This window comes from Peromyscus maniculatus, chromosome 10 (genome assembly GCF_049852395.1).
Source record: "Peromyscus maniculatus bairdii isolate BWxNUB_F1_BW_parent chromosome 10, HU_Pman_BW_mat_3.1, whole genome shotgun sequence".
In the NCBI taxonomy this organism is placed as follows: Eukaryota; Metazoa; Chordata; class Mammalia; order Rodentia; family Cricetidae; genus Peromyscus; species Peromyscus maniculatus.
The window spans coordinates 21,724,800-21,796,888 of record NC_134861.1 but is presented as its reverse complement, the minus strand read 5'-3'; the positions used below and the strand labels follow the sequence as shown (position 1 = coordinate 21,796,888).

General features: G+C 45.8%; 2 long non-coding RNA genes across 2 annotated transcripts; one reads left to right on the top strand and one right to left on the bottom strand.

Annotated features, from left to right (window-relative positions):
- Window positions 1–28,878: 28,878 nt before the first annotated feature.
- Window positions 28,879–34,372, bottom strand: LOC143267572 (uncharacterized). Its single transcript, XR_013042827.1, has 2 exons — window positions 31,668–34,372; window positions 28,879–31,163 (listed from the first exon to the last, which is right to left on the bottom strand). It is a non-coding gene; the product is annotated as an uncharacterized LOC143267572 (long non-coding RNA).
- Window positions 29,775–34,709, top strand: LOC143267571 (uncharacterized). The gene is made up of 2 exons (XR_013042826.1): window positions 29,775–30,157; window positions 34,326–34,709. It is a non-coding gene; the product is annotated as an uncharacterized LOC143267571 (long non-coding RNA).
- Window positions 34,710–72,089: the final 37,380 nt, after the last annotated feature.

Below are 72,089 nucleotides of genomic sequence, written 5' to 3'. Positions count from 1 at the left end.
ACTGTATGGCCATGGCAGGCTTCTTGCTAACTGTTCTTATGGCTTAAATTAATCCATTTCCATAAATCTATACCTTGCCACATGGCTGGTGGCTTACCGGCGTCTTCACATGCTGCTGATCATGGCTGCGGCTGGCAGTGTCTCTCCGCCACAGCCTTCTGCTTCCCAGAATTCTCCTCTCTCCTTGTCCCACCTACTTCCTGCCTGGCCACTGGCCAATCAGTGTTTTATTTATTGACCAATCAGAGCAATTTGACATATAGACCACCTGCCACAGCACAAATGGATTTAAAAAGAATATACCTTCTTCTCAACACCTCATGGAACCTTCTCTAAAATCGACCACCTACTCGGTCACAAAGCAAATCTCAACAGATACAAAAAAATTGGAATAATCTCCTGTATTCTATATGACCACCATGGCTTAAAGTTAGATTTCAACAACAACAAAAATTACAGAAAGCCTACAATCTCATGGAAACTGAATAATGCTCAACTGAATCACCAATGGGTCAAGAAAGAAAGAAAGAAAGAAATTAAAGACTTCCTAGAATTCAATTAAAATGAATGTACTACATACCCAAACTTATGGGACACTATGAAAGTAGTGCTAAGAGGAAAATTCATAGCACTAAATGCCCACATAAAGAAGTTGGAGAAATCTCATACTAGTGACTAACAGCTCACCTGAAAGTTCTAGAACAAAAAGAATCAAAGTCACCCAGGAGGAATAGACACCAGGAAATAATCAAATTGAGAGCTGAAATCAATAAAATAGAAACAAAGAGAACAATACACAAAATCAATGAAACAAAGAGTTGGTTCTTTGAGAAAATCAACAAGATAGACAAGCCCTTATCCAAACTAATCAAAAGACAGAAAGAGAGAGAACATCCAAATTAACAAAATCAGAAATGAAAAGGGAGACATAACACCAGACAATGAGGAAATCCAGAGAATCATCAGGTCATATTTCAAAAACTTGTACTCCACAAAATTGGAAAATCTAAAAGAAATGGACAATTTTCTGGATAGGTACCACATACCAAAGTTAAATCAAGACCAGACAAACAATTTAAATAGACCAACAACCCCTAAGGAAATAGAAACATTCATTAAAAGTCTCCCAACCAAAAAAAGCCCAGGACCAGATGGTTTCAACACAGAATTCTACAAGATTTTCAAAGAAGAGCTAATGCCAATAATCTTCAAATGGTTCCACACAATAGAAACAGAAGGAACGTTATCAAACTCCTTTTATGAGGCTATAGTTACCCTGATTCCCAAGCCACACAAAGATGCAACAAAGAAAGAGAATTTCAGGCCAATCTCTCTCATGAACATTGATGCAAAAATACTCAATAAAATATTGGCAAACTGACTCCAAAAACACGTCAAAAAATTGTCCACAATGATCAAGTAGGCTTCATCCCAGAGATGCAAGGATGGTTCAACATATGAAAATCTATACACCATATAAACAAACTGAAAGAAAAAAACCCACACGAACCTTTCATTAGATGCTGAAAAGGCCTTTGACAAAATCCAACACTCCTTCATGATAAAGGTCTTGGAGAGATCAGGAATACAAGGAACATATCTAAACATAATAAAGGCAATTTATCGCAAGCCAACAGCCAACATCAAATTAAATGGAGATAAACTCAAAGCAATTTCACTAAATCAGGAACAAGACAAGGCTATCTGCTCTCCCCATATTTATTCAATATAGTACTTAAAGTTCTAGCTAGAGCAATAAGACAACAAAAGGAGATCAAAGGGATACAAATTGGAAAGGAAAGAAATCAAACTTGCATTATTTGGAGATGTATGATAGTATACATGTGACTCCAAAAATTCTACCAGGGAACTCCTATAGCTGATAAACACCTTCAGTAATGTGGCAGGATACAAGATTAAATAAAAAAAATCAGTAACCCTCCTATATAGAAATGACAAACAGGCTGAGAAAGAAATCAGAGAAACATCACCCTTTACAATAGCCACAAATTATATAAAATACCTTAGTGTAACTCTAAGCAAATGAAAGATCTGTATGACAAGAACTTTAAGTCCTTGAAGAAAGAAATTGAAGAAGATATCAGAAAATGGAAAGATCTCCCATGTTCATGGATAGGATAAGAAGGATTAACATAGTAAAAATGGCAATCTTAACCAAAAGCAATCCACAGATTCAATGCAATCCCCATCAAAATCCCAACATAATTTTTCACAGACCTTGAGAGAACAATACTCATCTTCATTTGGAAAAACAGAAAATCCAGAATAGCTGAAAGAATCCTGTACAACAAAGCCACCTCTGGAGGCATCACCATCCCTGACATCAAACTCTACTATAGAGCTATAGTCATATAAACAGCTTGGTATTGACATAAAAACTGACATGTGGACCAATGGAATCAAATTGAAGACCCTGACATTAACCTGCACACCTATGAACACCTGATTTTGACAAGGAAGCCAACACTGTACAGTAGAAAAAAGAAAGTATCTTCAACATATGGTGCTGGCATAACTGGACGTCAACATGTAGAAGATTGCAAATAGATCCACATCTGTCGCCATGCACAATACTCAAGTCCAAGTGGATCAAAGACCTCAATATAAAGCCAGTTACACTGAACCTGATAGAAGAGAAAGTAGGAAGTAGTCTTGAATGCATTGGCACAGGAGACCACTTTTTAAATATAACATCAGTAGCACAGACACTAAGAACAACAATTAATAAATGGGACCTTCTGAAACTGAGAAGCATCTGTAAGGCAAAGGACACAATAAATAAGACAAAATGACACCTTATAGAATGGGAAAAGATTTTCACTAACCCCACCAATGGAGTGTAGGGGGGATGAGAACATAAGGGAATGGGATGGTCAAGCTGGGACAAGGATGGAGTGGGGAAGCAATGAGAGAGATACCATGATGGAGGGAGATACCATGGGGATAGAGAGAAACCCGGTGCTGGGGAAGTTGCCAGGAATCCCCAAGGATGACCCCAGCTTAGACTACTAGAAATAGTGGAGAGGGTGCCTGAACTGAACTGACTTACCCCAGTTATCAGACCGGTGAATACCCTAACTGTCATCACAGAGCTTTTCTCCAATGACTGATGGAGGCAGATGCAGAGATCCACAGCCAAACACCAGGCAGAGCTCCAGGAGTCCAGTCGGGGAGAGAGAGGAGGGATTCTATGAGCAAGTGCATCAGGATCATGATGGGGAAACCTGCAGAGACAACCAAACCAAACTAGTGGGAACTCAGAAAGTTGGATCAATGGCTGTGGAGCCTGCATGGAACTGGACTAGGCCCTCTGCGTGGAGAGACAGTTGTGTAGCTTGATCTGCTTGGGGGAGCCTCCTGGCTGTAGGATCAGAATCCATCCCTGGTGCATGAGGGGCCTTTTTGGAGCTCATTACCTGTGATGGGACACCTCGTGCAGCCTTGAGGCAGGGGGAAGGGCTTGGACCTGCCTCTACTGGATGTGCCCCCCCCATGGAAAGCCTTGCCTTCTTGTGGGGGGAGTGGGAGGTGGGTTTGGAGGGGGAGACTTGTGGTGCGGGAGGAGGGAAGAGGGGGATCTTTGATTGGTGTGTAAAATGAATGAAAAAACTTTTCTTAATAAAAAAAGACTGGAAGGGGAGAGCTGTAGTTCTGAATAAAAAATGACCGAGCAAACTTGCTTTCTGTTTCCTTCTTTGTCTATGTGCAGGAGCAACAGCTCTGTGCCTAAAACTCTCCATAAGCATAGGCTTCCCTTCCCCTCCCGTCCCTGCACCTCCCCTCCCTTCACCTCCCCTCCCTGCACCTCCCCTCCCTGCACCTCCCCTCCCTGCACCTCCCCTCCCTTCACCTCCCCTCCCTGCACCTCCCCTCCCTGCACCTCCCCTCCCTGCACCTCCCCTCCCTTCACCTCCCCTCCCTGCACCTCCCCTCCCTGCACCTCCCCTCCCTGCACCTCCCCTCCCTACACCTCCCCTCCCTTCACCTCCCCTCCCTGCACCTCCCCTCCCTGCACCTCCCCTCCCTGCACCTCCCCTCCCTGCACCTCCCCTCCCTGCACCTCCCCTCCCTACACCTCCCCTCCCTTCACCTCCCCTCCCTGCACCTCCCCTCCCTGCACCTCCCCTCCCTGCACCTCCCCTCCCTGCACCTCCCCTCCCTTCACCTCCTCTCCCTTCACCTCCCCTCCCTGCACCTCCCCTCCCTGCACCTTTCCTTTCTGTTCCTCCTCTGCCTTTACTTCCTTTCACTTCTCTCCTCCCTTCCTTCCCCTCCCCTCCCCTCCCTTCCACTCCCCTCTCCTCTTGTCTTCCTCTTCCTTCCTCTCTCCTCTTCTTTCCCACTTCCTCTTCCTTTCTCTTCCCTTCCTTCCTCTTCTCTTTCCTCCCCTCCCCTCCCTCTCTTCCCCTTCTCTCCCTCTCTATCCCTTCCCTTCCATTTCCTTCCTTGTTTTCTATCCTTCTCTCCCTCCTTTCCTGTTTTTTTTTTCCTTTCTGAGAAATCATTAGACAGGAAATGGCTAGTTCAAAAGTACAAGGATTGTGACACACACATTGTTTCTATCACATTCTCACTGACAATGCGTGAAGCTACCTTCAAAGCTTAGCTTTGAGGATGCAGTTCAGTGGCAGAGCATTCTTGAGACCCACAAAAGAATCTTTAAGTAATGAATTTGGGGGCTGGCATGAAGACTGAGTGGTTCAGAGCACAGACTGCTCTTTCAGAGGACCTGAGTTTGGTTCCCAGCACCCACAATGGATGCCTCACAACCTCCTGTAACCTAGCTCTAAGGGATCTAACACCTCTGGCCTCCAAAGGTACCTACATTCTCTGTCTCTGTCTCTCTGTCTCTCTCTCTCTCACACACACACATGGGCATGTATGCATGCACTAAAAACAAATCTATAAATTAATAAATTTGGATGACTTGACTTATTTTGAGGAATACCTGAGATAGATCTAAAAACTGACATGCTAAGTGCTTAATAAATTCTGATTTAACTTAGGTTCCACAGTATATAGGTTGAATTTAGTGCTCAAAGTTTATGTTGTCTCGAAAAGATTTAAATATTTCAGTTTTATTGTCTGCTTTCACAGTGAAATTCAGCACTTTGAGTGTTCTGACTGTGCTTCACAAACACGATTGCCTGCAACATATCCCTGGTTTTGTGTGGCTATTTCTCTCTGATGTGGGAAAATGTTGATGGTAGTTTTATTTCTATTACTTATCCTTTCCTTTCTTGCTTAAAAAGCAAGTAAAACTTCGAAACAAACAGCTAGCTATGCCTCAAGGAACAAACAACAGAGTTTGTCTTATTTTTTTCTGCTGTAAGTCGAAACACACAAATGCGATGGAAGAAAACAGATTAGCACTCTGATGATATGGCCAACCTCTGCCTGAAGGAGCAGACACGACTCTTCATGTGAGTGCAGGGGCAGACATGACTCTTCATGTGAGTGCAGGGGCAGACATGACTTCATGTGAGTGCAGGGGCCGTCATGACTCTTCATGTGAGTACAGGGCCAGTCATGACTCTTCATGTGAGTGCAGGGGCAGACATGACTCTTCATGTGAGTACAGGAGCAGACATGACTCTTCATGTGAGTACAGGACCAGTCATGACTCTTCATGTGAGTGCAGCGGCAGACATGACTTCATGTGAGTGCAGGGGCCGTCATGACTCTTCATGTGAGTGCAGGGGCAGACATGACTCTTCATGTGAGTGCAGGGGCAGACACGCCCTTTTCATGTGACTACAGTTGTAGGCACGCGCTCTTCATGTGAGTGCCAGGGTGCTCTCACAACCCAGAGATGAACTTCTTTGAAAAGCTTTTATTTTTCGTCTCTGACTTCAATTATGACATTGGAAATGTAGTCTCCTAAGGGGGTGGGGGAACCTATGATAGACTTCAACTGAAAACATTTGACAAAGGAATAATTTAAGACTGATCCAACAGCGGACATTGGCTATTTGCAGAATTATAAATGACTCATAACATTGAAAGTTCTGCTTTTATAATAAAGAAATGCCAATTGGAATGAGGAACCATTTCCACCTATCAAACTGGCAAAAGTAGAGATATTCTTCAGTGTTGGTAAGGGTACAGTGAGGTACATTTGCAGACTTGGCTGTTTGGAATATAAATTGGCATAAGCATTACAGAAATCAATTTAGCAATATGTATTAAGAACTGAAAAAGAGCTCACATCCTTTATGACTCAGTAATTTCTCTTTTATAAGTCTATTATAAAGTAAATTATTCAGAAATTGAATGCCCAAGGATGTTCAGTGCATTGTTATTTATAACATCAGACTATAAAACAGAACCTAAATATCAAACAAGAAGAAAACATTCGAATACATTACGGGGTAGACTGTATTGAGACCATGACCCAAGTCCAGCCGTATTGCACCACCCCAGCATCGGAACCGGCCTTTGAAAACAGACTCAGGCTATTCCTCTTGGGGGAGTGTGGGAGCCAGCAGCCTCATCTTGGGGATTTGTGCTTTCTAACACACACAGAAATGACCCAATGGGACACATAGATCCTCAGAGGATGGAGTCTGGTCATCAGTAGTTTTAGAAAGGTCATTGGTCCCTCTGATTTACAACCAAATTCAAGAACAATGTGTGTATGACATGATGTGGTTAGTCAGCCTCTCTGTCTGCCATTTCCCACAGCAGGTTATAACTCCTGCCTTCTATGGTCATACATGCCTTGCCCCCCAGTATTTATAATAGGGAGATCCCTGGGAGAACATTTAGACTATCCCTAAGAGCCAGGATGGGTTCCTTCCTGTGAGAACACCACCTGACGCTTTACCTCAGTGGATCTTTGTGAAGGAATGAGGAAGTGGGTGGAGCTGAGTGATTTGAAAGCCCATGCTTCGATATTCTGTTCTGTACCATTAGTTGTCGAGTTACACCTGTTTTGTTGCCCAAATCCATGTTTCATTGGCTTAAGGATTGTTTTTTAGACATTATAGTGAGCATCAATAAGGACCCTGGATAAATGCAGCCTCTCACACAATGCTCCATGGTCCTTTAACAGTCACAGTGTGATGAGTTTGTCAAGCAAGTATCGAGGTATCCTGGCTGCTAAGGATCATATGACATCCTGATGCAATCTCGGCACATGTCAGGTAACTGACGGACTATATGCAGACTGTACACTGCCAGGGCTATACACAGTAGCTTGGAGAGTGGATGAGAAGGCCACAGAGGATGCCAATGGAGTGGAGCTTGAACTTCACCTCACAGGTGCAGGGGGAGTAGTGTGTTGGCACAAGGTATGAGTGCCAGGAAATCTGGCATGGTGGCTGTTTTTACGTGTTTAGTCCCAGCTCAGCTTATGTGTTAGATGACTGACGCCCTCTGTGAACCTCTGTGAGTAGAACCAGCACTGTTTAATGAAGAAGTGATTTTAATGCTTCTTTCCCATCTAGAGATTCATTTGAAACAGATCATCATTAGCTTTACGGTTTTAATTGTATTGAAATTCCTTATCGTAACCTATTGCTTTATTGCATGAGTCCATTAACCTGGGTGCCATGGAGCGCAGTTTTAGACCCATGTTTATATCTGGACTAATTACGTAGATGCCATCAGGAAAAGGGGAGAGATTTTTCAGATCATCACAGGAGAAATTAGCTGAACCCTGTTCCAAACTCCAGGGTTTGGAACAACATCCAAATTGAACCCAAAAGATGCTGAACAATATTCCGAATGTCTTGCTTTGAAATATCTATCACTCTATCAACAAGGAACGGCAGTGTGGTAATTCTCACATTATGTGTGGCTTCCATATGCTTCTCATTTGGAAGTTCTATGGGAAGCACTGGTCTGCAGGCTCCCCAATCAAAACCAGGTGGCTAATGGTCACAAACTGGGGGACCACAAGGAGATTTGTGCCTTGCTCATTAGGGTGGAGACGAGCATCCAGGCCACTAGCTGAGGGCTTGGAAGATGAGATAAACCAGGAACAACCAGGGCCAGCTCTCAGAAGGGACCTTTGTTAATGACTGGGAAGGTGGCTCAGCTGTTAACGCCTGCTTGACCCGGAGCATTTCTTCCTGGAGTGAGGCGGTGGCTGATGGTGCCCACCAGTACGATTGGTTCACACAGGGTGTTTCTCACTTGCCCTGAAGGAAGTCGTACTGAGGTTAGAATTGGGCCCTTTGTTACCTCACAGATGCTGAACAGCAGGGTGTTTATAATGCCCATCAACCAGGCTTCCGATGCACCTGTTGGGGACCAGCTGCAGAAAGCAGGTGTATCTAGGGACTGAGATGACTGGTGAGTGTGGAGAATTTTGAGGACTGCCAGATATATTCCACAAAACAACGGGCCAACAGCTGGGGAGACAGGAAAAATGTGGATTTAATTAAAATGATGTGCAAATTTGATTATTAATTTCAAGCCCATCGTGTGAATGCTCTCAAATGCATGCACACACAGAGGCACGCACGAGCATGCACACACACACACACACACACACACACACACACACACACAGATGTATAGATAAAATGTGTACTTTAGAACAACTGAATGGAATGTGTGGATGGAATGAGGTTTGCTTTCCCCCAATTCCACGCACATTATCTTTTGTTGAGTGGGCCACACATTGTCCATTATATTCCCAGTCCATTTACATTTTTTTCCCAGGCAGGAAGCTAAACCTTTATTTGTGAGAGCCTTGCCATCCCAAGAACATAGTTGCTGGTTTAAACAGCTAAGGGGAATGAGGCATTCATTCCCTGAATTCTGCTTTTCCATGTGGACTAGTTGCATAATGTATTCAGGGTGGGCTGGGCAACTTGGATGTTTTCTTATACTCTGGACTGTAGACTCTCACAAGAGTCCACCCATCCCTCAGTTTCCTACTTGCCATTTCCACAGGAATTGAGACCCAACCTTGCTTCACGAGGGAGACAGTTTTTAGAGGGATGTGGATCCTGTTTTTGCTGAATTCCATCTACAGCTCTTAGAATGTGTGGAGAGGTAGAGGAGGGCTTGCAGCGGTGGTTCTTGGAATGCAATGTGTCCTAATCTTGTCACTGAGCAAGCCTGGTGGTGGGAGCCATTGCCTCCCACTCAAAAAAGCAAGGGCTGAGGATACCTTGTACCTAGGAAACAACACCCTCATTGAGCAGCATCCAGTGGCAATTTACCTTAAAACTGCACGACTGGGTGTCAGAGTCGAGTATAGAATTGGAGATCTGAGGTCTGCTATGTACTGTCACCTTGCAGAACCAAATTCCCCATATTCCTGTAGGACATTAGTTCTTACACAAGAATTCTTCCTGAGCATTGTCCATATAGGCTAGCTCATTTAAAAAGGGGCTTGCAATTCTAAGGACCAAGATAGAAACGCCTTTTCTGTGAGGCAGGCCTCCCTGCTCTGGTCTTGAATGCTAACCTTCTGCACTATCAATTACCCTCATGTATTGGTGCAGAATGATGTTACCATGAGTTTTGACAGTTAAAAAATAACTACCACCAACAAAACACTGTTTCTGTATTAGAGCAGCTCTCAGCCCTTATCAGAGAAGTTCCTTTGTTCAGTGGACCGTGGTTAATGCAGAAACTCACAGCTGGTCAAAGTGTGAAGGATGGGTGTCTGTGAAGTGCAGCATCCATGAGAATCTGTTTCATGCCCCCTTACTCCAAGGCTCAGGGACCATCTTGGGAGAGGGAGCACACAGACTGGAAGAGACAGGGATCAGGGAGGACCATCGTGGAACATCTGGACATGATAGGACCATTGATGGCGCTCACGAACTCACAGCAGCTGTGGTTGCCTGCACAAGAGAAAACAAGCAAGTCAGCCACTCCAGTCCTCCTTCTACTGAGGAACTATTAACCGCTGATGGCTGCTGGGAGAGTCAGGTTTCTTTAGTGTGGCCCCTGCTAGGATGACCATGGCCAGTGGATGCCCCCATGTCCCTAAGTATGTGGGTAGCACACATTGGACTTAGAAGAGGACTCAAAGTCAAGATGGGGTGGTGGATGAGAAGTGGATCCGAGAGAAGTTGGGGGGTAGGAATACAGGGTGAATTTGACCAAAAGATATTGTGTGCATGCATGGCATTCTCAAAGACTAATGAAAATGTTATGTAAATAGGAAGTGGAAAAAAGAATTAGAAAAGCAACAATAGCAATAACAACTATAAAACAACAACTCACAACCCCAAACCACTGCTCCCTGTTTCTGTGGGCCAAGATCCCAGGCAATTCTTACCCAGGGTTTCCAGATGCGCTGGCTGTGGTGTGGTCTCGCCCAAGGCTTGCCTGGATGTGTTGATCAGTTTTGATTGTCAGGTTGTGTGGATTGAGAAACAGGCAAGGGATCGGTGAAGTGTGGTTCTGTGTGTGTCCTTGAGGACATGTCCATAGACAGCTAGATCTCAACCGCTTACCCCTTTTGGATGGCCTAACCAACCTCCGCATGGATTCATAATCTGAGGCATTTTGGGGTGGTGATGAAATGTAGGTGTAGGGCATTGGAGGAAGGTCCCCGAGGACTGTATCTGCCACTCCTCTCCTCTGGTTCCCCTTGTCTCTGCCTGGTGGTGGTTCTGGTCCGCTCCACCACACTCTCCCAGCTAGAGTGGACTGAAACCTTTGAAGGTGTGAAACAGAAGCCAACCCTTCCTCCCGGACCTGCTCCTCTCGGGGAAGGAGGAGGAAAGTCAGTCACAGAATGTGGAGGATCTGCTTTCTTTAACCATAGGCAGAACTCATCTGCCTCTTTCCTTAACCGACATCGGTTGGAGGTCACGGCCGGCTCCCAGAGGCCCAGTCCTTCCTACACGATCTTCTTATCACATTGCGTCTTGCTTTTTACTTCAGAGGTAACAGCAGAGCGCCTCGTTCCCGATGAGATAAAATCTTAATATTCTCAGCACTCTCTCATGTAGACTCAGTAAATCCTCCCTCTTAGATTCATTTGCTTGATTTTATATAGTGAGTGTTTGGCATGCATGTATGCATTCAAAACACATGCATGCCTGGGGCCCACAGAGGCTAGAAGAAGGTGTTGGATCCTCTGGAACTGGAGTTACAGAGGGTTGTGAGCTGCCATGTAGGTGCTGGGAACCAAACCCAGGCCCTCTTCAAGAGCAACAAGTGTTCTTAACCACTGAGCTCTCTCTTGTCTCTTCACCACCTAGGGTGAAGTCTTACGAGCAAAATAGAACTCGATCCTGAGAGGGGATCAGGCAGCGACATCTGACCCCTTGTAACGTTCTCCTTTGGTTAGAAGCATGTCATGTCAAACTGCAGCAGAGAGCACACAAGGGGATGCATGACCCACGGGGCCACTTTGGCGCGCGCTGGTCAGACTCACCGAGTGTACAGTAGGTGCTCTAGAGCTTCAGTGGCGCCGCCATGCACTGCTGTAGCTGAGGCTGCTTGAGCTACTCATCCAGGAGGATCATTTTCCTTCTGAGCTTTCAGCCTATGGGGAGCACTGCCCCCCAGATGTGCTTTGTGTCTGTGTCACTGGGCCTCTCCAGCTGCATGCCCAGCTTGGGTACTTCATCAGACCGAAAGGCTCAGCTCAGATACCCTGCCTTTCCTCAGACCCTCCTGGATCCCTTCATCACTGTGAATGGCAGGGAAGGATTTGGCTGTACCTTCCCTAGAGCAAGTATTTGGTTCCAAATTGTAGCAAATTACTTCTATAAATATAGACCTACTTTCAAGAAAGGAGCCATGTCTTATACACTGTCCTTTTCAAAAAAAAATTTTTTTTTGTAACTGTTCATTTTCACATAGGGAGTAATAGTAGATGTTGATTGAATGAAGCTCCCCCAAATAATCCACTCAACTTTTACATGTCTCTTTCCCTAGGCATGCTGGTCATGCACAGTCCATCCCCACAGAAGTTTCAGGGTGTGCTTTTAAAGTGGGGTCAGAAGTCTTGCCTCAGGCTTCGCCTTCTCTTCCCTGTGTTTTGGGTGAATACAGAAGCCGCCCCAGTGGAAGCCGCCCAAGCCCAAGCACTGGCTGCCTTAGCTTGTCAAGCTCCAGAGCCGAAGCCCTGAGCCATTCCAGCAGACACCCCCTCTCCGCTTCTGATGGAGGCTGTGTGCCTCCTGCCTGGGATCTCCTCCCTGCCACTCTGACACTGAAGGCAGAATTCCCTGCTGCCGAGGACACCTCATCTTGATGGAGCAGCACCGAGCTTGGAGGCAGACCGGCTTTCCAGCCCTCGACAGGGGTTTCCGGTGGGGCCCGCCACCCCTGCAGCGGCTGAGGGGCATTTGATTCTGTTTAATTACCAGCTGGGTGATAGAAGCGGATTGGCTCCCGTTTGTTCAGCTCGGTGTAAGATAATAAAACGGCTCCATCACATACCAATTTAAATAACTACTCTTCGGTTTTTCGGGGGCGGGGCGGTGTTGTTAAACATGACATCAATAAAGCATTATCCAAATGCTTTTCCTGATGCACTGTTCCATTTCTGTCCTCTTTCCCTGAGGCTAATTACCTCTTGAAGGACAAAGGGGGTGGGGGAGGCTAAGGAAAAGGAAACTCAGGTAAATAGCAGGAAATATCCCTGACACTGGACTCGGCAAAGGGCCTGGCATTGATTTCTCGTGCTTAATATGATAGCAGAATGAGCCAGACATGCAGGCCTGGAGAAGAATCCGTGGGAATGGAATGGCCCTTTATGGATGCCTGCGTACTGCCCATTACTGGGAGGATGGCTGTCTATCTGGCAGTTGCTTCCTCTCCCTGCCTTTGCAGCTCCTTCCTGAATCTTCCATGAATAAAAGAAACACTCTTAAACCCTTGAACCTACCAAGCGACACCGAGCAGGTCTGGGATTTGCGGTTCATGCGGTGAACTGTGCTTTAATGGGGGCCTTTTTCTAGAGAGATGGACCCTGTGTCACAAGTATGGGGAACAGGAATCGTAGCAGCCCCATCAGCTTGGCCCCAAGAGGTGGTTGCCTAGGGATAGCGAACGCCGCCGCTGGGTCATTGGAAGCTCCTGGAGTAGGTGGGCTGCAACCGAGTCCCAGCAAACCATTGTCTACAGTGAGAAAAGGACAATGGAAATCAAAGAAGCCTGTAGGCTAGGGGATCAGCAGTGGTCAGTGTCAGAACAGAGGGCATTTCCTCCAGACATCTTGACTGCACACCCAGCAACACTGTTCAAAGCTCCTAGGGCTGACGCACGGGAAACAGAACCAGGGGCTGGGATAAGGGGACAGCCCAGCCTTTAGGAACCATTGTCACTTTTCATGGTCAACTCCTATTCGAAAACGTTTTCCAAGACCTCTCTATGCCCTGTTTCTGGTGTATGTGGGTGTGTGTCCATCAGAAGTGGTGTGAAGCAGACTAGGGATGTCTTAGTTGGGGTTTCTATTGCTGCAATGAAACACCATGACCAAAAAGCAAGTTGGGGAGGAACAAGGTTTATTTGGCTTACACTTCCATGTCACTGTTCATCATCGAAGGAAGTCAGGACAGAAATTCAAACAGGGCAGGAACTTGGAGGCGGGAGCTGATGCAGAGGCCATGGAGGGATGCTGCTTACTGGCTTGCTCCTCACGGCTTGCTCAGCATGCTTTCTTTTTTTTTTTTTTTTTTTTTTTTTGGTTTTTCGAGACAGGGTTTCTCTGTGTAGCTTTGCGCCTTTCCTGGAGCTCACTTGGTAGCCCAGGCTGGCCTCGAACTCACAGAGATCCGCCTGGCTCTGCCTCCCGAGTGCTGGGATTAAAGGCGTGCGCCACCAACGCCCGGCTCAGCATGCTTTCTTATGGAACCCAGGACCACCAGCCCAGGGATGGCACCACCCACAATGGCCTGGGCCCTCCCCCATCAATCACTAATTAAGAAAATGCCCTACAGCTGGATCTTATGGAGGCAATTTCTCAATTGCTATTCCCTCCTTCAGATCACTCCAGCTTCTGTCAAGTGGACATAGGACCAGCCAGCAGAGGGACAATGGTTCAGTGGGTAAAGCACAGCCAAAGCACTTCACCAGCATGAAGACCTAAGTTCGATTCCTACAATTCATGTGCAAAAGCCAGATTCAGAGGTCCCCGTTTTGTGATTCCAGCAGAGACAGAGACAGGCGGCCCTGGAGTTTGCTGACCAGGCAGACTGGTCTACTTGGTGACCTTCAGGCCACTGAGAGATCCTGCCTCAAAAAACAAGGTGGGTAGTACCTAAGGAATGGCACCCAAAGGTGACCTCTGACCTCCACACTCAATTGCACAGATGCTCGCAGGCTCCCCCCACCCCCAACATTTGCCCACATATGCGTGTGAAGCAGTGTGGGGGCCATGAATGTAGCTTGGTGTAGAGCACTTGCCACGGGATTCTGTCCCCAGCACTGCCAAAATACAGTAAAAGACCAGTCTCAGTAACGATGTGAGCCCTGGCTTCATTGGTCTTAGGACTGGACAGGCCAAGAGCAGGTTTCTGACATGTGTGTGCCCTCCTTATCACTCTCCATCACCTTTAAGACCCTTCAAGCCTTCCCAACACCAACAATGGCTTCTCCGTTCTCCATCAATTCTGTTGTTTCTCCACCTCTGATGTGCAGGCGACAGAAACCTGCAGGCTGTGGGAAGAATGTCCCAGCATGCCTGGGGGGCGGGGGTCACAACGCAGCCGCTAATAGTTTTGGAGGCTACGTAAGTTCTGTCAACCCCTTAGCAGCGCTGTTATTACTACGCACCCCCCAGCCCCGGGGTGGGCTAACCCTGCACTGGTCTGCTCCCTCCTCCCCCACCCCCGGGGTGGGCTAACCCTGCACCGGTCTGCCCTCCGTCCCCCACCCCGGGGTGGGTTAACCCTGCACAGGTCTGGTCCCCCCTTCCCCATCCCCTGGGTGGGCTAACCCTGCACTGGTCTGGTCCCCCCTTCCCCATCCCCTGGGTGGGCTAACCCTGCACTGGTCTGGTCCCCCTTCCCCACCCCCGGGGTGGGCTAACCCTGCACTGGTCTGCTCCCTCCTCTCCCTCCCCCCCCCCCCCCCCCCCCCCGGGGTGGGCTAACCCTGCACTGGTCTGGTCCCCCCTCCCTCCTCCCCCGGGGTGGGCTAACTCTGCACTAGTCTGCTCCCTCCTCCCCCATCCCCCAGGGTGGGCTAACCCTGCACTGGTCTGGTCCCCCCTTCCCCCTCCCCCGGGGTGGGCTAACCCTGCACTGGTCTGGTCCCCCCTTTCCCCTCCCCCGGGGTGGGCTAACCCTGCACTGGTCTGGTTCCCCTTCCCCCATCCCCTGGGGTGGGCTAACCCTGCACTGGTCTGGTCCCCCCTTCCCCCTCCCCCGGGGTGGGCTAACCCTGCACTGGTCTGGTCTTAGCCTATATCTTTCATACCTTCTCACCTGCCTTCTGCAGAGTGAGCTCGCTTTCTTCTAATGCCAGTGAGGATTTCCTTTTGAGGTAGGGTCTCACCATATGTAGCCTGATCTAGTTTCGAACTTGAGATCCTCCTGCCTCAGCCTTTTTGAGGGCTGGTGTTACAGGTACACCACCACATTTGGTGTGGAGATTTTTTTCTTTCTTTCTTTTCTTCAGAACAAATTCTTTGGGAGGCACAACATTGGGGTATTGAAACTACTTGGCCTACCAGTGGTAGAATTCTTTTTTTTTTTTTTTTTTTAAAGATTTATTTATTTATTTCTTACAGATACAGTGTTCTGTCTGCACATATCCCTGCAGGCCAGAAGAGGGCACCAGATCTGATTATAGATGGTTGTGAGGCACCATGTGGTTGCTGGGAATTGAACTCAAGACCTTTGGAAGAACAAGCAGTGCTCTTAACCTCTGAGCCATCTCTTCTGATAGACTATGATTATGAAAATAGCCTGAGGGCGGTGGTCAAGTTCAGGTGAGTTTGCCAACCAGAGAGAGACATGTGGCAATGTCTGGAGCCCCCCCCCCCCCATTTTTGAGACTAGGTCTTACTATGTAGCTTTGGTTGTCCTGGAACTCACTTTGTAGACCAGACTGGCCTTGAACTCACAGAGATTCGCCTGCCTCTGCCTCCCAAGTGCTGGGATTAAAGGTGTGTGCTGCTGCCGCCGCCGCCGCCGCCACCACCACCACCACCACCACCACCACCACCACCACCACCAGGCATTGGGAGGCATTTTTGATTGATTCCCACTGGGGGGAAATCCTTCTGGAATCTCTTACAGGGATGGATGTAGCTAAACTTGTGAGGATGGATGCAGCTCAGCATGTGAGATAGCCCCACACTCCCTTTTAATACAAAGCTGCTATAACAGTTAGCGCCATGAGAAATTGCCATGTTTATAACAATACAGATTTACTTCTATTCATTTGGTCAGACTGCACATGCAGCTCAGAGGATGTCTAAATCCAGCATGTCATCAGGCTGCCTTCTTTTGGAGCTCTACCACAGAATCCATTCTTTAGGCCTTTCCAGCCTCAATAAGTTGCCTATGTTCCTTGGCTTGTGGTCCCTTGCCCTCATTCAACGCCAGAGGCGGTGGATCAATTTGGAAATGCTGCTGTCTTTCCCAGCATCTCACCTCTTTCGTCTTCACTTCTCAGGGCCCTAGGATGTCCCTGGGCCACCCAGGTCCTCCTAGAGAATCTCTCTGTTTCAAGGTCAGTTGGTTAGCAATCTTAATTCCACCTGCGAACCCGAATTAACTTTGACCATGTAGTGAGACATGACTATCGGTCCCAGGCTAGGCCACAGGCATCATTTAATGTCCGTAGAGTTGTCCTTGTGCCTACCGCCATCCCACAACGCAGTCCACCAGCCAGCAACAAGTGCCGATGGTGACGAGGCTGAGAAAACTTGTCCCAGAGAAAGCTCACTAGTCCTAGGAGGCGAGCACGCCCTTCCATGTGGATAAAAGGGAAAGACAAGCCGCCCTTAAAGGGACTCACTTGGAAGCTAATACCCCAGCACATTTAATCGGTTGGACAATTTGCATGAGAAGCTGCTGCTGGGAGAGGTTGCAGGCCCAGAAGCTGGCCACGTGATGTGGGTCTGCGTGCCGAGGAGGCGAAAGCTTCCTGCTAAATAAATGAAGCCACAGCTTCTGGTAACAAATATATGAAACAGAATATTCATTTTCTCTTCAGTGGGAGTCACACATGACAAAGGCGAGGCTTTCTTCACGTTGTTTGTTTACAGCAAACGCAACTCCACCGAGGCCTGATGCTAAACTTGCTTCTCTGATGTTAGCGGTTCCAGGATGCACAGGGCCCGCTGGAGTGTGTTCTCATGATCTCGCCATTTATTTACCTTGATATGAAACTCCAATTACTGCCAGTGCCGCTTCCCACTAAATGCGGCCAGAGTGCCAGCTTCTGAGAGTGCAAATCTGTTTCTGATTCTCTGGGGGCGGGGCTTGATGGAACTTGAGGAATAGGAGTTGTGGGAATGTGAGTGAACATTAATTAAATACTGACGGAGACAGCGGGAGGGGGACTTGGAGTTCTTGGTAAAGGCTCTGATGTAGGCAGAGGAGATCCAGCATGAGACCGTGAAGCTGGTTTTTCTTCCTGTGGTTTTTCCTGGTCTCCAATGGCACTGGACACATTTGCATGCCTGGGCTTGTGTATGCACACACGTCTAGCGCTTGTTCTCTCAATGGCACTAGGCTTTGGGGTTGCTTTCTTGTATCTTTCAACACTTGAATCAACTCCTGGGTTATCGGAAGTTGGGAATCAGAATAGAACACATTACTTCCAGTGACATTGCCGGAATGAATCTCCAAGTGACACGTTGGAATTCTGCAGATATTCCAACTGTCAGATGCAGTTACTGGCTTTCTTTGGGCAATCCAACTCTATTTTATTCATGGGCTATTTCTAAAAATACAATCAAAGGACACCTACTGGCTACAAGTGCCTTTGGTCGTGTCTAATAGTGCTGTGAAGAATGGTTTGAATTTAGTGCAGATGCCGGGAAATATGTGCTGTCGTCGAGAGCATATCACACTTCCAACTTCTAACATGCCCTGCCTGGAGTCCAGCCAGTGCAGGCACAGGGTGTGAGGGTGAACGGACTGGGTCAGGTGGAGGGAAGGGTGGTGCCGACCTGCAGCGGACTGTGAACCGAACAGAACGTGATGCGATCATTTTGGGCTCAAGAAGAAGAAAAAAAAAACGTTTTGTTTGTTTCCCGGTTTTTGTGTTCCTGCATTTTATCACAGACAGCGCAGAGGCCCGCTCTGGGGAAGCGCTGGAGGTCTGTGGCTCTGGGTGAGAAAAGGAAGCGATTACATCTTTGCTGCTGTCGTAGTGGGGAATTTTCTGGGGAAATATTTCCATCGGAGCGTAGACACCTCCGGACGCAGGCCTGGGGGAATGATCCTTTCCAAGGAATGAAGCACGGGCCTGCAGCAGCTAAACTGCGCTTCATAGCCCAGAGCTCAGACATGATTGGGTTTGGATAGCCCGTTAAGTGCTTCCGGTGTGTTCTGTGATGGGCTGTGCTGTCTCTCTTAGGGGAGGAGACAAGAGCAATGTGTCTTTAGGGACAGAGGCAATATCTTCTCTGCTTTACTCGAAGAAACTATCTCCTGAGCAATAGTAATTAGCGCAGACGTTTGTAATATATCAAAATTCCAAAGACAGCCCAAGACTCCATGGAGAAATGGCAGAAAAGGCTTTAAAAGCAGAAAGTAAATGAAACAATATAAAACCCTGAACAAAAAAGATGCAGGTCACCCCAGTCCCTGAAAAATCAAGTATCACACAATGTGGTGGCTTTGAGCAGCAGCATCCCATAGAAAGTTCTGGAAGCCTTGTTAAAACAGGCCTGTAGACCTTATCTTATATGACAGTTAATGCTGACTGTCAATTTGATGAGTTTTAAAATCACCATGGAAACAAATCTCCGGGCGTGTCTGTGAGGAGAAAGAGTCTAGATTAAGTTTAACTAGTGTCCGGATGGCCCACTAGTTGAATGTGGGTGGCACCATTCTGTGGGGCAGGGTCCTAGACCAGATAAAAAGGAGACCGCACCTGCGTTCATCGACCTCTGCTTCTTGGCTGCAGGCACAGTGTGGCCAGCTCCCTCCCACTCCTGACGCCACACCTTCTCAGCCACAGTGGACTGTGCCTCTGAACTGTGAGCCATACTAAATCCTTCCTTCCCCGAGGCGCCTCAGACACACAGGCATTCAGTGACAGCAACAGCAAAAACAATCCACATACCCTGGAACTTCTGATACAGTGAATCCAGGGAGGGGTCCTCAAGTGTGCGTTTGTAGTGAGTCCCCAGGGGCTGCCAGGGACATTTAGAACTGGTGGTACAATGGGTAGGGGTGGACCTCAAAACCCAATGTGGCCTCTTCCACCCAGCTGTTGGGTTTCAGGTGGTTTCCCCAAACCCTTGCTACCTTGTTACTCACAGCGTGGTCTGGTGCCACCAGGGAAACTGACAGCCAGCAACGAGACCCACTGAGCCAATATGTGCATCAGAAATACTTTATTTCGCTTTTTAAGTGCGTGTCCCTGAGCAGGACACTTGAGATGCCAGAAGGCAGCTGGCCACGCTGCATCTGCAGTCAGGACGCAGAGGTCAGTGAACACAGGTGTGGACTCCTTTTATTCCAGTCTAGGACCCCCACCCACGGAATGGTGCCACCCATATTCACAGTGGGCCATCTAGTTAAACTAATTGAGAATCTTCCTCACAGACACGCCCAGAGATTTGTTTCCATGGTGATTTTAAAACTCATCAAATTGACAGTCAGAATGGTGTGTCTTCTCTTTATTTTTCACTCTTGGATTCCAAGGTTTCTAGTTACCCAAAAATACAAACGACCCTGGTGGGATTGAGGGCATCTGCTTGAGAAAGCGTGGGGGAATTCTGAAGCAAATGGGTGGCCAACGGCAAGACAGGCACACCTGTAAGGAACTATATGGGTGGTCTAAAGTCGGGCTTCAGTGTAGGGCACAGGATGCTGACAAAGTGCAAACTGCCTCAGACCTTCTCCCTCTCCTCCCCCCTCACCCCCCACTTTCCAATTCAGCTCTGAAGTTGTTTTCAGAATTATTTATATTGTTTTTTCCACCGTGAACCAGAAAAGCTAGTAAGCCTTACGGAGGCTTCTTCACAACAAAGCTTTGCAGTTCCTCCCTGGGGGGCTCCAGGAACTTCTGAAAACATGGTCCATCTCCGTTTGTTCCTGGACTCTGGCTCCAAAGGTGGAACCCCGACTTGTGGGGGATCCCTCCTGGCCCCCATCATTAGTGGTCTTGGGGGTCTGGTTTGTGTATACCCTGGAAGGATTCATCATCTTTTTTAAACCTCAATTTCCCAGTCCTTAAATTTTCCTACCTCTATCCCATCGTATCGGGGAGCAAATAAAACATGCAGAGATGCCTGAGTAACAACTGCCTGGGGTTCTCATGGCCACGTGGGCAGATTCCTGAATACAAGTCCAGAACCAGCTGCAGACTACACTGGCCTGCCTTGGTGTCAGAGGTCTGCCCGTGCCCACTCAGGCTGATGGGATTCTGTTGTACCCATAAAGGTTGGGTATATATGCACACAAAGAGGGCTGCACTGTTTCCAGTTTCCTGCATGCTTCCTAGAAAAGCGCGGGGTTGGGGTAGGGAGTGGGGGGACAAGGGCAGCTGTGGGTAACCTTGCCGAGCACAGAAGCTGCCTGCTGGGCTGGATGCAAGTTGACTTCTGTGGTCCAGGAGGCCTAAGTGTAGCCTAAGTGCCACAGCAAGCTGAACCACTGGGAGAGACCCATCCTTTTCTCTCTCCAAATCTCCTTAAGGAATGCAAGGGGGTGACCAGGAAGCTTTGACTTGCTGCTTCAGATACACAAACAAATGAGCAAACTGAGCATTCAAAGCAACCAGCTGAGTAAGCCCTCCCTCATCTGCAAGGGACCAGTCACCATGGCCACATCTGGGCCAGCTGCTTCTACCTTTCTGTGTAAGCCGCCAGCTTGGCACGTCGTCGGTCGTCCCTTTCTGGCTTGTCCACCTCCCGGAGCAGAAGCCATGTTTTCCTCTTCTTATAACCACTTCTTACTGCTCACTCACCCTGCCTCCTTTGCTGTCTTAGATTCCGACATTCTCCTTTGTGATTTTTTTTTCTGTTTGAGATGGGGCCTCATGTAGACCAGGCTAGCCTTGAACGCCTAATTCTTCTGCCCCCAGGTCCAGGATACTAAGATTATCAGCATGTGCCTCCACAGCTGGTCCCATCTGCGATTTTAACACACCACCACTCTCCTTTGCTGCCAAAGCTAAATAAATAATAATAATAATAATAATAATAATAATAATAATAATAATAAAACGGAGCCCTAATACACTCCCTCAGAGGGCAGATTCAGTGTGCTCGATCGGTTTTGTGTAACCAGGCTGGAGCAGAGCTGAGAAGAATGAGTCAAAAGGCCGGGCCCAGGGCACCTGTTCTGCTGGTGTAGACATGTGAGGGGTGCCCTGTCCCAAACACACCAACATGCCATAAGGAGGTGACAGCTTCCCACCAGGGTAGGGCACCAGGACTCACTCCTGGAGACTCTGCAAAGATGTTTTAAGCCACCTAGTGCCTAATAATAAGTCGCTTTGTATTGAAGCCAGCTAGAGTGATTTCTGCCGGCTGCAGCTGGATCCTGACGGAGGTACTGACTGGACACTTGCCATTTTCCCTGAGCTCACCAGCTCCCTGCCCTGTGTTCTCGCCAGCCCGAGAAGCTCACCGCCAGAGTCACCGGCATGTGATACCCAGGCCCGACATGGCATCTGATCCGCCTTCCCTGCCCCGTGCTTCCTGGCACATTTCCTAGTATGAATGTGGCTGCTACCCCTGCCAATCAAGGCAGGTCCTGCGGCCTGAGCAAACAAAGAAAGTGTCTGTGCTGAGCCTGCTTGAGCTTGTGCGGTGTGACTTTCACCGGGGAGATGAACACACATCTCTTCATCAATAACAGACCAAAGAAACAGCTCCACCTCAGTCTAGCCCACTGAGCCAGCAAATGTACTGGGTTTCCTCGCCAGAGTGTGGGTGAGGGCTTACTTACAGTAGCATGGGTAACTCAAAGACAGCTGCCCCACCAAAACGCCCACCCCAGCATAGGTGACAGTTCATGAATGTTCCATGCAATGCGACTGACCAGGACCCCCCCCCCCCCTCCCTTTCCACAGCTTGTTCACCGCTGCTCTAGCCTCGGGAAGGAGTCTTGTGGATCGTATCTTCCTGAGCTTCTTGACTCTTGTTAAGTGCTATCAGCGTCTAGTGTCTTGGGGGCTCCTTCTTCCCTGCGGCAGGAGGAAATGGCGACACCAGATCCTAGGATCTGCAAGTGGGAAGGCAAGTGAGTTTCCACAGCTTCATCGTGTTATCTTGTTTCATGTTTGGAGTCCCATGGTTTTGGAGACTGATTAAAAATTGCCCACACATGTCCCATTTGGTGTCCTGACCTTTTAGGACACATGGAGTTCTTCCTATTTATCCTGCCAGGCGGTGGTGATGACACACGCCTTTAACTCCAGCAGTCAGGAGGCAGAGGCAGATGGATCTCTGTGAGTTCGAGGCCAGCCTGGTCTACAGAGTGAGTTCCAGGACAACCAGGGCTACACAGAGAAACTATCTTAAAAAAAAACAAAACAAAACAAAACAAAAAAAAAAACAAAAAAAAAAAAACAAAAAAAAAACACCAAACCAACCAACTAGCCAAACAGACCACCACCACCACCACCACCAACGAAATCACTCTAATCCCAATACCAGGGAGTCTAGGACAAGAGGATTGTTGAGACCAGCCGGGGCTACATAGTGAGTTCCATAGCAGCCTAGGATACAGTGTGGGATCTTGTGTTCCCCCATGTGTGTGTGTGTGTGTGTGTGTGAAGAATTGGCTCATTAGTTAAGAGCACTTGCTGCTCTGTAGGGACCAGCGTTCAGTTCCTAGCTCCCAAGTCTCTCACCTCAACCCAATTGTACTTCCAACTCCAGAGGATCCAATGCCCTCTTCTGGCCTCCGTGGGCACTACATTCACATTCCCAATATTCTCCCCCCCCCCCCCCCCTGCCCCAGCATATACACACCATTAAAAAGGAAGACATTACTTTTTAAATGACCGAGAAAGGTACTTTTCATTTGAAAGACTGCTTTTTATGTGGCTTTCTGAGTGTTATAAGTAATATCGTTCAGGGGATCCTTTGGGGAGAATTGAACATCTGTGCAGAAAATAAGAAACCCTTGTAAATAAAACGTGGGCACTTTGGGAGGCAGGCGTGTTAAAGGACTCCAGGGTCACACCGAATCTACGCTCACTTGAAGTTTGGCGTTCTGGATTATTTTCTGAGCCTCTGTACCATTGGCCTCCCCTAAGTTCATCTTCGAGTAGGCAGATGGACTCACTCTGCACATGTTAAGAAGGTCTAGGAGCCAGGAGAAGGCTACATGCATGGGGTGGGGGTGGGGGTGTCTGCGAGGCCAGAGTGGTCTTTATTCTCTCACATGTGATGGACTCCTGGATAACCCTATGAAGACTTTGCTGCTTTACCACACCACTGCACTGTGGGCCAGAGCATCCAAGAAAGTGCAGGTGTCTCTCAAAGCTCGCCCAAAGAAGAGCTGTCTAGGGACACTCCTTAGATAGAGAAGGGGGTTGACATGTGCATAACACACACACACACCTGCACACACACTCCTGCACACACACACACACACACATACACGCACGCACACACGCATGCACACACACTCCTGCACACACACACATATGCACACACACACACCCCTGCACACACACACACACACACACACACACACACACACACACGCACTCACTCACAAATGCACACACACACACACCTGCACACACACATGCACACACTCACAAATGCCCGAGTGTTGCTTCTTTTAAAGCACAATTATGTTTGCCTTTGACTATGATCCATTCCTGGAAAATATTGTAAAATGGTCACATTTTCCCATAAGAACAATGTCATAATTGGGCATTGCAATCTTGACCAAGAGCTTACTATTAAATAAACCAAGGATATGATAAAAAATATCTCATAAAAGCAAAGATGCAAGAGCTATAAACCTTTATCATAATTTTGAAGAATAAAAATGTGCTCTGTCATATAAATGGGCTTGAATATACTGTACACATCGATTATATAAGAAATCCCAATGAACTATAAAGTCTATATAATATAAAAAATATGAGTGTAGTACATCATAAATTTGACCTAAAACTGATATTTGAACTGTAAACATTAAACATTTAATTAAGCATCATTTTTCTTGTTTTCTTGGAAGCAAGGAGAACATTTTAATAAAATTATTTGAATGACCAGGTTCTTTGGAAAGTGTCAGCCAAATGCTTACCTCTTACCTCAGTGAGTGTCCTATTAACAAGTGGCATCATAGAGAACATCTCGCTCGTGATACTGTAGCCCATGGGGCACCTATTGCCACTAACTGCCATGGCTGACCCACTAAACCGGGGCTGGGGGTGGTGTTGGGGTAGGGATACTATTGCGCACATGAGAGTTCCTGTGGAATTCTGGGTGTTATGCTGACGTAAGAGCAGGGGCTGGGTCAGCATAGCTCTGAGACTTGAACCCGATGTAAAGTCCATATCTTCCTTAGATAGCACCTTTTGTGTGTGCTTAGTGTTTAGTGCTTGCCGCCTTAGAGAGAACATCTATGCTTCCAGTGACCGTGTGGTGCTTTACAGATCCTTTTAGACGATCCAGTTCAAGGACTCCAGTAGCTCTGCCATTGTTTTCTTAGTAAAGTAACATTTTGAAAACTTACTAAAAACAATACACTAGCTGGGCTCTACCTCTGCATGAACTTGTTGAGACTATTGGGCCAACGGAATCGCAATGCTGTGTCATTTACAATGTGTTCCCAAAATAGACTCATGTGAAAACAGAAGTGTTTACAGTTCAATGCGTGATTACCTGCCTGTATCAGAAAATTAACATAGACAAGTAATGTAAATCAACTACCAATGGTCTGCCTGTTGTTGTTTGAATAGTTATGCTGTTTTTTTTTTAATTTTTTTTTTTTTAAGAATACACTACGAAGACAGAGGTATACACTTAACGGATGTCTCCAAGGATATTGGCTTGTTCAAATGCAAGATGCAAAGGGGTATTTGAAGATGTTAGTATTCCCAGGATACAGCTGAGCAAATGTTCTATTCACTGCAATGGACAGTTTGGGTTACTTAAGAGTAGCTGGCTTTTATGGTCAATTGGCTCTAGCTGTGTTACTGGTAATAAACTGTAAATCTTAGCATAGCACCATCCAGATCAGCTGGAATGATATTTTAAGGAAAAGAGAAAATGTAAGAATTTATACAGCCTGCCAATTTCATTGTAAGTGTTATTAATAAATTAGCAAGGAGGGGGGAGCCAAACGATGGATTGCTGGAATTCATTACATTCAAGATGACGTTCTCTGTACTTGTGCCAATTATTTTGAAGGTGGAGTGCTTGGAGGACACAGGAGCATCCAAAGCCAAGACAGGAAAGTGGGGGAACTGCCAGTGGGACATCATGGCTGTCCGTGGCTGTGGTCCAGGGATTAGAATCCCTGTTGAAAACTGAGAGTGAACTTGACCCATTTCTCAGGACGGCCACTTTGTGTCTTCGCTGCTAAGTGGAGACTGGGCCTGGGCTATTATTGCTTGTGAGACTTTGTGTAAATTAGTATCTTGTATAAGCCTTGATTTTCCCTCTGTAGTTAGAATGAAGGAGTTAGGTCTTGTGCGGTGGGGTTGACTTAGTCAATATTAAGTTGTCGACAATGTGCTCCCAAAAGTGTTTATATCATTTTATGTATTACATATTACTGTATATCAACTGGAACATAATCAATACAACAATTATTACTTATATATTTATATATTAACCATCTTGGGTTGCTATGAAAATAACATGGGTTCTGTGGCTTAAGCAGTATTTATTTCTTCCAGTTTGGGAGGCTGAGAAGCCCCAAACAAGGTATGAGCATATTTGGTTCATGGTGAGGCCACTTTCCTGCCCTCAAAAGGCTGCCATTATTTTAAAAAATTAATGTAATTTTCAGATGCTTGTCTGTTTGCTATGTCCTCACAGTAGGGAGAAGGTGTCTCTTCCTTTTCTTATAGAGGCACCAGTTCCAGCATGGGGGGAGGGGAGTCCCAGCACAGGGGTTACCAGTCCCAGCACAGGGAGGAGGGGCACCAGTCCCAGCATGGGGGGGGTCACCTGTCCCAGCAGGGGGGGGAGGGAAGGCACCAGTCCCAGCATGGAACTCTAGCCCCATCTGAGAAAACTCAATACTTCCCAAAATCCTCACTTGCCGGGCAGTGGTGGCACACGCCTTTAATCCCAGCACTTGGGAGGCAGAGCCAAGCAGATCTCTGTGAGTTCGAGGCCAGCCTGGTCTACAGAGTGAGTTCTAGGAAAGGCACAAAGCTACACAGAGAAACCTTGTCTTGAAAAACCAAAAAAAAAACCAAAAAAACAAAAAAACAAAAAAACAAACAACAACAACAAAAAAACCCTCACTTCCTAATATGTTCATATTGGGCATTGAGACTTAAGTACATAAATTTGGAGGAGACATAAACATTCCACAACATAAATAACATATTAAATAATAAGACTAATACACGGTAATTATTATCAGTGAATACATTTGGGGACTATATGTGTTGAGACCTGCAATTGAATGAATTAACGTCTAGTATAACTTTAGAGTCATTGACACCCCCCCCCGCCCCCCCATGGCTAGCACGTCAGTTTGCTGTTCATCTGAGAGCTATCTGATGGGCACTTCGAGTGGCCTTGCACTGCCTTTGAAAACTCAAGATCTTTGCAGTTTGTACACTCTTGGTGAAGTGCCAATTGCCCTTCCAAGGTTTTAATAATAAGAATATCCCAAAGAGATGTCACTTCAAGTTGGCTGCCAATTCCATCATAAAACGGAAGTCTGATCATGACCCTGAGGCCACCGGTTTACTCAGTCTCTGTACAGGAACCGACTCGCTTCAGCTAGAGATTAATCACAGGCTGAAAGAGGGACTCAGAATGAGCATTCTAGGAATAGAAGAAATTCCAATACTAAGACAGCTCAGTTTGTGTCCCGCGACTCTTTCCCTAATTAGGGTTTCTATTGATTGCTGTGTTAAAACACCACAATCAAAAGGGCAACTTGGGGAGGAAAGGGTTTATTTCGCTTATTCTCCCAAATCATAGCCCGTCACTGAAGGAAGTCAGGGCAGGAACCTGGAGATGGGAACTGAAGCAGAAGCCGTGGAGGAACACTGCTGACTGGCTTGCTCCTCCTGGCTTGCTCGGTCTGCTTGGTTTACTTTCTTTTACAGCTCAGGACCACCTGCCCAGGGCTGGCACAGCCTCTGCTGGCCTGGCCTCTCTCACATCAGTCTCAGTCAAGAAAAGGCACCTCAAGCTTGCCCACGGGCCGATCATTTTCTCAGTTGAGGTTCCCTCTTCGGAAATGACTCTAGCTTCTGTCAAGTTGACGTAAAAGCAGCCAGCACAATTCTGACCGAGAACAAAGTGATTTGATTCGTTTACTCCAGGCTGGATGGGCTGTTTTAAGAACCAGAGAAAGGGCAGGGGATATGTCTCCTCGCAATAGTGAGTGTTGTTGAATGAATGAATGTACGGTTGTTGGAGGGTCCCGTGTAGATTTGCTCAGGAGAATACTGATGCTCTTTCTCCCAGCAGCATTGGAAGAGAGAAGGAAGCTTTAGGATCCCAAATGGAGGCATGTTAGCCTGAAAGGACGGATGGGAACAGGTGGGTCAGCTGGAGCCTAAGGATCTGGCCTCTCTATAGCCTTCACAATGGTCAGTAATTCAAGCTCCATTTCCTGATTGGTGGTTCCTGGGGGAGGGTGGGGAGGGGAGTCTTTCCCTGCTGATCAAGTTTAATGTCAAGTGCAGAGTGATTTCTTTACCTCCAGGCTCCCCTCACCAACTTAGAGGTGGCGGCTGTTTTTCTGTCAGACATAAGCTTCACTTAATGACTGTGTAGTTTATTACCCAGTAGGTCATATCCTGTATATTTTAAGAACAAACACCTCAGAGACTGTGACTCGGTGGAAGGAGATGACATGTGTCACTGCTGTTATTCTCACCACAGCTTGGTGGAAAAACTAATGACCTCTTCATCTGGGCAAATGCAGAGGTCAGTTAGCGCCACTATATCACGGCATGGCAGGGAACAGGGGTAATTAGGTGGGATGTGTAACCTGGATATTCTGTGGATCTCATTACATCTTATTTAGAAAGGCTATAATTTGATTGGTGGAAAATTAAGGCATCTTCTCATGGGTCATTTTATCTTTCTGCAATAATAATTCTTGGCTTGATTAAAAATTGATCCAGTGTCTTGAAGTGAATTTATTATTGCTGCAATCTATCACCCCAGACAGATAATCTGGTTCCCATCTTTATCTGATTTGAAAAATCTGTCACTTATTATGTGTTGTTTTTTTTTTTTTTCCAATCATTTAAATTGATAGCATTCTAGGAAGGCATTTACAACCCTAGGTTTCTTGGAGAAACACAGAGCACGTGAGAGCATCCTTTTATGGTAAAGGACTGAATAATCTGTCAATTTTAATAAATCGATTTTGAATTGGTCTAAAGCAACATTTTCACTATTAAAACTAATCAGGCCTCATTTTGGGGAGTGCGAGTGATTGGTGGATAGTGGGGAGCAGATTCGCCTCTCCCTTCCCATGTCTCCTTTTGTTAAACCAAAGGGCTTTAATTCTTCTGTAGATTCCAAGTCTACAAGGTTCCCTCTGAACCCCAAGGAGCCAACCAAAATACATTCAATAACCCTTATACACCAGTTCATAGGCCAGGGAAACATTTGAGTTATTTCAGGCATTCAAAGAAGCATAATAAATTTAATTATTCCCATTTCTAGGTCCTCTCGGTGCATAGTTCTAGAACAAATAGAGGTTATGAAACTTGCAAACATCCAATGCATTTTGACTTCTCTTTTAATAGTAGCCGTCTCCTATTTATTAGGTGTTTCGGATTCTTCCCTTTTAGTGGTAGTTGCCTCCCTTTAAGTGTTCTAGAATCTTCCTTATGCACAGCACCAGTGTTAATGGGGAGGCTTATACTGAGCAAGTGATCTCCCGAAGCCTTGCTGGTGGTGGCATCACCAGGTTGGAGGTCCAGTGCTCTGACCCCAGCACCACAGCTATGCCCTGCTTTGGAGAGATCTTTCTAAGGACAGACAGAAAGAAGTACAAAGCCAGCCACCTCACCAAAGCAGTTAATAAATGTTCATTAAGGGTTGATGCAATCCAGGCATCTTCTTGGGCACTTGTGAAATACATAAAAGAATGTGACAGGAGATTTTTTTAAAAAATGAACTAGATGTAAACAAAGAAAACTGAATAACAGAAATGATAAAAGATAACGGTGCAACACCATCCTACACAACACATTAATTCCAAATGCGTAATAGATGGCTGGGGACCCAGGACTCAGAGCAGACTCAGCAACTGGTGGGCCAGCAATCCTGGAGTACTTCATGGAAAGGAGGAGTTTGCAGTGGGTCTCATAAACATTCTCGGCTTCACCTGACCTTGTTCTGGTTCATCTGTGTACTTCCTTACTAAACCCAGTTTTAGTAAGAGCCCTGCTAATCTGGCCCAGCCAGAGCCCCCATGTGCCATATATGACCACTGTGACATGACAGGTAACTATAGCATCCATTACTTCACAGGTGGCTTTTTCTTCACAAGAATCCTGTCAGGAAAGTTGAGCCAGGACCCTCTCCTCCCCTCAGGATTCCTCTTAATCATCTCCTGTGGACCACCTCCTGCCCCCTGCTTCCTGGATTCATCATCCAACTGCCCATGGTGTCTTCTGAATTGATCCCTATTCTCCACTGAGACACCGAGACGTCATTTGCCTTTTGTAATAGTCCCGAGTGATGTGGTATTTTTGTTGCTGTTGTTGTGTTTTGTTTTCTTCTCCCCATTTTATCTTGGATAGTATGGAAAGGAGATAAAACTCTGGAGGAAGGAGAGAAGAGAAATGGCTTTCTAGATGAGAACAATGGCGTAAAAAATGCAGGAAGGAGTCCAAGGATTTGGGGAACAAATGCCTTGAGCAGAGACCAGCAGAATGGAAAGAGGTCAGTAGATCGTTCCCGGTCAGCCATGGAAGTAGGAGGCACAAACTAAGGGGAGTGTGTGGTGGGCTGGAAGCTGTGGCACACGAGGAGCAAAGCATGAGCTGTGTTGGTCCAGGTCAGGTTGTAGAACAGAGGCTGCTGAAGGAAGGGGTGTCCCCCCCGCCCCCCCGGCATGGCAAAGCCCTCAGCCCCGAGGAAAGGTGGCAGGGGAGCCTTCAGAGGCGGGAAAACAGAAACTGCCTGCTGCCATTTGGTCTTCCATGGTGGCTTGGGAGACTGGTGTCCAATACTCTGCCTCAGCCCATTCTGGATCTTCACCTGTCCCCTCTCTGTCGCCTCCCATCTGGTGCTTCCTCAGCTCTGATGCTTCTGGTTGCCTCCTCGTCCAGCGTGGTTGCCATCTGGTGACTTGACATTCCTCTTCTGGCTGCTTTCTCAGCTACCTTTATTTTCCATCAAAGCCCGTCTCTGTCTGTTACTCTGGCTGGTTTATGACTGATAACTTACCACCCTAGTGGTCTTTATTGTGGTGGACCACCCGGTCCTTAGACTAGCCAAGGGACTGTGAGGAGGTAGTCACCGTGGAAGTGACTATGTGTGTTGTGGGGCTGTAGGAGGAGGACAGCTGCCACAAAAAGGAAGTTGCTTATTGAGGAGGGTGTGGTGGCGCACTCCTGAAGTCCCAGCTCCTGGGAAACTAAGGCAGGAGGCTTATTCAAGGCCGCGTTATAAGTTCCATGTTGGTCTGGGTTACAAAGTGAGACACTTTCTCAACAAACTAATTGACTAAAAGGAGGAGGACCTGGAGGGATGGCTCAATACTTCAGAACACTTGTTCTTGCAAAGGATACAAGTTCGATTCCCAGCATCTACACAGAGGCTTACAACCATCTGTAACTCCAGTTCTAGGAGATCCAATGCCCTCTTCGGACCCCACTGGGCACCAGGCATGCATGTGGTAAATGCAGACAAAACATCCCCACATATAAAATAGAAATAAATAAATCTAAAAGAAAAATTAAAAGAGAATTTTTTTTAATTAAAAAGTTACATCACATTCAGAATCTTAGATATATAGAGCTTTGCTCATGTTATATCAGTGGAAGGACGTTTTTACTTCCCTTTCATAATGGGGGAAACTGAGGCTTATTGGCTCTACCTGGGAGAGCAGGAAAAGAGTCCTACTCTAGGCTTCCCAACTCAGAGCAGGTGTCCTGTTCAAAGGAACCCATTTCTCCCTTGCTTTTCATTGGTATTTCAGAAACTTGGATTTTCATTGGGTGAGCCAAGGTGTCGAGAGAGGCTGACTCCTATCCACTCACGTGAGTTTCTCGGTAATGTTGAAAATGAGGACAATGGCAACAGATCCCCTTTAAGCTACTACCTTTCGGCAGTCTTATGTAGTTTCTACCATTTCAACGGAATCCATTAACAACCAACACCAACCTCAGGTGACCTAAGGTCTCCTATCATGCCAATCATTAAGGAAACAGAAAGAAATCACATATACCTGAAATAAAGCCTTTTGTAAAACAAAGACCGTGTCCCTTCTTTCATATGAGCCTGGCAGTTCCACAGGACAGTGGCACCGATTATAAATGCCTCTATTCCTACAGCAGCCCCGGAGAAAGAAGGAGAGAAAATTGTGCAAGCTGTTTAATGAGGTATGTGTGTGAGAGGGATGGTTAGCAATTTGTCTTTAACAATCTTGTTATACGGCAAGAGGCTCTGAGGGGAAAAGAGGAAGAGCGAGCCCTGGAGTCAATGCTCTATTTTCTAGCAATCCTCAAGAGAAAGGAGATAGCGACCAGGAGCGGCACTGAGCAAATGTTTTCTCTCCAGCAGCAAATGAGGGGCAGTACTGGAAGGCGCAGCAGGCAATGTGAACAGAGGAGGGATATGAGTCGGGATTTAAGCAAGGTCTCACCTCAGCAGTAACAGAGTTAGAGGGTCAAAGGTTGCAGCTTGTTCAGCCTCCTCTGGAATCATTTCTTAAAGAACTGGAGAATACTTTTGTGGCATTTATGGAAGCACAAATGAATGACAAGAAATACTTATTGTTATTTGATCTACTGATAGCAAGATGGGCAGCTGGAAGACTACTTAAGCACTCAGGAAAGTTCACATGAAAGTCACATGAAAGGACAATTTTTATTTTTTTGAGACAGGGCCTCTCTGTGTAGCCCCGACTACTCTGGAACCAGGCTGGCCTCAAACTCACAGAGACGCTCCTGCCTCTGCCTCCAGAGTGCTGGATTAAAGGTGTGCTCCACCACGCCTGCTGACAAATATTTTAATGATGGCGTCTGGTGCCTCACCCGTGAGTGAGTCTCTATCTCATAATACAGGCGGTATTTAATTCGCCTTTTCTGCAAGGGGAGCCCCTTTCCATAGGGACCCTTGTCTTGGGGGCACATTTAGAAAGTAGTCAGCCCCAGAGCCTCCTTGTTGCATTTTTCCTCTGTCTCTTCAGTTGCCTTAAAGTTCACCAGGTTTTAAGCTAATGTAGCTAATGCAGAAGGAATCCGTGATAGAGCACTATCCGCTCTCGGCTGGGTGGGGCTCCGGAGGATGTCTATAAAGGTCTGTGTTAGTCTAGGGTGCTGGTTCCGGTGAGAGGAAGACAGCAACACCAGTGACATGGTTCAGGGAACGTCTCTTTGCTTTTCTGGGCTGGGTAAGTATCAGTGACAATATGTTTCATCTAAGTCAAGTGGCCATGCCATGAAGACACTGTTATTTTACTTACCATTTGCCTGAAGAAAAATATATCCACGATGAGCGTCCAACAGGAGGCCCATGGAAAGCAAGGATATCAGCAGCTTACACCCTGATGAAAGGGCCCAGGGAACTCCAGAAGGACCAGAAAAGTAACATATGTGCCTCAAGTGTGGGTTTCTAAAGGCAAGAAAGCACAAAAATCTGTGAATCGTGTGTACCAGCCCAGGCTGGTAGAGACTTGCTTAGGCCCCAGGGCTGAATTCACATCTTTGGTCTGATAATCCCCCAGCAGAGAGATTGATTTCTAGTGGTCTCAGGTTACTCGGAGAGTCAGGGACAAATGCAAATGCCCCCTGGAAGAATTCATGTTCAAACCCAGCAGTGAGAAGACATCCTTGCTTATGCAAACCCGGTTTTAGGGACTATGAAACTGAGAACAGAGCGCCTCAGAACTGATGATGGACAGCACCAATTTCATGACCAACATGTTAACGCAATTTGATGTAATTGCTCTTCTTTTGCACTGCTAAGAATGGGGTGGGGTGAGGGTGGCTTTCTCAACCTTTCGAAATGAGTGGATGGAAGCATTTCAGGAATTTTCCTGTTTTTCTTTCTAACTGACCTGCAGAAGCAAGCTTTTAATGTAGACTCAGTTTGAAGAAAGTGCCATAGTCTTTCTCTTAGTTACCCCGCAAAGACTGAACTATAAAGAAAAGAATTACTCTAACTGAACCCAATTCTAACTGACTAGAGAAGAAGAAAGAAAGTTCATGCCTCACTGAAAGTCCAGGATTTAGTGTGACTTCTCATCAGGCCCCAGACTTGTTCATGCTGTGGTTGTGCTTTCTAGACTCAGCCTTGGGCCCTACATACGATCCTCTGCCTCTCCGGCCTTGAACCTCCCCCTCGACATTAGTCTCATCAGAAAATGGCCTTCCCCTTTCCACCTCCATCAGACCTCAGACTCGAGTCTCGAGGGTTGGTGAGATCACACACCTTCCCACAGGACGACTTTGATAGCTCCCAAGCCATAGGGATGGAGACTGGAGTCAAGGTCAGAATAAGGGACTCGATGCTGGGAGCTGATGCCTGCTTTTACCTCCCCCTGCCCTGGTCACCGCTCAGTCCACATGTGGAACACTCACAGTAAAGTCAAATGGGAGCTATGGATACAAATTAAACTTCCAGACGGCTATGTGAGATGCGACAAGTGTCACGGAAGGAAAAGCTAAGAGTTAGGAGGAGGAGGCGACTGGGTTAGGAGAACTGGGGACACTGATGAATAAATTCGCTAATGGGGAGAAGCAGAAGGGAACTCGCGAAAGCTGTGGTTTGGGGAGGGTAAGCTGGGGAGCGGGGGCAGGGGCCGCGGCGGCAGCTGGTTCTGGGATGTGTCCAGGTTTCGTTCTTCGGCTGGTGCTCAGCTGCTCTTTATCTCTGTCCACAGGGCGAGCAATCCAGCTAATACGAGAACCTGCTCAGAATGAGAAGTACACTGTGACGGAAGCATTCTCGGGTCTACTTCTACCTCAAACCAGCTACGTAGTCTGAGCAGCTACGTAGTCTGAGGGAAGTGCTGCTTTTCCTCGGCTTCTGTCTTCTGAGATCGGCAATCTGCCTCCCAAGGGTGTTTTCAGAGCCCAGGCATATTTGTGAAGCTGTTTTCAAGGATGAAGGTCCGCTTAGTGGTGTAAAGCATTATTATCTATGGCACTCAGACCAGTTTTGGTTTCTTTTCAAGCTTGTGCCTTTTCTGTTTCAACATACGTTTCTATTAGAGCTATTCCGCCGGTCATGAAAATAAATAATGAGTTTTTGTGGCTTACTAGAACTGTGAGATAGTGGCCTGAATGTCTGATCTATACTTAACCAAGTTTACCCCGAGCCAGTTCATCTAAGGCAGGAAGTGTATACTATTTCTAGACTGCACTAAGCCCCTCCCCTCTTCCTCCCTTCCTGGCTCTCAATCCCGTATCCTCATCTCGTACTTGTTGCGTTGGACACCTCAGTTAGTACACAAGGAAAATGGAGTTAAAGGGAACTTAGAGTCACCTTTTATTGTGGCTGGATAATTTGCTGTGAAAGCTGAGAACACAAGGACAGAACACTGTGACAGCTCTGAAGGGTCCTGCAGGACAGCTGCCCCTCACTACACATGGCCATCACTCTCATGAACGGCAATTCTTAGTGCACTATGGAGGGACAGATAGGCTAGTTGTGAGTTGTGACTGGCGGGCCAGGAGATTATGGTTTATGGTACACACACGCACACACGTACCACCTCCCACCAGTACCGCCGTAACAGACCCTTATGTGACAAAGCCAGGTTCCCCGACTCTGAATGTCTTGATTTGCTCTCCCTATCAGAATGGACTCAAGCTTTCCGAGTTTTGGCTTCTCTATCTTTTCCCTTAGGATATAGTCTTTGGAGAAAGTACAGAGGTTTTAAAAATGCTTATTTAATTATAGCTTATCCAGGCCCAGAATATTGATGGCATAATAACAAGGTTTCATTTCCCAAACTTGTCATGATTGTGGAAATTCTTGAGAGGGCATGTCTCCATAGCAATTGTTCAGATACAGAAACTTCCTGGTGAAATCCCTCCTGCTTGGGAAAGGAGCTCTTAACTGGCCCCATATGTTTTCCTGGGGACCCCTTTGTCCCCCAGTCCCCCACTCCTCACAGCCGTCTCTTATCTTTTGTGCTGAGAAGGAAAGAAACCTGGTTTTGGGGAGGTCTGTTATTAAGCACTCCATCCCCGCTTCTAATGCGACTATATGTAGATATTAGGGGACCTGCGTTTATGTAGATATTAGGGGACCTGTGTTTGGTTCTGTCACTTGGAATTTCTCCATTAATGGAGTCTCTGAAGACATTTTAGGAATGAATAATATCTTTCATCTCATTGGAATATGCATGGGATTCCCATCAAACCTGTCCTCTTGTGACTCCGAGTAGGCAGCCAGTGAGGTTTCCTCTTTCAAGTCTTTGTCAAGAATAAACACTTAGTTCTCAGTAGTGCCAGATGAAAACCTGATAGTGGACGCTTTGCTCTGAAAGCAGAATGTGGCCCAGCTGTTCTGTGGTTTATGAATTTTTCAGCAAGGCGGGGGCTGGCGGATACGCCAGCATTGGCTGAGTTGGGGCATACGCTGGGGGCTTGATTACTTCAAGCAGGGACTGCAGAAACCTGGCAGAATTGTCTGGGTTTCCACTGGGGGGTTTTGTTCAAAGCTCACCTCAGAAAATGGAAAATGAGAGAAGCCAACTGAGTTCAGAAGCTAGAGGCTAGACCTGTCCCAGCAACAGTCCTGTAACTGCTAAGGCTCAAGGCTAGACCCTTCCCAGCAGTGGCCCTGTAAATGCTACAGACACAGTTTATTTGAGGCTAGGTCAGGGACAGTTCAAACTGGGTAGAGTTGTTCTGAAACCTCTTCTCAGAAGGCAGCCACTTTGGAGCCCTGCCTAGCAGAGGTGACTTTCTCTATGAGTCCTCTTGATTCAGTTTGGGCCCAATGGGAATAGAATGAGGACTAAGCAGTTGACAGAAGCTGGTACTTCTAAGCCCAGAGTGTCACAGAAGTCTCTAGCTTAAGCATTTTATTCTCTCCATTTCACCTCCCTCCCAAGCTTCTGAGGGCTGGAGCTTGGCTTTCTGAACATTGCCTTAGTTCCTCCAACCCGGTGGCTTTCCACCAGAGCAAAGGACACAGGGCTGCTACCTGGCAACAGGGAGCCGGGTTAGGAGTGCAGAATCCATATCAATCCAGCCTTTCAGGGATTGTGGTTCTCGGGTCTGTACATCACAGAGTGAAATAAAAAATAACTCCTGGGGGGCCAGAAGGATGACTCAGTATTAGGAGTACTTGTTCTTCCAAGGACCTGGGTTTGATTCCTATCACCCATGTGGTGGATGGTTCACAGTCATCCAGTTCCAGAGGATCTGATGCCTTCTTCTGACCTCTGAGGTCACCAAGCATGCATGGGGCACATACACACATACAGGTGAAACATTAACACACACACACACACAAAACAAAATACATAAAACTAATAACAAAATAAAAAATAAGTTTCTTCAATCTAGCTGTGAAGGTGATCCCTTTGATTGTGTAGATGTTGCAAACGGGCCACCCTGTCAGATGGTTGTCCATTCACCAAGTCCACTCGACTCAGCACCAGAGGTCTCCGTTGAGAGCTAGAGCTCATTCCAAAGTGAATGAATTAGGATGTCAGGGGGTCAGGCTCAGATGTCGACTTCAGATCCACCCAGGTAGATCCAAAGGTCGGCTCTGGATAACGTGCTTCGGTCTACACACTCTTCCTGTAAGTTGGGAAGGGCAGTCATGTGTTGTCATTTTGTGCAGGGTGGTCTGGGTGCCAGTGCCCAGGTGGAGTGACGCTATGCCCTGGGTGGTCAGGAGATGGCTTTCTGAGGGGGCCCAGGCATGAAGGAGTGAGGGAGAATGGTGGGGAGGGGTGAAGAGCGCTGGGGCAGTAACTCGAGGCTAGTTTCTGAAGGGAAGGGCAGGCATAATGACCTCTGTCTTGGTCTACTCCTCTGCCTCAGACAGAACCGTAGCATTCCGGTTAGTGCCTCTTCAGTGGGGAAAACTCTCATTTGCTTAAAAATAACTGTAATCTTATGATTATTTAGTGAATTAACAGGAAATTAGACCTAAGCTTTAGTTTAATTAAGCCGAGGAGGATTTCATAGGCTCCAGCATTGCAGATGCATTTATAAAGAAAGGCAAGACTAGAAACTGGGAAAGAGGGGTAGCTAGTGTTGTGGGCAGGGAAAGGGTCCTGTGGTTCCCTATTTTGTTCGCCTTTGATCTGTACATGATAGAGCCCAGGGCAGGAGCCCACAGCCAGGTCACAGTTCTGCTTCCGAAGGTGACCAGTGGCATCGAGGCACTCCAAATGCCGCTGCTCGGTCCTATGCCTAATTAGGTAAGCAGGGCGCTTGCAGTGAGATTATTTCATTTATTAGGTTGGAATGAAACCTGTGGGGATTGGGAAGATGTGATCTTAAATTAACATACTTCCTGCAGCACCTGCGATGCGGTGTTATCAGAATTCATTAAACAGGTCTGAAATTGCAGACACTGTCAGGCTGGCATAACCAGATGCCTGAGAGCCCGCGCGCCAGCGCTGGGTCTCCAAACACTGGAGTGGTGTCTTTCTCTGCTCTCCCTCCATCCTGATGGAGCTTACTGCGGAGCCTTTGAAGCTTCTGTGGATGTGGTGGGAAAGTCTATGGGGACGCATATGAACAAGCAAACCAGTGTTGCTCAAATTTTAATACTTTTCTAAGTGTTGCCTGCGACGCCTACAATTTTCTGAAGGAGTAGATGGAAAGCCTCCGAGAGTGGCTTTGTTTTTCTCTCCTCTGAGGCTTCGACCAGTTTTAAGATGTTTGCTAGAACAATAAAAATCCATCTTTTAAAATCCCATTATTTCTGTCTGCTTGCAAAAGGCGCCATTACTCAGTTGATATGATATGCATACATTGAAACAGACAGAAAAAATGTGTGTGCCTGTGTATTTGACAGGGGGGGGGGGAAGGAGGAGAGAGTGCACGCTGCACACGTGTGTGCTTTTTTGTCTAGTGAGCATGCTAATTAGTAGCACATAGATTTCAACAGATCAACAAGATGTGTTTCAAAGGTTCTTTTGATTTATGAGCCCAGTTTCAATTGGAATATTAATACTGGTCTGTGGGTGGCCTGGTTAGTGACTAACCTGCATTGTGTAGGCTGATGCATTGCAACAGCAAGGAAAGGCCTGGGCCAAGGAAAAATGTCCAGCTACCCGTGTATACAGAAGGGGTTTAGTGACCACATCATAGTCTGTTCATGGATGCGCCAGGAGCAAAGGGAAGTCATCTGCATGCAGGAGGACTATAGACAGAACAGTGAAGACCACTGTAATAACCACAACGTTGGCACACCATATTGACACACTCACTCACATTGTAACTGCTTGCTTTTAAGACTCAAATGTCTAGGTAGCCCTCCTAGGGGCGGGGTTCATTGTGCTCTTCCTTTTTGTCTCAACCATCCACACAATAAGGTAGCTGCTTCCTCCTTACAACATGGCTCCCTGACTCCCCAAGGGATTATAGTCTCCTTACACACTATGGTGGTTTGAATGAGAATGACCCCCCAGAGGCCATGTTTGAATACTGTCTCCAGCTGATGGAATTGTTTGGGAAGGATTAGTGGGTGTGGTCTTGTTGGAGGTGGTATGTTATTGGAAATGGGTGTGCTGGCTAGCTTTTATATCAACTGGATGCAGGTTAGAGTCATTTGGAAGAGGGAACCTCAATTGAAGAAATGACCTCACCAGATTGGCCTGTGGGCTAGCCTGAGGTACTTTTTCTTGATTGATGATTAAAGTGAGTGGGCTTATCTCACAGGTAGTAGTGCCATACTTGGCTGGGTGGTCCTGAATGGTATAAGGAAGCAGGTTAGGCAAGCCATGAGGAGCAAGCCAGTAGGCAGTGTTCTGTTCGTCTATGGCTTCTGCATCAGTTCTTGTCTCCAGGTTCCTGTCTTGAGTTTCTGCCCCGACTTTTCTTCATGATGGCTGTGATTGGACATATAAGGTGAACAAATCCTTTCCTGTCCATGTTGCTTTGGGTCATGGTGTTTTATCATAACAATAGAAATTAAACCAAGACAGCAGGCTTTTTGAAGTTTAAAGGACTTCATGACACTCCCAATGTTCTCTCTGCTTCCTGCTTACATTCTAGATGTGAGCCCTCAGCTGTACCCGCTGCCATGGCTCCCCTCTGCCACTCTTGTGGAGTCTAAGTCTATGGAACTGTAAGCCCAGTAAAATGATTGCTTCTATAAATTGCACTGGTCATGGCATTTTATCATAGAAATAGAAAAGTAATTAACGCAGAAGTTGGTAGCAGTTGCTGACACAGACCTGTCTATGTGGTTCTCGGAGGACTATGGAAGACTTTGGGACTTTGAGCTAGAGAATCTGTTGAATACTGTAGGCAGGGCTTAAGGAGACGTCCCACCAGAGACTGGAAGACAGTGGTACTGAGAGCAATGTGGACCGTGGAAGCCCAGCTCAACAGGCTTCAGAGAGAAGTAAGGACGTCAGCAGTAATGCTAGAGGCCGTTCTGGTGATATTTCAGCCAAGAATGTGGCTGCTTTCTGTCCTTGTCCTAAGAAGTTTCCTGAGGCTAAATTGAAAAGCAGTGGACTATGTTCTTTGGCAGAGGAGATTTCAAGAGCCCAATATTGACCCAGTCACACGGTTATTTAGTCCTCTTATGAAGATCTATAATGAAAAAGAGTAAGTGGGGCAAAAGGAAATACAAACTGTACAGTCTGAAGAGAAAAAGCACCAGGACATTTAATGTCAGAGTCCTGGCTTGTGCTCAAAGAGATAGAGAGACCAGGGAAAGGGCAAACCTGTATTGGAATAAAAGGAAGGTTGCCCTCAGGACAAGGTCCCCCACCCAGCTAACTCCCACCCTGTGAAAGGAAAAGGCCTAAGGAATTAACAAAAGCTGCCGCAAACGTGATTCATGGTGGGCAGAGCTCATTCCAAGCAAATGTGGGCAGAGCTTATTCCAAGCAAATGTGGGCAGAGCTCATTCCAAGCAAACAGCTAAACTCAGCCGTGTCATCCACATGGATGTGGCTTAGAGTCGTGAAGGGCGCATGAGCTTGTGGAGTTCCCCTGTGTAGTTAAGGAGAGCTGCCGAGGACAGGTAATGTGTAGCAGGACAGACGCTGCATGACGAGCCTGGGAGGGTGAGAGGTCATTGTGCCAAACTGTAAAAGTGAAGCCTAGATTGCATTGGAGACCCCAAAATGTTAGAGATGTTGGAGCCATGGACCAGCTCCCCGAAGAGCTGTAGATAGGGAATGGAGTCGGTCTAAAAGACAGGTATTATCTTGCAGGATGAAAAGCTGGAAGGGCTGAGCAATCCCAGCCGTTTGACATCAGACAGAGAGCTGTAAGACTGGAAATTTGCTCTGCTGGCCTTTGGTCTTGCTTTGGTCCAGAATTTCCTCTCTTTGCCCGAGTCCTCCCATTTTAGAATGGTATATCCTGTGCCATTGTGTGTTGGAAGTACGTAATTTGCCTTTTGAGTTTACAGGCAGTCGCAATTAAGAGTTTGCCTTGAATCTCAGAAGAGACTCTGGACTTTGAAATAGAGTTGAGACTGAAAGACTATTGGGACTGTTGAAGTTGGACTGAATGCATTTTGCATTAATGATCTGTCCATGAGCCTGTGGGGCTGAGGGAGTGGAGTGTGGTGCCTTGAACGGCCCCCTACAGGTTGATATGTTTGACTATTTGGTCCCTAGTTGATAAAACTGCTTGGGAAGAATTAAGAGGGTTGGCTTTGTTGGAGGAGGTGTGTCACTGCGGGTAGGCTTTAAGGTTTTCATGCCCAGTGTTCCTTCTGCATTCTGCTTATAGTTTAAAATGGCTTCCGTGGCCACACCTTCACTCCACTGTTGGGGACTCTAACACTCTGGAACCGTAATCCCACTTAAAGGCTTTCTTTTGTAAGTTGTCTTGGTCATGGTATTTTATCACGGGAATAGAAAAGTAACGAAGACATATACTGCATCTTGTTCCTATTTATAATTCTAGCTTTGAGTTGGGGCAGTCTTTAAACATGTGCTCTATGAGGGATGAGCTGTGTTTTCCAAATATAAGCAACAGAAGGAAGGGTGGCAGGCAGGAATGAAGAGGAATGGTCAAGATTGTTCATTGCCCAACCAGAGTCAAAACAGAGTCCCTGCCAAGGTCCTTGGCTCTTTCTCACCACAAAAATATAAAAAATCAGAGCACACAGAAAGCCTTTAGGGAGTGTTGTTTTCCTAATCCATTGGCCCATAGAATACTTGACCATAAGTCATTTTACTTGCAGAAGATTGAGAAATACTCTAATGATAAAAGTGGAGTAAACTTTTTCTGTGTGTGTTGCTACCAAATGGCACATAGATTGATCATTTTCCCATTATATTTTTTCTCTCTCTCTCTCTCTCTCTCTCTCTCTCTCTCTCTCTCTCTCTTTCTTTCTTTCTTTCTTTTTGAGGAAAAAGGTTTTATTTCAATCTCTGACTTGCAGTCCATTGCTGAGGGAACTCAGAACAAGAACTCAAAGCAGGAACCTGGAGGAAATTGGTTGGAACTGAAGCAGAGACCCTGGAAGAATGTTGCTGACTGGCTTGCTCTCCATGGCTTGCTCAGCTTGCTTTCTTTAGACAACCCAGGGCCATTACTTAGGGGTGTCACTGCCCATAGTGGGCTGCTTCTCCCACTCCAATCATTAATCGTGAAAACGGACCCCAGGCATGCCACAGGCCAGTCTGATGGGGACATTTTCCCAATTGAGGGTCCCTCTTCCCAAGCTACTCTAGCTTGTGTCAAGTTGATAGAACTAGCCAGCGCAGCCTGCTCATTTTTATACATTCTTTTCCATGTGATTTTCATAGTCTTGGATCCAGGACTCTCTCTTGATAGGTAGTGTCTACCAGAAATCCTTACACCTTGTCTAACTCCCCCTTTCCTCTCTCCCTCACAACAGCCCATTTCTGGGCACCCTCACACTCGCCACCCTTGGTAACGAACTTTCCTGCCTTCTTGTTCCATAGGTGTTCATGTATGGAATCTATGCCCAAGACTGCTGTTCTCTGAGTGTTCAGATGATCGGCAGGAGTATACTGTGCCAGAAACATAGACCAACATATTTGTGTCTTTTCACAGTGTCAGAGTTTATTTGGGAACAATAAATTCACAATGTCCAGGAGTGAGGGTAATTCGATGGTGGTAACTGGACAGATAATCCCACCTACTTTGGTAACCTGGCTGAAAAGAAAGAGTGCAGCATCCTTTATTCTAATCTAATGACTAATGACTCTCCTATTACACATCATTCAACACACAGTAAATCCCTCTCCATGCATGTGTGTGTGTGTATGGGGTTTACAGAATGGAGACACATGAAAGTGGCTATAACAGAGCTCAAGCTGGTTTCAGAAGTGGGCAGCTGGAAATGCAAATAGAGTCTGTATGGATAAGCTAATGAACAGTTGTTGCTGTGGCTCTCAGGCTGAGAGGGAGTCAGGGTTGAGAGTAAAGATAGAGTCGGCTGTAGAGACTGAAAGGCAGAAGCAGTCAGGAGAACTGGTACATGCTGCTTCACACGAATGGGCAGGTGGATGAGGAGGCCGCACCGCCAGCAGGACACTGAGCTGAGGTAAAGCCACAGAGACAGTGGGGAGTTCTCTGCCTGTGTTCTGTGATTTATGTTGGATGTCACATGACCAGCTGGTGGGGTCATGCCAAAGCAATGGTGGGTATCCACTACTTTATGAAGTCTCTTTCCTTGGGTCTAGCATATCTGATGACTTCTTGGGCCTAGTTTCCCTGATAAGATTTTAATACACTCACATGCTCCTACAGTCTCAGTCCACCCCCAGCAAATTCATGGGGCACCACTCTCTGCACCCATTTATTGGTCTGCATTGCATGGGTGGTTCTGGACAGCCGATGCTTACCTTCTGCCCAGGCACACAATCATCTTCCACCCTCTAAAGGGAGACAAACTATTTGTAGAACGATGTCTCTCAGGGCAAGGTATAGCCCGAAGAAAACCCATTGTTTTATAAAATATGGAGCAGCAGAGCAGGACACAGTCCGACCCCCACTCTGATGCTTGGGAGCCTCCACAAACTTGGCAACCCCAGTACAATTCTCAAGCACATCATTGCTCTCTAAGAGTCTCTGGCATCTGTGACTGGAGCCCAATAATGTTGTCTGAAGAACCTGAAGATCGGGGTGATCTGTGAGTTTATAATGGAACAGTAGCCCTCAAAGGGGACTTAGAGTCTGCTCTCCTTTTCTCTAACAGCCATGAAAACCGAGTTCTGAGTGTGACAGTCTCCCAGTGTGGGACGGGAGGTCGAGAGGCAGGTTCATCCCTTTCTCTACTCCACGCAGACAAAGCAAGTTCTCATTCCTTTGTTCCTGCATTTTGTCTTAGTTCATGAGGCTCCTAATCCTTTACTTCTGCAGAAAGAAATTCACCCTCCATTTAAAAAAAAAAATAACAAAACATAAGACAACATATAAATGTAAATATTCACTTTTGAAATATGCATATCAATTAAATATACATTTATCTTAAATACACGCGTTAATTATACATGTTACATTAGATCACAATTAAGTCAACAGAAAGTGATGATTTGCATATAATCAAGCTTGCATATTGCACGCTCGGTTGTCAATCTTGAATGCCATTTCCTACAGATTCACTTTCCGTGGCGGCGCCTGGGTCCAGAGCCTGAGCGGTGATGAACCCATTTGAAGGTGCACTGTGTGCGGCTTTTTATTTTTCCTCATCGAACCCCTGGGATGCCATTTTCAGTCCTTTCGGGAGCTCTGGGTGTTCTCAGCCTTCACTTCTAGGAGGAAGGTCTTTTGAAGGATGAGAGAACTTTCCGTTTGCCTGTAGGCAAATGCTTCTGAAGTTTCCCAGTCTGTTCTAAAGGAGTTCCCGCCAGACAGTGGTGGTTGTTTACTAGGTTACAATGCCCCTCTGAGGGGTATCAACTGTTAGAGAGAATGAAGCAGAGAGCCAGTTAACGTTTCCGCTGGAAAAAGCTTTCAGAAAATTACCCAGCTCACACCCCTCACTGAACAGAAATCCCTGTCACAGGAATGCTACCATCCTTCATGGCTTTGTGGCTTTTTAGCCTCCTCGTGAACCAACTCACCCGTGCCCATTCTGCATGTCTGGGCCGCCTTTCCTGTGCAGGTGTGAAGGTTGAATGTGTATGGAGGCAAAGGCAGAGGCAGAGTTTGTATATTGGGTACTTCTCACTTTATTCTGACAAACATATCTGAAGAGAGTTACTTAGAGAGGGACAGGGCTTATGTTGGTTCACAGCTCAAGGGTCGGTCTATTAGGTAGGGAAGGCGTGAGTGTGGATTGGCTGGTTGCATTGCAGGTTGGGGGGTGGGGGTGGGGAGATGTGGGGAATGGCGCCACCTATATTTAGTGTAGACTTCCTCTCTTCAGTTAAACCTTTCTGGAAACACCCTCACAGATGTGTCCAGAGAGGTGTGTCCTGGGTGATTGTTGCTCTAGTCAAGATGGCCATGATTAACCACCACAGTTTACCTGAGTACAACTTATTCCCCTGAAGGAATTTTAAAAAGGAGACTTATTCTGTACCTGGAAGACAGTTTTTGTTGCTATGGTAAAATAACAAAGGCAACTTCAGCAAGGAAGACTTTGTTTTGCTTACAGTTTAACTACGTTCCCAAACAGTGTTAAGTGTGATCTAAGAGTTCAAATGTCTGACCCTATGGGGAATGTTGCTCATTTAAGCCACCACAAGGAGATACTCAACACATACACAATGTACAAAGCTGTTGATGTGGAGGCTGTGGGTTCATTTTTGAGACTGTATGGAATATGTAGAAATGCCTCCTCTTTGTGAGTTTTGAGTTTAAAGAGCTACATGCCTTTGTCTCTTGGAAATCCTGTGACTGCTTCATGGGAAGACAGGCAGGACAGCTTGGGCCCATCATTTTATCTGCAGACTATAGTTTCCTCGTGCCGGGCTTGGTTCCAAAAGTCATCAGTCAATAAGGACAGTGTCTTTGTCCCCTTGTCCTTTGGTCTGTGGTATGAAAGATGTTATTTCAGCCACAGGGATTGTGAGCACTTAGCATTCCCCTGCATCTGGTCCCTGATACTGTCTGGAGATAGAAATAAAGGTTTGCTGTCTGCCTTTTTGATTAATGAAAGTTAGCCATAAGATATTTTTATGTTATTCTATGAGAAATGTCCCCTTTCAGCCTGATCACCTCTATGCTTGGATGAAATGTTTTTCATTATCCATCCATTCTTTAAAAATACTTTCTGTGGAGGAACCAACATGCTACAAAACTCAGGCGGTGCTGACTTTATCCTTTGGAGCAGAATGGCCTGTACTGAGGGCATCATTCTTTTTGCCATATGGAAAATCCACAGGAGAAATGTATTGGCCCTTGAAAATATTTATGGCCCATTTACCATATGCAAGACAATAAATTCAGCGGTATGATAGATCAGACCTAAGATTTGGCCTCAAGAGCTTGTAGTCTCTGCGAAAACTGAAACGTGTTACTAGTTGCCTTGCTGTCTTTCTAGGAAAGTGACTTGTCTTCATTATTTATTTACATGTTCCTGTCTCCACTGAGCACCTACTGTGAGGGACATAATAAGTCACTCAACTATGTCCTCATGTTGGATACATTGTATGAGCTATAAACAGAAAGCTGGGTCCCCTGCCCAAGAAGACATGTGCATTTCGATGACACTACCATGCTGTTTTGATCACCATAGCTTTTTAATCTATGTTGAAATCATATAATCTGATGACTCTTACGTGATTCATTTTGCTCAAGATTGCTTTGGTTATTTGATATTTTTCCTGCCTGTGTTCCAAAAAGGACAAAGTAGAATACTATACTACCACCAAAATAAACCATGTGCTGTTTCAGTGGGTGGTTAAGCAAACTAAGATTGGGTTTGGGAAGGGGGCAGAAATCAGCTAGAAAATTTTATAAATAAATAAAAACAAAATCCATGCCCACCCACTAAAAAGCAATATTCAGACTTTGTACACTGAAAGCAAAGTTGCACAGAAATGTTGAGAACAGAAAAGTATGTACTAGACAAACAGAAGCCGAAAGAAACCTTACATAAAGATATGAACATCAGACAAGGCGTGACTTCAGAAAATACTAATAACTATAATCATGGATGCTACACAATAACAATAAAAATCAGAATAAGATGCAAAATATCTTATATTTATATTATCTGACAATACAGTCTTTTTTGTGTGAGACAGGGTTTCTCAGTGTACACTTGGCTGTCCTGGAACTTGCTCTGTAGACCAGGCTGGCCTCGAACTCACAGAGATATACTTGCCTTTGCCTTCTGAGTGCTGGGATTAAAGGTGTGTGCCACCACTACCTAGCTCAATACAGTCTTAGTACAGAGTAAGTAGAACTTTAGAATTTTGTGCAAGAAATTTTATGAATTTGAAATTATAAGTGTGGCTGAAATAGTTTAGTTGGGAGAGCACTAGACTGAAATTATTGTGGGAGGTATCCACATATTTTATCATATGTTTATACACTGAGCACACAATAGTGACTGACTGTAGAAAAATTGAAGGAAAAAACTATGTTCAACAAGTAGAGGAAAAATATATTTTAAGTACTTATATACACACACATATATATATTTTAAGTGCACATGAAGGATTTACAAAAATCGACTGTTCTGTAGTAAATGGGGAAAAGTTGAAAGCAGTTCCCTGAAAATCAGGAACAAGAGTCCGCTTTCCTCACTCTCATTCAAGATAGTCCTTGAAGTCTTAACCAGAGCAATAAGGAAAGAAGGGAATAAAGGGATATGAATAGAAGAAAAGTCCTAGTGTCCATTGGAAGACTCCTAGAACTAATAAATTCTGCCAGCAAAGTGGCAGGGTGCAAAATGAACACGCAAAACTTGCGGCTCTTCTATATACCAAGAATGCAGACATACCGAAGAAGAAATGATTAAAAGAATCTTGTTCACCACATAACCGTATGACCCCACTTTACCTCTCCTGAGTGTTACCCGAGAGTATCAGTTTATCACAGAGATGCTTGAGTGTCCGCGTTCATGGCAGCACCATTCCCAATCACTAAGTGACAGAGTTCATCTAGGCGACAGGCGGACAAAGAGAATGTGGTGCTTATACGTGATGGAACTTTTTTCAAGAAGAATGAAGTCTTGTCATTTGCAGGAAATGAATGAACCTGGAGAGTAAATGAACCTTAATTCATTAATTCATTAATCATATTAAGCAAATTAAGTCTGTCCCAGAAAGATAAGTATTGCATGTTTTCTCTCATTTATAGCTATTATACACACACACATATGTACATGCACACACATACATGCACACACATACACACATATGTACATGTACACACATACACACATGCATACACACATGCGCACAGGTACACACACACACACACACACACACACACACACACACACACACACACACGTATGTATTTTTGACCTGAAAGCAGGCGCAAAACCACTGAGGGAACGAAGGTGGAACACGGGAGGGGTGAGGGGTGAAGGGGGAGGGTAGAGGGGTACAGGAAAGGATGGAACTCAACAAATTAAGGAAAGTAGTATCATTGAGAACATGTTCTTTGACGTCAATGAAATATAATTATAATATATATAATACATAGATGCACAACGTGTTTGTACATATAGTAACAGCAACAATACAATTTACTCTTAATTCATATTTCAAGGGGACGGTTATAATGGCGAAAACGGCATGAACACGAGGAAAGCATTATATGTGACATTCATAAACCTTAGTAATGTTTACATGTAGAGGTGAATCCAGAGCTTTAAAAATGTCTGTGAGCTACCAGGAAATATGAAAATAAGTTAGATAAGTGATGACCTCCAGAAGCTAGGTAAGTAGTAACATAATAAACATAAAGAAAGTCAAGTGATATAAATAAGGGTGAAAACATGAATTGATGAGACTAGAAATAAATGTAATCGACAAATTTAAATGATTTATTTGAGGAGGACACAAATTCAGTGGTATGTACTGTGGTGATGTACAAACTTAAGACTCAGATAATGAAAGAAAAATAAGAGTTATGCATAAAAGACTTCTTACTCTATCTTTGGATTTAAAAAGTGAAAAAAATACTGTGAGTAATTATAGTAGTGTGTAGGGTTAGAAAATGAAACATTTTCTGAAATGATGTAAATGGAAATTAGTTTAAAAATTCAAATACACTAACAACCATGATGAATATCTCTTTCTAACAGGGAGTTTCAGAGAGGGATTTTAACCTGTGTTCAAGGACTACATGATCTTTATGCAAATATTTCAGAGAGCAATATTGTGTAAAGCACATTGTGTAAAGCACAATGCTACTGAACACATTTTAGACTTTTTGTTAGCAAACACAAACATGGACACAACATGAACAATAGTGGAACTGCACACAAATTTTACTCAGATACAGAGCCTTTCCCCTCTCTAATTAAACTAAATAGAATTTTTCTGAAGTTACATATCGCACCTGGGTCAGGTGTAGTCTTAGCAGGAAAAGAAGCCACCAAAAACTACACTAAACAACATGGACTGCTATCAGAGAGAAGGGAAAGCCATCTATTCATGGATAGAAAAATTTCTCACTTAATCAACACTGTAAGAATTCTGAGGAGAGACAGTCCATCACCTCAGGGAGACCGTCTTTCAAGGACTCACAGCACACCGCAGAGCCACGCACCTGTGTTTCCTGCATTTACTGCGGCACGGCTCACGGTAGCCAAGCTGTGGACCCAGCCCGGCTGCCAGCAGCAGGGGATCTGATAAAGAAATTCTTGTCCGCACACACAACAGAGTCATTTTCAACCATGTGGAAGAACAAAGTTGGGCTGGTGAGTTGGCTCAGTCGGTAAAGGTGCCAGCAGCTGCCAGGAGTGATGTGACCTCTGGTACTTACATGATAGTTTGGGAGAGCTAAATCCCGCTAGTTATCATCCCCCACATGTGTGCCAGGGTGCACGCATGTGCGCACACACAATGCACACATAAAATAAACAATCAAATGTAATAAAAAAGAAAGTGTTGTTTGCAGGAAAATGCACGTAGCCATATTAAATGAAATAACCAGCCTCCTTCCCTTCCTTCGTGGAGATTTTATAGAGATGATATGATCACGTATGTACATATAGCAGGAAAGGTAAAGCAAACATTTCTTGGGGGACAAAGGGGCCTAACAGGAAGGGCGAGGAAAGGGAAGGTATGGGTTGGGCAATATGTTTAACATACAATATATAATGTGTGGGAGCATCCTACGTGAGACAGCCATGTAAAATAAATGCACATAATAAACTTTGAAAAGCCTCATAACAAGCCTACAATACACTACAGTACAACTTCAGAAATCCCTCCATTACTGTTAGAAGGGACAGAATGATGTCCACTCTCACGTGTGTTAGCCTTGCTAGTCTAGATTTGCAGACAGTGAAATAATATAAGAAAAAGGAAAAAAAGACACAAAACCTGAAAAGGAAGAAGAAAAAAAAAACCTGCCTTACTTCCAGGGAACATGATTATCTCCATTAAAAAGTTCAAGACAATATGCAAAGAATTTTGAAAATTAATACACAAGTGTGCTTAGAGTCCATCTTGTCCTGGGCTCCCACAGAGCTCACGTCTCACAGTCTCTCACGGGTGACATAGCTATGGCATGGGGATGTAGATGGAGGTCACAGCTGTGGAGTAACAAGTGACAGAGTTGGCAGCAGAGACCAGCCACTACAGGAGCCATGGAACGGCAGTGCCAGTCACCAGATATAGTGAGAAACGCTTCCAGTTACAAACAAGCCTTTCCATGAGGACTAAACATAGTCAAGTTGGCTTTTCCGGAGAATTTTATGTATAAAATTTTTGAACAGAAAAGTCTTGAACAAATGTAGAATTACATAATACCCCTGGATGGCAAGCTTTAATATCATAAAGACCTTCTTTAAAACATAACTCTTTATTGATTCTTTGGGAATTTTACATCACGTACCCCAATCCTGCTCACCTCCCAGTCCTTCATATCCACCCTCACCCTTGCAGCATCCCTTCAAAAGAACCCCCCAAAATTAATTAAGACAAAACATAATGAGCAACAAACAAACAAACAAACAAAACCCCACCTCACTCTTGCGTCTCTCCAACGCCTCTTCATCCATCCTAGTGGCATTGGGAGCGTCAGTGTGTCATGCAGCATACCCCTCTCTCTGTCCAATCAGCCCCACCCACAAAATGTTCCTTGCAATGAGTCATTGGTCGGGTTCAAGGCCTCTGTTACACCATCATCACTGGACCCTAACTGGAACTCTTCTCAGATATCCTGCTGTTGCTCTGAGTCTGGAGATCCTGAGGTTATTCGTTCTGAAGGACCAGTCCCTTCACACGCTCCAGCAGGTCACAGATGGGGTAGATGTCAGGGTGGGCTAATCCAAGGCCTAGGATGTGGCTCCAGGTGGTAGCTGAGCTGGTCGTCGAGGTCACTGGGACTTTATTTTTAGGCGAGGGACAGAGCCAGCTATCCCAGGCCCACGCCATTGCGGTCAGCTCTCCCAACCCCACGGTGGGGGGTGGGTCCATGTCTCCCTAGCGTGGGGGCCAGCTCTCCCATGGGGGTATGGGGCCAGCTCTCCTGCTGCAGTGTCCAGCGAAGGGCAGAGCCAGCTACCCAGAGCCAGTGAGGAACAGGCTGGCTTAGCATGGCCCTTGGATTTCAACACATGTTTCCTACGACCCTCCGTGATAACATGGGCGATGGGCATCATCACAGACCCCAGCTTCAGCAGGACCACTGACCCAGACACGGCCCTTGAAGGCAGCAGCTCAGGCCAGAACATTACCACGGCTCTGGTGGCGGCACAGGCCACCCAGGTCAGTATGGCCCCGGCAGCAGCAAGGCCCTTGGACACACCCCAGGCATCTGTGTGGTCCTTGGTGGTACCATGGGCCAAAGACATCAACATAGAACCCGGCTGTAGCAGAACCCGGACCCAGGCACGGTCCTTGGTGGCAGCCTGGGCCCAGATGTCACCATGGCTCCAGGTGGCAGGGCAGGCCACTCTGATTGGTGTGGACCTGGTGGCAGCGTGGCCCTCAGACACCAACATAGCCACAGATTGTGGCCCAAACCCCTCTCCCCCAGCACCCGTGTGGCCTTTGGTGGCACCACGGGCCATGGACACCAACAGAGACTCCAGGAGTGGTAGGACCGCGGACCCTGACATGGCCTCTGGCAGCAGCTCAGGCCCGGATGTCATCATATCCCCTGGTGGCAGCACAGGTCACTCAGATCAGCATGGCCCTAGAGACAGCATAGCCCTCAGGCACCAAAATGGCCACAGGTGGCGGCCCAGACCCCAAGCATCCTTGGGGCCTTGGTGGCAACATGGATCATGGTCTTCAACACAGACCCCGGCTGTGGTGGGGCCGCAGACCCAGACATGGCCCTAGGCAGCAGCCAGGTCCTAGACATCACCCTGATCCCCACCCTGGTCCCAGGTGGCAAGCAGGCCACCCACCCACATCAGCCCACTCCTCACCACCCTCTCTTCTCCAGATCTGCCCCTTTCCACAGCGCATGAACCATTCTGCCTTTTTCTCTTCCATTTCTCCACCATGTACTTGTTCATCATAATGGCACCCACGTGCCTGGCGCTGCCTGTGGGTGTCTTCAGGCAGGCCTGTCTGTAAGTGTCTTTTACCTGCCAGAGCTGCATGGCATCAGGCAGACTGTCTTTCATAAAGATCTTAATTTATTCCAAATTAACCCACAAATTCAATGCCATTGCAATAAAATTTCTGTTAGGATTTGTTTTTTAATTTTTTAAAGAAAGTTTTTTATTCATTTTACATTCCAACCACCCCCTTTCTTCTCTCCTTCCGCCCTCCCCCCTTCCCCTCCCAGCCCATCCCCCATTTTCTCCTCTGACAAGGTAAGGCCTCCCTTGGGGAGTCAGCAGAGCCTGGTACATTCAGTCGAGGCAGGTCCAAGCCCCTTCTCCTGCACCAAGGCTGTGCAAGGTGTCCCACCATAGGTAGTGGGCTCCAGTTCATGCACCAGGGATGGGTCCTGATCCCACTGCCAGGGGCCCCTTAAGCAGATTAAGCTGCACAACTGTCTAGCTTATTCAGAGGGCCTAGTCCAGTCCCATAGAGGCTCCACAGCTGTTGGGCTAAAGTTCATGAGTTCCCACTAGTTTGGTTTGGTGTCTCTGTAGGTTTCCCCATCATGATCTTGATGCCCCTTGTTCATAGAATCCCTTTTCTTTCTCTTTGAATGGCAAATGGATGGAACTAGAAAATATCATATGAGGTAACTCAGACTCAGGAAACAAACATGGTATGTACTCACCCATAAGTGGATAATAGATGTAAAGCAAAGGATAACCAGACTACAGCCCACAGCTCCAGAGAAGCTAGCTAACAAGGAGGACCTGAGAGGGACTCATGAATTGCCCTGGGAAGGATAGATGAGATCTCCATGAGTAAACTGGGGGCAGGGGGTGCAATAGAGGGGAAAGGGTGGGGAATGAGAACATAAGGGAATGGGATGGTCGAGCTGGGGGAGGGTCGGAGTGGGAGAGCAATGAAAGAGAGATCTTGAGAGAGGGAGTCATCATGGGAACAGGGAGAAAGCTGGTGCTAGGGAAGTTCCCAGGAATGCACAAGGATTACCCCAGCTTAGACTATTATTTTTTAATTCTTATGTGTATGGATGATTTGTTTGCAAGTGTGTCTGTGCACCATGTGTGTGCCTGGTGCTCGTGGAGGCCAGAAGAATGTATCAGATGCCCTGGAATTGGAGTTATAGATGATTGTGAGCCCTCATGTGGATGCTGGGAATTGAACCTGGATCCTCTGCAAGAGTAGAAAGTGCTCTTAACAGCTGAGCCATCTCCTAAGCCCCAGGATTTAAAAAAAAAAATGGAACTTGACAATGTTATTTTAAAGTGTCTAAGGAAAAGTAAAACTACAATTAGCAACGAGAATTTAAAAAGAATCAATAAAGGGGACATGGTCTATCTAATTTCAAGAATAACTAAGGACATTGTATGAGCACAGGGACCCAAGGGACAGACCCCAAATAGACATATACCTGACTTGAAAATGTGGTGTTTTAGACCACCAGGGACAGAGTCAGGTCCTAATGTGAAGGTGGGTGGTTCTTCATATTGTAAGAAGTAAAATGAGGTCTATCCTACTCTATTATCAGAAAAATTATGAAAAGAAAAAATTTAAAAAATTGAAAAGAAAGTATTTCACAATATCTTTTTGGCTTTGAGATTTGGAAATGTGACACTGGACCCCCAAAGCACAAATTATATATATATAATATAAATATAATATATAAATATATATAATGTATTTGTAATACACATATTACAAAAATGCACATGCATATGCATTCATGTATAATGATATATACAAGAAATATATTAAAAAGCTCCAGACTAGAAAAAGATATTTTTAATGCACAAAGCTGGTAGGAATTTGCGCCCTTTGAAAGGATGAGTGGCAGAGGATTGGCACTCCAATTTGGAACTGCTGGCCCTGAATCATGACTCCATCACTTAGTAGCTGTATGTCACCTTAGGCAAGTTATTTAACCTCCGGATTCTCAGTTTTTGCATTTTTGTAAAAGTGGCAAGGTCCACAGTGCTTCGGGGTTGTGTGAGGATTACATCAGCTACTAGATGTGGAGCTCTAAGCATGACATCCTGTGCTTAGTGAGAACTCTCGAAGTATCAGTCACCATTACTGACGTTATCCAGAATATTTGGGCTGAGGATGTGGCTCAGTGAGAGAGTGCTTCCATAGCACGCATCAGGTTTGGTTTTGAGTCCCCCTATGTATATTTACTCTAAATCACTAAGACTAACCATGGTCTGGTGGAAAAGGAGCAATTGAATGAATCACTAACAGGCAAGTTCTGCGTGCTTAATAAAAGAATTATTCGCAATGTCTTTAGTAATTAGAAAAATGCAAACTAAAGCAACTGTAGATGGTAAGTTTATCTCATCAGACGACGAAGCATACAGCAGTCTGATATTGCAGTGACACAGAACTCTGTGAATTCTGAAGATGCTGTGAGCGCAAAGTTTCAAAATGGGCATCACTAATAGAGTCATTTAATGCCACTTAGTAAATCTGAAAACACACATCTAGCAACCCTGAACACCCATTGCTAAGAATGTGCTACAGAAAATTGCTTGGAAACTGGCAAAGACAGGTACGTGAAAATGCTTGCTAAAATCTGCATGTAACAATGGAGCACGGTAGAATTGCTGTGTGTTCAGATTATAGAATATGATGGATATATTTGTCACTATAATGGGGTAATGCTATGGTGACCATATGACTAAATTTCAAAACTTAAAGATGGTTTATAAAAGGCATGTTAAAGTCAGCATAGCGCATATACCATTTATGTAAATATTTCAAATACATAAATAATATTCTAGATTATTTATAGCTAGATTAGGAGTGAGAGAAAAAATATTAAAAAAAAAAGCAAATCCCAATAAATTCAAGGTATTGGTTTTTACAGAGGAAGCAAAAAAAAAAAAAAAAAAAGAAATATGTTTGGGTATGAGCACACAGGCAATTTGAAGGGCATCTGTAATTTTCTTTGGAATAAAAAATTTAAAACTGTAACAAATGTGGCTGAGTGTGAATGTTCACACTGGGGGAGAGAGAGCTGTAATCTTCCCTATGTTTTGCTGTGTGTTTAAATTATTTCATGAAAGGAAAGGAAGAAGTAATCTTGTTAAATTCATGCAAATCTATGTATACATGTGTAATTAGAGAATACTTTATTAATACCTATAACCAAACCCATGTAGGTAATGTCTTACATATTTAATACTTACACAAACGGTAAAAAAAAAGTGTCCCTAACATTTCTAGGTCAATATGGCTGTTAATTTTCATACAATGCCAACTGAACATGGGAAAGAAGGGCACTTTTTCCCTAAAGTTCACAGTGAGCTCAATTCTTCAAATTATACATATTCATGTATAAATATTCAAGTAGTTTTTAACGTTTGAGATTTTCTGTATACAAACCTAAGGTCAAAATAAAACAAACGGGTGTGTAAGAGCCTGGAGCCTCCGTGATAACTGTCTGCGAAGCTTATGTGGCGCTTTACATGACAGACTACAGCTCATCACTAGGCTCTTCCAGCATTTTTCTTTATTGAAGTCATTTTTCTCTTAAAATCTATTAGCTGGTCTCACTAATCGGAGTGATCCCAAACCAAAAGGAAACATGTTTAAATTGTGTTGGTCGTCCAGTCCTCAGGAACTGAGCCACAAGCCATTCTGTTGTTTTTTAAGGAGATCAAATTCAACCAAGGGTTATATACTTAGAGCAGTTACTGTCTCCAGTAGCAAAACGGGGAAAGGGGCGAGTCAAGTTCAGAGGAAAGCAGCTGAGGTAACTTAGCAATGGTAGGTCTGTGCTGGAGCTGGGAGGTACCAGACCCCCTCTTATCTCAGCTCTTCCTCATGTGTCCCCAGTTCTTACATGGCTTCAGCAGTCCCTCGGTGCCCTTAAATTCTGTGATTCCTCCAGCGCAATGTGTTCTTTTCTGGGCCATCTCAAAAGGAAATGTATTTGGTATGCTTGATACCCACTCAGCGTCCAATCGAATGTCCATTGTACTTACCTTCCTGCTGAAGGCTTTTCTCATTGTAATCTATGTCTGTGCAGCAGGACACACATCACACACGTGGTTTGTCCTTGGATGACCTTGGCAGGCTTCCCTTGACCTTCCGTTTTCCCATGGGGTAGAATGAGTTGGTGCGACCCTAGAAACGGCTGGAATGCACCTGCTCTAGCTCCGTAACTGCTTGGTTCTTGGTGAGCTTGGGTGTAAATTATGTGCATTTTTGAGAACTCAGCTCTATAAATAGACCCAAACCTACCTTACAACCCAAGGTATTTTAGGATAAATGAAATACATCTTTGAAATTGTTAAAGAGACTCCCAAGAACGAAAAATATAACCTGTCTAACCTAATATTAGGGTTACATTAGAAATGGGCCAATATGCCTAAAATTATATATAATAGATATATTGGTGATGACCCTTTTGTTCTGAGCTATTAGAAGTAAATGGCATATAAAGTAATTAAAATAGCAGAATTCTGGGAAATGGTGGAATGAGAAATTAAAAGCTGTGATATAGTTTCACATTCCTGAGGACATCCATTGATCATCATTAGCACACAAGCTAAATCAGAAAGAATGAGGAGATTCTAAAGTACACCTGTAACATCATAGTTCTGGATAATGCCTTTTCTTCTTGGTTAATGGATATATGATTGGTTCTCAAATGCTGCTCAACTGGTATTAGAAATGGGCTTCCCTTAAAAGCCCCTTTCCAAGCTTTCAGAGCACCAAGGCATTATGGTTTTCTTTAAACGTGATGGAGATGCAATGTACGTGCTGTCAACTTAAACAGGTACTAGAACAGACAGCCGCAGGCTGGAGGGCAAAGGTCAAACAATCAGAAGTGGCTATCTATTGCAGAGATCATCAAACAGGCATGCCATCAATGGACTCAGGCGAGAACGTTGGAAATTAATCAGCTCAGCCCTCAGTGTTTAGCCAGGCTGATTATATATGCCCTGGAATGTGAACATGTGATGACAGGCTGAGAAACCAGAGTAATAGGAGTCCATTCCCAACAAAGGCTGGGGAGACAGATCAATTTGCAATATTCTTTTCTGCACCCATGCAACAAAGCAGAAACATGAAAGCACAACATTAAGGGATGCTCCCTATGAGCTGGATGAATCAATAACATCAGTGGCGAAGAAAAAAGTTTCTCATTCTCTTCAGTACCCTGAGGGCTTTCCCATCTCGGGGAAGTGATGAGCGGTGGTGGCCTCTGTCATGTCCCCTTCACCTACACGGTGTCATCATCTCCTGCCACCCCAAGGTGAATGTTGCTAAGCACTGGCCAAAAAAGGCTTCTGTGGGAGAAGTTGGGAAACGACAGTCTTGTTGGAGAGAGATGCCCCATGCTGCTGAGAGGCAGGCAGACAAGTGTGTGCTGTCAGGTCCCAGGGGCAGACAACAAGGCAGAGTCAAAACAGTGTGAGATAGTAGGTCTCTTTATCCCTCAACTACACTAAAAATGCCAGGTTGTGCTCCGTTCTATCACATTGGAAAAGCTGCACCGTATTCAGGGTCCTTTATTTCCCATGACTTGAGTCACCTGTGGGCAGACGGAGAAGAGTCCGCAGAAAAAGGAGAGCTGGGAAGCAACTTAGAGACAGAGGAATATGCTGAGGTCCAAGGCTAGCAGCATTATTCCAGTCCTGGCTGAGACCAAATTCCAGTGTGCATGTGAGTGTGTGGGAGTACTTAACTTGTACATGTGCATATGTGTGTGCATGTAAGTGCAAATACTGGGGTGAGAGAAGACAGAGCAAGTGAGAAAGTGACTGCCGGGCGAGCATCTTCTGGAACGTGTAAGACTGTCAGACCAATTCTTCTCTCTTCTAAATCATTTCCTGTAGAACAAGGAGATGATTATCTGACTGCTGGAGAAAGGAGGGGATTATATTTCATTTGGGGGGGAATGTAGATTTATGGCCGATGGAATTTTTTAAAGTCAACCACCCAACAATGGCCGAGTTCACAGCATGTGTTAAAGCATTTTTGTCTATGTTTTGTGTTTTCAGCAGATGGAATTTATGCATGTCTATAGTGCTTTTGAGTTTGTCATTAGGGGGTTGGTCAATGCCTAAGAATGCAAGGAAAGAGAAAGGCCATCTTGTACCTGCTTGAAGACTGTGCTTTCTCTATTATTGCTTGATATTCTGACTTAGAGACATCTTTGTACTGTGAAGATGGTTAATAGGGTTATGCTGAGGTAGAGAGGGATCCCCTACCTAGCAGCAGCAGAGAATTTGTTTTTCATAGGATGGAGTGTCATCTAGATAAACAGTGAATAACAGGTTCCTCAGTCGGGAAGAAGGTGTATCAATAACCAGACCTTCCATCCATGTACGGAGGAGGAGGAGAAGGACCATGCACTCCTAGCTGGTGAGAGGGGTGAAGAGTGTAGCAGCATTCAATGGGGAGTGTTGGAATTCTGGAACCGGGAACCGCAGTAGCCCGGAGAAGTACTGTGCACCCGAGGACCTGTGAGTGGCCGAGTGTACGGTATCCTACAATGTACATTGACCCCAGTGGAGCCTAGAACATGGGTAAGACCTGTGGCAAGAGAGGAGACACATTTAACTGGGGACATTTTGAACTTTTTTGGATAAAAACATTTACCACTGGAGAGTTTAAAAGAGACAACGACTTTGCAGAAATTAAGATTTTTTGACTAAAATAAAACATCCATCCTCATTTTTTTTATAAGATAAAAAAGTAGCTTTAATAAAACTCCCATCTGTAAGATGAGAGTGGTAAATACGTGGTCTCAGTGTGACCGCTCCTTCAACGGGTCTTCATGCTGAGTTTGAGGCATTTCAGACCTCTCCTTGGCTTGGTTTCTCCCTTTGGTCATCAGAGTTCTGCTCAAGATGGGACATCAAGGGTCTGTGCATCTCCATGGTCTGGGGTCTCTCATGTTCATACACACGGTCTTGTTTGTGTGCTTAGAATTATTCTGATGTTAACAGCCATGTGGCATAGCTTGCTGATCCCAAACCTGCAGGAATCAAAACTTTCTAGTCTTTTTCAACGGCCAGAAGCTAGTTTTCCTGTCTTTTGGGAAAAGTGACTTTTTGAACTGAAACCAAAGCTCACTCCTTCCTGGTGGTTTGTTTTTTTTTTTTTTTTTTTTGAATCTTGATTGTATCCACTACAACTCTAACATGGCATATTTCTTTAATTTTTTTATTTTAATATGATTAGAAGTAAAAAAAAAAAGCCCACATGGCTTTTCTAACAGGTTTATCTTAGTGATTTTGTTATTTTGTTTAACTTTCATGCATGTGGAAAGACGCTGCAATTGTTAAACCAGTAAACTTTGCATTTTGGTTTCTAAATAACATATTTGAGGATTAAATTTTTTGAGATTTTATTTTTATTTCCTGTGTCTAGTGTTTATCTGTTCACCAGGTGTGCAGTGCCCATGGAGGCCCGAGGAAGGACTGGCGTTATAGATGATTGTCCCACATGATTGGCACCATGTGAGAATCGAACCCCAGTCCTCTGGAAGGGGCCTGCTGAGCCATCTCTTCAGTCCCAGGATTTTATTTGAATTGCAACAGTCTTCAAAATGAAATATGGTGGCTTAATATTTCATCATGTGGTTTTCTGCTTATGCCATCATGTACGGCAGCAGCACTCTGGGGCTGCACAGTCAGGTTCTTCCTTTATTTAAGCCATTATTGATCCGTGTGTGTGTGTGTGTGTGTGTGTGTGTGTGTGTGTGTGTCTATTTTTCATTTCTTCATGCATGCTATTTTCCCATGGTAAATTTCTAGTATAAAGTCTAGGGACACACTGACTAGGTGAGAGGTAGATAGGTAGACTTTTTATGACTGCAAAAATACAATGCCAATGGCTTTTCTTAACCCAACGGCAGCGTCACAGAAAATGTGACAGTTTTCTTGGGTCTTCATCTTTACCTGGGATAAAAGCCAAGACTAGTTCTTTGTTATTTAAGTAACCATTGCAAATTCATCTCAGTGCAGTGTCATTCTGTCAGCGTTTCTTCATTCGGTACTCAAGGAGGAGAGCATCTTGTGGCATGGAAGGTAGAATGCTCATCTGCTGCATCCCTGCTTATAGCCCACAGCAGAGGCTCCACGTGATGGACGAGTGAATGTAATGTATTCTGAATTCTGTCATGTTTTTCTGATGTTCATTAGCTTCATTAAAAAAAAAAAAGTAGTGTGGTATGAATTTGTTGGTGGTGAATCTTTCAGACTCCAAGTGCTAACCACTTCCAGAATACCAATGACATTTCCCATTAAGTTTGGAAAGATAACCCTAAAATTCACCTGGAAGCACAAAAGACCCAGAGTAGTCAAGGTAACCTTGAACAAAAAGGAACAAGGCTGGAGATATCATGATTTTATTTGGAGACAAATTGCAGAGACTTAGTATCCAACACAGCATAGTATTGGCAGGAGACCCCCGCCCCGCCCCACCCCACAACAGAATTGGATAGACCCTGGAAACCCGCTTCTGCATCTACTGCCGCTGGAGTCTCAATAAAGGTGCCAGAGATCACACTTCATGACAGGGACAGATGACCACCTGAAGGAGGAGGGAATGTTTAGCTTATGGTTCTAGAGACTGGAGTCTACGGGTTCCTTGCTGTAGGCCTGCAGTCAGGGTAAACACCGTGGTGGGGAGCCTATGGCAGAGTAAAGTAGTCCATTTCAAGGAAGACGGGAAGCAGAGGAGCTGGGAGGGGTGGTGCAAGACACAGCTTTCCAAGGACACGGTCTTTCCTCCAGCTACCACCAAATGAAGTTCTAGCCCCTTCCCAAACGATGTCTGTCCCCAGCTGAGAAGCAAGCCTTTGAGAGATGAACCTGTGGGGGACATTTCGTGTTCAAACAGCATCGACAGCAGCCCTGCCAACAGATGGTACCGGGGAGAACAGCTGCCCTTGTGTAGAATGGACATGGCTGTCACCCGGGGTGTATTTCAGTGTGTTTACCTAGCACATGCAAGGCCTGGGTTCAGTCCTCTAGCATCTCAATAAAGGAAAGAAAAGCATTAGTGAAAAAGAAGGAAAGGGAGAGAGGGAGGGACACACACACACACACACACACACACACACACACACACAGACAAAGAGACAGAGAGACACAGAAAATACTGACTGATCCTCATTATTAACACGCACTATATATTATACAGCAAGATATTTATTCAACTGATATTTGCTGAGGACTTTTTATGTATCAAATACTTGGGTAAAGTTAGAGCAAGATCGATGTATTCCGTGCACTCATGGAGGAGTCTAATGGAGGAAGACAGTTGGTCAATAATTATAAAAATCTTGAATTTGTGTGAACACACAGTGTTAGAGGAGGATATCACAGAACAGGGTAACTATTCTGAGTAGTCATAGAAGGCTTTCTGGGAGATTAAAATGTACTGTCTCTGAGTGTGACAGGAGTCACCTAGAACAGATAGAATGGTGGTGCAGGGGTGAGGGTGGGCAGGGGTGAGGGTGGTACAGGGGTGAGGCTGGGCAGGGGTAAGGGTGGTGCAGGGGTGAGGATGGGCAGGGGTGAGGGTGGTGTAGGGGTGAGGGTGGGCAGGAGTGAGGATGGGCAGGGGTGAGGGTGGGTAGGGGTGAGGCTGGGCAGGGGTGAGGGTGGTACAGGGGTGAGGCTGGGCAGGGGTGAGGGTGGTACAGGGGTGAGGGTGGGCAGGGGTGATGCTGCCAGGGGTGAGGGTGGGGCAGGGGTGAGGGTGGTACAGGGGTGAGGGTGGTACAGGGGTGAGGGTGGGCAGGGGTGAGGGTGGGAAATCCCGAACAGCATACGGAAAGTACCCTGCTCTGCGCCAGAGAAGGCAGACCACAGTGAGGACCCGAGAAAGCAGCCCAGTCAAATGCGTGGATCTTCAAGACTGGTTGGTGTAAGTTGAAGCACTGAGGGAATCTGGCTTCTGTCAGAAAGCAAGGGAAGCCACTTCCGGCCGTAGAAAAGGGAATGATCTTGCATGGTGACAATGATCCTGGGTGTTTTGATTGACAGCTGAAATGAGTCGGGTCTGTTGGAGTTTATTCCCGGAATGCTTGTCTTTGAACCCATCCCACTCTGTCCCCCCTGCATGAACACTCTAATGCGGTCTTTGCCCTTGAAATCTTGAGTTGGTGATTTCTGTGGTCCAGATCAGAGAGAAGGAAACGGCTTTGAAGTGAGGAGCTGTCCCTTTACAAGGTCTTATGGTAGGTGGTTGCGGGCCATACCCTCTGGAGCACATGCCGGGTGGTTGCAGGCTCTGAACTATCCTCGAGCATGCAGGCATCCATGGCCTGGGTCCACATTCCAAGGGGCAGTTCTGCTGCTGGGCCCTGGAAGCCAGGCTGCAGCTCCAGCGTCCGGGAGCAGGAGGTTGGGGTGGTGTGAGGCCAGGGTGTCTCCAGTCTCCGGTTCCCCACATGCCCTGGATGGATTCACATTGCACGTGTGCCAGTCAGCCTGTCTATAGAGATCACCATAGATGCCAACTACTTGGTTAATTTTTTCTCTTGAAGTCCTTTTCTATTCCTTTATTGAATATATTTGTTCATAGAAATTATTTGGTTGATATAGTTGGCTGCTACTAGATCCGGGAGTTCCTGAGTGCGATCAGAAGCCAGGTGTTTAACTCTTGATTAACATCTAGTAATGAATTCAAGGCCCTGCTTGTGCCTGAATATAGTGTGTAGGTTTAGACTCATAACAACTGCTACTGTTCTTTTCCACCCACCGCCATCGGGTATAATTTGCCAGACCTTGCTAGTTGCATGTAATTTTTCTAGGTTTTACAATAGACCCGGCAAGATAGGTATTCATATTGCTGTCATCGGCTGTATCAGTAGGCTCCCAGCAGAAAACAGATGGCCTACTCAAATTAGGATAATTTGTGATAAGTTTAATAAGGGGACTATTTACAGAAGTGTGATTAGGGTGAGGGAGATCCCTAGCATAGCATGCCTGGGGCTAGTAACAGTAAGCCTCTTTGTTACAGGGGGAAGAATGGAGCGGGAGGGGAGAGGGGAGACGTGGGCAGGACAGGGTGGGCTGTCGAGGATGCCACAACAGGAGTTGAGTCTTTCTATAAACAGATGAGGTTGGTCCCCCCAAATCCTGCAACAGCGAAGCAAGGGCAATAAATATTCCAAGATCACCTTTCCCCATCACTGCCATCACTCAGCGAGAAGCCAGAGGGCAAGGGAGCTCGTTTATGAGTTCCATGATCCATGCTGTGCAAGACGCAGGAAGGAAACGCAGAGGGGAGTGAGCGGAGAGCATCCAACACGCCAGCCAGTTTGGTTGCCAGGTCTAGCAGTCAGCGCTCTGCCTCTCTTAGTCCTGTCCCCACTCTAGGTGAGGATGATTTCAGCATCCAGGTATTTGGTCCATGATCCCTGCCTTACCTCCTCTCTAAAACCTCTACCTCTTTTGCCTAATTTCCAGGGCCACATTGACAACCTTATCACCACAAATCCTGTATATTCATTGAGAACTCTAGGGCAGGGATATTTCCCGCGCTCATCGGCTGCTTGAGTCCTCGTGTCTTTACTCCCTCCTTCCTCCAGGCTGGAGTTGCCATCGTTAGGACCCCTCTCTGCCTCCATCATCATTTTATGCACCCTCTGGATCATCCCTCCAACGGATAAAACCCAGTTTTGGCTAATGCCATCCAATTGTCCCTTCTATGTCTGTACTTGAGAATCTGAATTTTGATGGGAAAATGTATAATTTGAACCAATGAACCTCATGCTAAGATCATGTAAACTGAAGTTCCCTGAAAAAAACAAACAAACAGCAAGCAAATAACAAAAAAACCACACTCAAATTCAAGATTCTACAAGATTGGTTGACTGATTAGGACTTGGTAATCCTATCACCATCTTTAACTCCCTTAATAGTCATTTATCTCTCATGACTGATGTGACCCAACATCCTTTCAACTATTAGGGAAAAACATTTGGAATATATTACTACAGCAGATCATTAGCTTCCATCAACCCCAAAGCCAAGAATGTGATTAGATATCATCTGAAACCTTCAGTGGTATTTACCCTGCCTTGCTGTGACCCACCTACTGGATGACCCCACTGAATGTGTTGATTTATGACTAAACTTTGCCGTGACTATACACTTCATGTAATTACTTCCAAGGTAGAACATATCATCCAGGGTAGCTCACGCCCATATTCTCAGGCCATGGTCATGCATATTTACAGCATAAACTAACAAACCTTGAGTTAAGTGCTATGTTTTGTCACTGGTCACAGAACTCCATTCCATGGACCTTTTCCTGGGAAGGAAATGCTTTCTGGTACTGTTCAACATAGACTTTATATGACCAAACCCGAGTGCTTCCTTATCGGTTCCCTCCAAGTAGAGGACCTCCCTTTGCATTTTCCTAAGAAAACAAAACCAGCCAATGAAGAATTGCCCCAGCGTCTCCCCACTTACATCTCCCCACCCGTCAGTTTCCAGGTGCATGCCGTCCATCTTCCCTCTTGTTACAGAGAAGTGTTGTGGTCTACTTCAGGCTAGCCTGTTGACATGGGTTATGATCCTGTTTGCATCCTTTCTCAAAGACTGCGGGCTGCAGCGCTCTCTTTTCTAAAAGTTGCCTCTCCTCTAAAGTACCATCCCACAAGCATCTAAATATGCACGAGTGGCTTTTTAATCTTAAGAAAACCCCACACAGAAACGCCCTTGTTCCCCATCCTTTAGCATTTCTGCCTCATTTCTAGGTTCATCTACCTGCAAAGTGTCTCGAAATCCTCCCTGCTAGCCCTCTGTAGCTCCCGAGATTCTGGATCCCGCTCTTCCACTGAAATTGAAATGACCTGAGTTTCCAGAACCAGTATTTTAGCCTTCCCTTCATTCCACGGCCTCTCAGCAGTTTGCCATGTAGCCACGCCCCCAACACTCCCACCATGAAAAAGATCTCACCTTTTCCGGGCCGGCTGCTTTTCTGGCTTTGCTCCACACTGCCAGCTCAGTCTTGTCTCCTTTGCTGGACTCCAGAAGATGGTACAAGCCAGGCCTCTCGCTACAGAGTCTCCACCACCTCTACAGTGATGGCGCTAGAAAAACAAGTTTTACGACATTTTTATCTATTTATCTTCGTGTGTGTGTGTGTGTGTGTGTGTGTGTGTGTGTGTGTGTGTGTGTGCGCGCGCGCGCGCGCGCGCGCGTATATGCATGCGTGTATAGGCTGGAGATCAATATTGAGAGTCATCTTCTTTCTTCCACCTTATTCTTTGACGCAGGGTCTCTCAATCAAACCCAGAGCTCATCGTTAGGACTAATCTCACCTGCAGCCTCTAGATATCTCATCTCTGCCTTCTGTGACTGGAGTTATAAGCAGGCTGCTATGTCCCACTGATAATTGTGCTGGTTTTAGGGATCTGAATTCCAGTTTTCTTGCTTGTGCAGAAGGTGCATTAATTACTTACCAGCTCCCCAAAAATAAATCTTATAAGTCAAAGTCTTGCTAAGTAATCCAGACTGACCTTGAACTCATAATCTTCTTGCCTTCCCTTACTAAGTGCTGGGATTCTAGGCATGTATCACCAGGTTTTTTTTTTTTTTTTCTTGTTGTTGTTTTGGTTTGGTGTTTTGTTTATTTTTCTTGCTACAGTTTTTAATCTCTACTTCATACTGGCCCCCTGAGCTTATATATCCAATGGCTACTCTTCTATTACATAACTAAGAGGCATCTCTGCAGACTCTGCTGAGAAACTTCCTAAACTCAAATTATCTTCTTGAACACACACCTGGACTGCACGTTGCAGCCCCTAGTCCATACGGGTGAGCCCGGAAGGTTTCTAGCCATGTGTGTGAGCAGAAGTGATAGGTGGCATTTGTAGGCTTGGTCCCTTGCTGTGTTCAGCATCGGCCAAGGGATTGGCCTGACTGGGAAGGGAATGAGGAAAAGACAAGCTCACAGACAAATGACACAGAGAAGCTAGGATCAGGTGGACGGGGCTCTCTGATGGAGAAGCCCCACTGCTCCAGAAACTCAGTTTATTAGGTACCGTTGAGTGGGGAGGCAGGGTTACTGCGCCCAGCTGAACTAGGTGACAGGTTTAGCTAATCTCAGCAGGTGCAGTCTCTGCAGGGGAGCAGCCTTCAGCCTGTAAACATCCATCAGGGGAGCAGAGAGCTATGCCGGACACTTTCTGTACACACTATCAACACTGCACATGCACTATTTTCCCCCCAGTCTCACTTAAGGAAGGCTTTGCCATTCCCATGGTCTGAGACATTGTAGTCCTTGACACGGCGGTGTCCATGTCAACAACACATTCACTCAGGACTTCACTCACACCCTACAGTTCAGGACACACCCCCACCCCATGATTTTCCATGTTCCTTTCACTGTATAGATTAACGAATATGTGTGTGCACAATGACATGGAAAGCAACTGTTGATGATGTTCCTCAGTAGCGAAGGACACTGCATCCTCAGTCGCCACTTACAGGAGAACTGCCTACCGACAAGGGAAATCTGCTGGTTCCCGTCTGAACGGGAACGGGTCTTACTGCATGGAGCCACTGGACTCTTCTGTTTGGAAGGGCAGCTAGCCAGACCTTAATGAATGCTTAATGAATAGCATCTTGCCCGCAGTTTGCTCCAGAATTTGATTCTCTTTCTACTAAGCTTGCTTCCATCCCAGTCCTACAAATCTAGCTGCTGGCATCCATCAGCTGCTCCGTAAAGGAAGGGTGCCTAGCACACACTGGATGTTCACAAACACTTGCTGAACAGACGCATCTAATCCTCCCGTACAGCTTAGGAATCTGTTGCAGAGGATCCGTTTGCCTGTCTCCACCTCCACCAGAGCATCTCAGTTCAAGCTCGGGCCTTCTCATGAAGCCTTGTCACACTGGTCGCCATATTTGCTCTAGATATTTACTCTGCCTGAAATGATCTTCCTTTCTTTCCCCATGGCCAGCTCCTTCTGCTCGCTCAGGTCTCATCTCAGGTCTTACCCCCTCAGAGGGATCTTCTCTGGCCATTCTACATACTTACCCCCACTCATATTTCTACAGTACTGTTTGATCTTTGTCCCCACACTTGGAACTTTTTGACATTTCTGTCCTAGTGTGTCTCAATGGTTTTCCTTTCACTTTTACGAGGCAAGGGAAGAGAAACTTGGTTTGACCCTTGTAGAGGCCTGTCCTCCAAGCCACCAGCTTCAGGGGACATGGAACCCTCCCCTGAGTGTCCAGCCACCAGCGCCTTCTGCCAGACACTTGTGTGTCATTCTGCCTTCATTGCACTTGGCTTTTTGGGAGGGGACAGAGGAAGTAGGTGGGGAAGGATGAGAGGAGGTGCAGACCTTCCAGAGCGGCCACTTTAAGGTCACCTGTGCTCCTGCTGGTAACCCCTCACTGACTGTTCTGTAGCTAAGCCTGAAATTCCCCACCCCTCTGAACCCTGGTGAAGTGTACCTCACTTTTTCCTTGGGGCCCTAGAGGAGGGGTAGATGTGTTGTTTATGCTTTTTCTCAGGCAAGGCATTTTAGCAGCAGTACTGAATCCCCAGCACAGGAAAGGTACTGCAACGTCGATTCTAATTTATCCAAGGTTCACACATGATCTAGAAAGGCATATTGCTAAGATGGATGCGGTGGTCAGCAGTTGTCGTTTTAAGATTTTTGAAATTTTTACAAAAATCTTTCACTTCAGAGAAAGTACAAACAAAAATGAGTACATGTTGCCGGGCGTTGGTGGCGCACGCTTTTAATCCCAGCACTCGGGAGGCAGAGCCAGGTGGATCTCTGTGAGTTCGAGGCCAGCCTGGGCTACCAAGTGAGCTCCAGGAAAGGCGCAAAGCTACACAGAGAAACCCTGTCTCAAAAAAACAAAACAAAACAAAACAAAAAAAAAAAACAACAAAAAAAAAAAAAATGAGTACATGCAAAGTGGGTGTGCTCCACCAATCCTGAGCTGTCACTCACATTTTGGGGGTGTTTCTGAATATTTATGAACATTTAAGCAAAAGTAGCATAATTTCATGGCAGTGGAATATTGGACATGTCCTTTCATAGTGGGTTAATTGTGCTCACTGAGCACCTCCTTGGGGGGTACTTTAGCAGAGCTCCAGATCCAATGGTGGATATTCCCTTGCAAAGTGTGTTTGGGTCTGCAAAATGGACTTGGCCTCTGGTCATGGCTTTGCCCCTTACAGGCATTAGATGGTGCTCATTTATCATCGCCTTTGTCCTGGGGGTGAGACTGAAAGTCAAGTAATGCTTCGCTGTTGCAGAATCTGGTGACTCAGCTGCTTCTGTGGTGACGGGCTAATGTGTCCCAGCAGCTTGCAGACTGGCAGTCGTGAAGCTGACCTCCATTGTATGCAATAAATACAGGCTTTTAAAAAAAACCTTAAACCTCAAGATGAGGTGGGCACAGTACGGCTGCGTTCTTCTTGCCTTGGCACCTGGAAAATAAGACTCACTAAAGCGCCCACAGACAAGAGATTCAATGATGGCCTAGTTACTATTTAGTATTCACACGCCATGTGTCTGGAAATCAGTGCAGGATGCAAGGCCTGGGAAGAGAAAAGGGCGAATGTTATCAAACTTAATGCCCAGAAACTAAAAACATAGTTTGGTTTTTTAATGGCATATTTCAGTGAATTGATTTCAGACACAATGTGTATGACTCTGGTTTTTGTCTGAGCTCCTGGTGCTATGTACCCAGATCTTCCAGGTGAGCCTTACCCACAAATCTCTTCTGTAGTCCTGAGGCCCTTTCTGTGAGGCATGAATTACCAAGCTAAACTGTGTCCCCCCAAGGACACTCATATCCCGATCTCCAGAGTGTGTTGTTAGTGTATTGCTTTCTAGGGCTGTGGATATTGTTAAATGGATGATCCCGAGATGAGATTTTGTGGGATTATCAGGATCAGCTCAGTGCAATTGCAAGGTTCCTTTGGAGAGAGAGGTGGCAGGGTAGAGTCAGAAACAGATGTTTGGACAGAAGGAGAAGCAGAGGAGAGAGGATGCTCTTTATATTGCGTAAAGAGCAGGAAGTGGTCATAAGCCAAGGAATGTGAGTGGTCTCAAGAAGATGGAAAACACTAAGAAATATATGTTTTTCCTTAATACTTCTAAATGAAATTCAGCCTCGTAGACCTGTTTTAGACTTCTGGTTTCCTTGTATTCTCCTCTTCCGCTTCTCCACCCCAAACACTCTCTCTCTCTCTCTCTCTCTCTCTCTCTCTCTCTCTCTCTCTCTCTCTCTCTCTAACACAGGAACCTGCATATGATATGCTAGTATTTCAACACTGAGCTGCACTCTGGCCCCGTTTTGGACTTCTGATCTCCCAAATCGTGATATTCTAAATTTGTGCTATGTTTTAAGCTGCAGAGTTCATGGCAATTTATACAGCAGCCATGGGAGCTGCACACACATGGTTGTTTGTGATTGAGGGAAACTCTAGGTTAGTGTTCATGCCAAGTCTGCACATCGGTAGGCGGTGCCCAGGGCTTTGATTTGAGAATGATTCTGAGGGTTTTGCTGATGGAGGATACCACCATCATCAATCAGCAACCTGTTTTGGGTCAGGGTATGCCTCTGTAAGACCTAACTCTTTTTGGGATGAGTGAAGATATAATTCACAGAGTCTAAAAACTGGCTATTTTGCTGCTCTGAAAAGTGAGTCCCCAAACAGGACCATTGGGTGTGTACTTCAGTGGTCTGTGCAGCAGAGGCTGCTTGAAAGGGATGTGGCTGGCTTTACCTGGTTTCATTTGTCTAGAGATGCCACTGATTTGCAAATTTGGAAGTTTGATGCCTCTGTTATTCAATTTTGCTACCAATAAGAACCAAATTAAGCAAAAGCTATTTTGAGGTAAAGTAAAGAAACTACTCAAGCTTTAAAAGACAGAAAGGAGCGATTTCACTTATAAAAACCGAGCCCTAGAATGCTTAGTGAAACCAGGCATAGACAGATCTCTTTGTCATCCTGTTACTCTTTATCCCCTTTGCCCTGGTCCCTGGCACATCTGTTCAGGGACTTTGAATACATAGCACCTATATCAGACTGTCAGAGTCTCCCGGGCAGAGTTGTGCACACTTGAAGATGAATCACGACTCGTGTTTTTAGGACTGTGTTAGTGAGTTACAACCAAGACCCATTGTTTGTCATTAACAGCTTGGATGATACTTCTTACCTCTTGGGTCCACGGAGGACACTTGGCAGCTGCGGGACATAATTATGGCTTCTCTGAATATCTTTCAGGCATTTGGATCTGTGGCACGGTCCTTGGATCACTCCCCTGCTAACTAATATGTTACTGGCTCGACACAATTGACAGCAGGTTCTGCCTGTGGCTAACGGCCCACCTCTGGGGCTGTCTCAAAGCGGGGCTAATGAGGGGCTCGATGCGTTCTCTGAGTTTCCTAGACATCATCTACCTGGGAGCAAAATGTCTGTGAGCCCCTGGTGTGCCAACCAGGGGTCTCAGCACACAGTTGGATGCACCAAAAGAGCCAATTATTCTTCTTGGTAGACTATGGGGATTCTTTAGCTAATTTTTAATGTAATTAAAACAAAACAAAGCAAAACTAAGCTATAGCATTTCTGAGGCCCAGAAGGGGGATGTTCAGAAGTGGACAAAGTTGCACTTTCTTTCGGGAGGATGCCTCTCTTCAGCTTGCTCACCCACGTTCTCACACATTGTTAAGAAAAGTCAGAGTGGGCAATGGGGCTGCAATTAGAGCTGCAGATTGTTGTGTGGAGGCCACGCCGGAGTTATTAATATCGGCTCATGTGTTTTCTCAACAGGAAACAAAGGCCTAACAGTGGCACTTTCTCAGCTTATCATCAGAGGGACCCAAACCAGAGCCCACATCACCTGGATTCTCAAGAGGGAAGGGACAGCTTCTGAGAATGGAAGATTTCCACCCAGATAGCTAGAGTCTTGTGAGCATGATTGGGTTTGTTCATGTCTGCATCCCTGCCACCTGGTACCTGGTGATGGGCGGGACTCAGTCAATACGTGAGAGATGAATGAGTAGATGATCAAAGTTGTGCTTCACGGACAGTTCAGGTGAGAGAGATGGAGTATCAGTCACACCCAGAAGCCAGAAGCCAGGAGTGGCCCAGCTTTGCCATCATTGTCTTATTTAAAACACTTGTAGTCATCTTGAGCCGTGTGTGTGTGTGTGTGTGTGTGTGTGTGTGTGTGTGTGTGTGTGTATGTGTGTGTGTTTTATAATTATATTAATGACACGTCGTGGAGTCCAAATACATAAAGGTCTGTGTACTTCTGTAGAGTTATGGGTTTGATCATGGAGGTCAGTAACCACATGTAACTGGCAAGCACTTGAATTGTGGCCAGTTTGAGCAGGGATGTGTGTAAGTACAGAATATACCTGGAATCTCAAAATAGCATAAGAAATGGGATGTAAAATGGCTCATCCATTTTTTAAATATTAAAACAACTATCAAAATATTGGTTGCAATGTTGAAATGGACAATGCTACAGATACATTGTGTTAAATATATTTTGTGTCTGCATGTTCACATGTATGTGCATGCGTGCACGTGTGTGCACATGTATGTGTGGGCAGAGCCCAGACTACTGTTCCCCAGGCTCCATTATCAGTGAACTTTAGTTGTCAACTTGAGAACTGGGAAGAGGGGCCCTCAGCTCCCAGTTCCTCCACCAGATTGGCCTGTGGCCATGTCTGTGGGCATTCTCTTGATTGCTAGTTGATGTAGGAGGGCCCAGCTCACCATGGGCAGTGCCACCCCAAAGCAGAGGTAGGCCTAGGCTGTCTAAGAAAGGTAGTTAGTTGAGTCAGCCATAGGAAGCAAGCTGCACTTCTCCACGGCTACGCTTCAAGC